This window comes from Mus caroli, unplaced genomic scaffold (assembly GCF_978045245.1).
Source record: "Mus caroli unplaced genomic scaffold, Mus_caroli_1 scaffold_12, whole genome shotgun sequence".
NCBI lineage: Eukaryota > Metazoa > Chordata > Mammalia > Rodentia > Muridae > Mus > Mus caroli.
Genome location: NW_028227267.1, coordinates 53,194,366 through 53,265,581, shown reverse-complemented (window position 1 = coordinate 53,265,581; position 71,216 = coordinate 53,194,366). Strand labels below are relative to the sequence as shown.

Here is a 71,216-nt window from a genome sequence, read left to right as displayed (position 1 = left end):
TTCTCAGCGCAGGTGTGCTTGACCCAGGCACTTAGGGTAGTGGAAGCTCAACCTGAACTCTCAAGTCCATAGTCTCCAACCAGAAAGACACAGATGTGTGGAAGGAAGCAGAGAAGAAGCAAACTTCCTTGAGGGGGCAACTGAGAAATTCCTGAGTGGGAGCAGTTCCCACGACAGGAAAAAGACAACAAGCTGGTTTTGTCTAGGCTTGTTTGTTTTGTTTTGAGTGAGACTTACATCAGGAGCTGGACTAAGACTGAGGTAATTCCTGCTGAGGTTGGCTTATCACCTGGGCCAAGCCAATGGAGGGCCAGCACACTCTATGCTGGTCTCCCAGGTCCAAGCAAGGAGGGACTCACACTTGGTTCACATGCTGCCCACCCAATTAGGGGTTGCTGAAAGCTCTCTTTGTCCACCTCTCACTGACGCTTTGTGAGCTGCTGACCCTGACTGTTCACTTTTTACCCACTAGTCATTGATTCTGCAGGTACCCAGCTGGCCACTAATTAGAACCACAGACACCATCATATGACCCCATTGACCCTAATGACCTAATAATGGATTTGAAAAACAAGACTTCCAGTCTTAAAATGTGGGGGACAGAAGAGGGTATTTGGAGGTGTGTGAATATGTTCAAAGTACAATATATAAATATATGAAACTGCCATAATGAACACATTATACAATTAATATAATTTAAATATCAGTAGCTATTTGCATGATGAAAAATAAAAGAACACTGGGGAATTTAGGAAGGGAAGGTTTGTATTCTCAGCTGATTTGATCAGCCAAACTGTTGGCTTGCCTTTCTCTTTTTTTGTGGCCTTGAAAAGATTATATTAGCTACTTTGCTGTTGCTGTGGTAAAGCACTGTGATCATGGTAACTTATAGAACAAAGAGTTTATTTGGACTCATGGTTCCAGAGGGATGAGCATCTCTGAGGGCAGAGGGGCTGAAGCTGGAAGCTGAGAGTTTGTATCTTGAACCAGGAAGCGGAGAGAAAAACCTGGAAAGGGGGTAAATTTTTAAATGCTCAAAGCCCACCCTCGTGACATATTTCCTTCAGGAAGCCACACCTCCTAAACTTCCCAAATGGCACCACACACGGGGAACCAAGTTTTCAAACATCTGAGCCTATGGAGGACATTCTCATTCAGGAGCCCAGACTGCAGGAACACCGCAGAACATGGTTCTGCAAAAGGTGGAAAATTCCCCATGTTGAGTTCTCATCATTATAAAATTGAGATGAGCTAATTCCACGCAGCTGCTGAAAGATAGCTGCGATTCATTTTCTTATTAACATTGGAGGATCGCTTTCCATACTCACATAGAACTGAACAAGGCTTCAGAATGGTCCAATACCTCAAAGCATGTTGTTATTGGGCAGGTCACTTTGTGAGGATTTTCTAATACATTTCCCAAGCATGGACGAGATTCCAGCTTAAATGGAACCCAGATTCTAGTTGGGGGTGGTTATAGGATTGAGGGAGAGAACTACAGAAAGACACATTCTTGTCTGTAAGAGAAGGCAAAGGAGAAGACACACTCCTGTGGGAAAACAACAACTTTTATTACACATATACACACACATACTATATATACACACTCATACATAAACACACACTCATACACACACACTCATACACACACACACATGCAGCAGCATGGTCATTGTATGCAATTGTCTACAATTCTGTTGTTCCTGCTTGTGGCTCCTGACACCTGTCAATTTATCACTCTTGTCAGAAAACTGTAAAACTACAAGATTTATGTTTGAATAAAGACTCCCTGAACTGACACTTCTTTCATTGTTAGCCATATTCCCAAGTTTTAGACAGTGAATACACATAAAAGAAACCAGATTATCTTAGTTAAGGTTTCATTGCTGTGAAGAGACACCATGACCAAGGCAACTCTTCTAAAAGACAACATTTAATTGGTACTGACTTACTGGATCTGAGGCTCAGTCCATAGTCATCAGGGTGGGAGCATGGCAGTGTCCAGGCAGACATGGTGTTTGAGGAGCTAAGAGTTCTACATCTTTTTTGTTTTTTTGTTTTGTTTGTTTGTTTTTCGAGATAGGGTTTCTCTTTATAGCTTTGGCTGTCCTGGAACTCACTTTGTAGACCAGGCTGGCCTCAAACTCAGAAATCTGCCTGCCTCTGCCTCCCAAGTGCTGGGAAGAGTTCTACATCTTGATCAGTCAGGAGAAGACTGTCTTCCAGGCAGCTAGGAGGTCAGTCTCAAAGCCCATCCCCACAGTGACACACATCTTCCAACAAGGCCACACCTACTCCAACAAGACCTCACACGCTAATCGTGCCACTCCCTGGGCCAAGCATACTCAAACCACCACACAGATAATATCCCCATAGGCTGAGGAGATGAATACATTAAAATGTTCTTCACAGTGAGTAACAAACACAGTGAGACAGGTGGCTACTCAATAGTTTCTGTGCTTTGGAAGTGCACAGAACATGTTGGGGTTCAAAGCACATGTTTTTCAATAACAAACCTTGTGAAAGTGAGAGTTACAATCAGCCATATAAGAGAGAATTATCAATCCAGGCACAGAAGAAGAAGGGCCAGGAGTTCAAGGTTTTCCTCTCCCTCGAGAGGGTTTCAGGCCACCCTGGCTGACATGAGAAACTGTCTCAAGGAAAAATAAACAAACAAAAACAAGAAAGAATGAATGACTGTTAAAAAAAAAAAAAGAGGGGGAATTGGAACTGGAGAGATGGCTTCACAGTCCTCTTGCTGCTGTTCAACAGGAACTAGGTTCAGATCCTAACACCTATGTCAAGCCGCTCAAAACCATCTGTAAGTCCTGCTTTAGGAGATCTGACCCCTCTGCCTCTGAGCTCAACTGTGCTCATGTGCACATATCCACTTGCAGCTACACATACCTACACGTAAAATAATAATAATAATAATAATAATAATAATAGATAGGTTATTTCTCCACACCAGTGAAATGAGCCAATTCAAGCCAAATGAGATTATATTAAAAGCAGGTTTATTGAAAGATGCACTTGGATGAGTTCACTGGCCTCAAGGATTGAGGTCAGAGATTCGCAGTGGGTACGTGGGGGGGGGGGGCGGGGGGGAGAAAGGGCATGCCTAGAAAGAAGAGAATGAGAAGAAGTAGGAGGAAGAGAAGGGGGAGGGAGGAGAGAGTGTGCAAAACGTCTAGATTATATAATGAAGAGGCTCTAGGGGAAGGGCAGCCCTGCCCTGGAAGGTTCAAGGTTGGGGGAGGGGGAGGGAGGGCAGGGTATGCCAGGTAGGAACTAAGGGATGCTGGGGAGAACCTGAAGGCCAGGTCTGCTTTGATATGTAAACTATGCACCTCAGTCCCTTGTCCCAGGTCTAAAACCAAGCAATAATAGTAATTCAACCTTTAAAAAAAAAGAGAAAGAAATTGATGAGTTCCACACACACTGTCATGCTGTGGACGCATCAGAAATGGATGTTATAAATGGATCATGTGGACGAAACAGATGTTTCCGACAACAGGAGGCTATTTAAGAGACCAGGCACCTGGGACCAAGAGGGAAATGAAAGAAAGCTCTGTGGTCTGTTTAGGAAGAAAGGGCTTCAAAGACAAACGGTTCTCCTTGTCAAAGCTCTCACCTCTCCCAGCATTGTTCTGAAGAAGAGTTTGAAAAGAAAGCAAAATAATTACAGGATCCATACCACAACAGCACAGCTCCCTAGCGTGAAGCTAGAAATGACCTGTGAGTTCCTTAAGCCAGGCCGTTAGCCCCAGGTCACCAGACTCCCCAACAGCACAAAGCTGTCCCAGCAAATCTCTGTGCTTGTCACGCTGGAAAGGGCTACGTGTAGAATTTACACGTGCTCCAACAACTCATCCCACAGAGCCACAGGCTCAAGGGCAGAGGCGCCAGAGAAGGGACGGCTGATAGCTGTTCATTCAGAAGTAGCAACCCCAAAGAGAAACAAAAAGCCTGGCTGAGAGAAATGCCCTGCAGAAGGAAGCAGGGCAGCAACCCAGAGCCTTCAAAAGGCCACAATGGCAGCTGGGAATAGACAGAAATTTTCTCACAAAATGCCTTCTTCTACAGGGAATAGACCAGAGACTCAGTTGTGAACTTTTGGTGGGCTTAGCCTTCTTCTCATTCTCTACCAGGTTTCACAGCTCTTCCTTGATTGGGCCTTTTTTTTCCCCCACCTTATTTTCCTCCTCATATTCAGCCAGAGCCCAGCTGGCACCGGCATCCCTGTAAATGCCAATAGCCTACAGCTTTACAGACAGAACTGCCGCTGGAGCCTTTTGAAGGAAGAAAGAGAGGGAAGACTTCAGAGCCCCGCTCCCAGAAGATAACTAGAACTGTGAAAGCTTCAGGATCCGGTGCCAGCCTGTTTCCTCACCAAAGAAGGAAGACGCACCTTTAAGATTCTCTGGGGATAGAGTTCTCAGAAGCTTCCTGGCCTTAAGGCTTCTGCCCTGGGCAAGGAGCTCGCTCAAGACAGTGTCCTAGACTGGCCCAGGAGCTGTAGACAGGACTCATTCCTGCCTCACTCTCTAAGACCCTGCCTGCACCTTGACTACAGGTGAGAATTCACCCCTTCAGTTTCCTTTAGCTTCAGACATCTGCTGCTCCAGGGACCCAGAACTTCAGCCCTCAAGACCTGCCACTCCTGCTATACCTACCACTGACCTACAGGCATGCGCTGCAGGGGACTGCTTTTTGCTTGGCTCCCCCAAACTCTCTAAGAGCCTTTGCGTTGTAACTTCTCAGAGCCTTGGTTCGTGGCTCTCAGGCAGTATCCTGCTGCTACCGACACTTCAGACTCGTTCTATTTAAATTTGGCACAGCAGACTGCCTAATGTTATTGTATCCTACTTAAGGTTGTTAATCCGTGCCAACAATCACCTCCCATTTACTTTTTGCTTTGTTCCCACTCCATGCTTGGAGGAGGTTGGAACACACAGCCAGGCGGGTGCCAGAGATGATCTCCACTGACTGCTTCAATAAGATGAGGCAAACATTGTCCTCTGGGGTATGGTTCTGTGCAGTGGAGGAGGTATAATCAATTGCTCTGCAGATCATATTGGGCAATTGTCACACATGCTTTAGATACTGTAAATGAACGGTCTTATCAGATGCTCTTAAAAATAGATAACCGATAGATCTACAAAGGTAAGGAAAGGAAGAGCTACATCTTGGCCTTCCTCATGGCCTGCCTAGGTGCTTCATACAGCCCTAGGCCCTCTCCACAGTATCTAGCCACCATGTGAGAAACTCAGTCTAAGCTAAGAGGTGAGATCCTGTGAGGGAAGGACCCTACAAGAAGAGAGACCCATCCCAAACCTTCTGTCAAGCCCAGAGTCTAACTGAACACATCTGCACACAAGACCCAGTGGAAGAGCAACAGAACAGCCTGGGGTGGGGGTGTACAGCGGACCTACAGTGGAGAGAAACAGTAGGCCTTCTGGTTCTTCAGGTCACCAAGGGCTGGAATGATTTGTTATACCACAGCAGATCACAGAAATGGTCACACAGCACATGGATTCACCAGACAGTGACTGGAGGAAAGTTTTAGAATACTTTTCTTATACTATTTTGGTTTTGCTTTTGTTTTTGTTTTTTGTTTTTTTTTTTTTTCGAGACAGGGTTTCTCTGTGTAGTTCTGGCTGTCCAGGAACCCACTCTGTAGACCAGGCTGGCCTTGAACTCAGAAATCTGCCTGCCTTTGCCTCTCAAGTGCTGGGATTAAAGGCGTGCGCTATCTCTGCCTGACTACTTCTCTTATACTTAAGACAGCACCTTCTACAAGGGATGCCCTAGAGAGGCCAGTTATCACTCAATTACATGAGCACTCCTTTAGATTTGTGTGGTGCTGTGTCTCCCCCCACACCATGCCTGGGGAAGAGTTCACCCCAGATAAAGCAGTGATAACAGACTAAAGAAAGAATCCCAACGGAGCATAACTTGTGAACCTGTGAGTTCACGGGGTGACCTACAGAAGCAAGAGTGATGCAAAGACAGTTGTGTCACCAAAAAGCCTGAGCATCACAGGTGAAAATCTCAGAAAAGATGGCACCCATGGAGTTCCTCACCCAACCGGCAGGCTACGCCACTGAAGACCATCTCCTCTCAGTTGTTGGCTGTTTATAACTGTGGGCATAGACCTTATGAGCCTCTGAACTTTCAAGCCTTTCTAGTTTCCTTCATTTCCTGAGTCTTACCAGCTTCTCTCCTCTCTCCGGGAGGGTGTGGTTCCCTTTAGAGGAAATAAACATGGGAATTCCCAAATCTTGTCTTCTGGGTGAAACAGAGGACGGGAAGACGAACGACAAGCAGCAAGCCTCTGGATACCAGGACTGTTCGAACCCGTGAGCTTAATTCACTTTCCTAATCCTCTTCTGGGTACCTTGATGACCTGATCATCCGACTCTGTACGTGCAAACCCAAAGCAAGGCACAATGGAGCACATCTGTAATCCTGGACACTCAGAAGGCTGGGCCAGCCTGTTCTACAGAGAGAAATCTTTAAAACAAATACATGAGTAAATAATACAAGCTCAGACGTTTGCTCTTTTGTTGTGCTTCACTCGTATCGGCATGCTTTGGGTATTCACTCCCAGTGCTAAGTAAGAACCACACCAAGGAAGGACACGTGACATGAGCCTGTGTCCACACCAAGGATCTGTGACTGATTGTGATAGTCAGGTGCCATTTCTCCCTATTCTGCCAGGGCAGTGTTACATCTGTAATTTAAGATAAAATTATATGTTTAAAAATCAAATGAAGAAAATATTACTTATTTTCATATATCCAAATCAAAATCTGATGGCTGAAAACGTGGCCTGTGAGTTCTAAGTTCATTAAGTTGGTCACAAAGTCCACAGTCAGTGGTGAGGTAATCCTGCTCCTAGGGATGCTCCTGAGTGCATGTGTGGGGGGCAGTGGGTCATGAGAGGTAGCCTGGCCCTTGGTTGAGCTAAAGGCTTTGAAGCCCTGGAGACCCTGAAAGGACGGTAGGAGCTTAGCCTGCTCCCAGGCACCAGGCCCCTGTCTGCAGTACCACCACCCCGCGCCCCAGATTTGTAGCCATCAGTCACATCAGGGCAATGCTCCAAGCCCCCCCCCCCCCACCGCGCACAAAGATGAGGCATCCCTAACATCTCAGACCAAGACAATAGGAAAAGAGACGTGACCTGTGGTCACATAAGCTCAAGACAGAGATCTCCATGCTAATGAGATACCTAGAAGCCTGGAGGACTTAGCCAATAAGCTTCCCTTCCCAGACATTCCTCCCTGCCAAAAGGTATTTAATCTCGGGCCGACCCTCAGAAGTGAGGTATGATTTTACACATCCACTTCCCATCATGGCAATAAATGGTTTGGAACCACAGACAGTCTCTTTTCATTGGGATCCAACATGGAGAGCCATGGAGAAGGCCTTTGACTACAAAGCCACTGTCTAATCTCCCGTAGAAGACCTCTCTGCACTCCCAGCCATGACCACCACCTCTCTCCCCCCTCCCACCCCCACCCCCTTCAAGCCAGGGACTCTCCCTGTGGGACCAGCAGGAGCTCCCCTCTTTTCCTCCCTTGCCCAGGCTAGACCCAGCCCTTAGGCCCAGTCTCCATTCTTAGTTCTTCTGTGACTTCCAGTGGCGCCTGGATGTCCAAGAGCCTGGGAACTCCACAGACTCGGCCTCTTTGCAGTCCCAGGGACCCCGAGCTAGCTCCAGCTGTCCTGCACCTCAGACTGTGATTTCCCACCCTGGCTCCCCCCTATACCCAGTATGGTGTGGGACAAGCGCAGTCAAATGTTCCACTTCCTGTCTCCCCAAGTGGCTATGCCCTGTGGCAGAAGGGACAGGGGACCCACAACCCTACACAAGTGTAGCCAGCAGACCCCATGGAACTGTCCACATCCCTCCCAAGATGTGCAGGAAATGCTAGGCTCAGCACCGTGCGTGTCTGTGGCTTGAAATGTGCAGGGGGTGGCCTCAGCCCTTCTTTGAATTATCTTCATGCACATCAGGGCTTGCAGGTCTCACAGGAAAGTTCAGTTGGTGAAGTCACAGCTGGTTACCCTCGTGTCATGGTTCCCTATTTGTCTTCAATCCTGTATCATTCTGAAGAACACAGGTTCACCTGATCCTCAGAATGAGAGAAAATTTCCCCAACAGTGACCCAAGCCAGTACTGGATACTGGACCAGTTCCCCTAGAAAGGTCTCTTAACCACTGAGCCCCTACAAAGACAATCTCTACACAGTGCACAATCGTATTACCCCAACACTATGATATTTTCATACATGTGCTGATACGTTTTGATCACCTCTGCTCCTCCCCACCTTCTCTCATCGCCCTCCCCCTCCAGACCCCCATCCTCTTCCCAGCCAGCTTCCAGGTATTCTCCTGTCTCCTCCCTCCCCAACCCCAGGGCGTTTAACCTGTGTCACCATTCTGGTAAGTGCTGCTAGGAACAATACAACTAACAAGGTGGAGATTCAGCCCTCACAGCCTGCCACATCCTAGGGATTCATGTAGTTCAAGGGTCTAATGGGGCAAGTCCTTCATGGGGACCCTGATAAATGTCACAATGGCTTCTGCAAGATACGGGACCTCAAATTGGGCCTGGTGGTGCATGCCTTTAATCCTAGCCCTTAGGCCCAGACTCCATTCTCAGCTCTTCCATGACTTCCAGTGGTGGCTGGATGTCCAAGAGCCTGGGAACTCCACGGTCCCAGCCTCTTTGCAGCAAAAGAAGGTAGGTGCTGTGAGTTCAAGGCCAGTGTGGTCTACAGAATGAGTTCTACAGCTACAATGAGCCTGTCTCATTGCACCCAAGTTATCCACAAACCACAGACACTCAGGGAGTCCCCATTTGCCCCAGGCCACAGGCTGTGCTGTTGCCCCAGACAAAGGCACCTGCAAAAGACTTTGCCATCGAGCATTTATCTGTTTTAAAAAGACCACCTAGTGGGTGCTGTATGGGGAAACGTCACCTACGAAGGTGGGAATTATCGGTCATACCCATGGACTCATGAGGAGCAGCTCTTGCCATGGATACAGTGCTGGTCTCTAAATAGAGCTTACTCGTGCAAAAAAAAACCCAGGAAATACAGGCCAAAACCAATGAAGCGTCCAAGTGACCTGGTAGGTGGCTGGGCTACAAAGACAGAGAGTAGAAACACTCAGCTCAAAAGCATTCCTCAGGGCTGTGCAGAGCATCTGGTCTAGAATGGAAGCTTTAAGGTCGGCGGAACAAATGGAGCTGCCTCCAGATAGGAAGCTAGGGAACTCAGCTGTGACCCAAACTCACTGTGAATCACAGCCCAGGTCCATCATGTCACCCTTGTCTATTCCCTACATGTCATTTGGACTGAGGCCCCCCTATAGTCAGGAGGGGTGAGCAAGCACTGGGGAGGCTTGGGAGATGTGGCCCATCCTGTCACCTGCCTGGGCAAGCGTGTGTGTGTGTGTGTGTGTGTGTGTGTGTGTGTGTGTGCATTCATGTGTCTGCATGGATATGTGAGTGTGCGTGTATGTATGCAAGTGTGTATGTGTGTATGTGTGTCACAGGCACAGCCAATAAATGGCTGCAGAAACAAGCAAACCATCCCAATCCCAGAGCTGCTTCTGAGGCATAAAACTGTCTACTTCATCTTGTTCTGCGGGTCCTCAGCTGAGACATGTGTGAAAGCCTTTCATATATTGTGTAGTCTTAGGGAAGTAGGGTGTGCACCTTGTGAGACAAAAGCCTGAGATGTCCTCTCATGCCCAGCCACTTCACACAGGAAAGCCACCCAGGCTGCCAGCCACGTGGAAACCCAGCCTCAGTAAATCACATCCTTTGTCTTCCTGTGAGTCGTGCCAACATGATGGAACCTGAGTGACTTCCCTTAACCTTCCTAGGCAACACAAACTCAGACACTGTCAATGTGCCTCCTTATACCATAGTAAATTCCGTGGGTTTGTGTGTTAGCGATTACATGGGGAAACACTGATAGGTGCCTCATGCCCAGAGAGCTGTAAGTCTAGGGTGGTGATTTCTAGTGAGGGAGGCATCTTCGTTGGATTGTTGACTGGATGAGGAAGTCATTCTTCATTCAGCTCAGCACAATTCATAGAAACCCTGCTCTTCCCACCCTAGAAGCGTTATACTAAAAGCTGGTACTCATGCTGGACCTGGTGCTGGATACTAGGTGCTGTGTGCTTGTGGAAGTGCTAGGTACTAAGTGCTGCTGGTGGCATGAGGTCCTCCTAGGTGCTGGGCAAGGAAATGAGGTTTCAAGTGTTTTGAACTCTAAAGGCATGCAAAGCAACTTCCAAAATAACATGGGAGAAAGAGAGATGTTTCAGGACAGAGGGAGAATCACCATTCTTTGTGAGGATCGAATAATCTTTGAGTCTTGAAGAGTAAAAATGACTTTTGAAGATGAACAAAAAAGTCAAATTAAAACAGGAGGAGCTGCAGGAGGATTTGGGCTGCTGGGCTGCAATGGTGAGGGAACAACAGTGTGCTCTGGAAACCCACAATGCTGGAGACTGACTGTCAGTGAGGGGAGAGATGGGGCACCTGACTCAGACTCCTGGGACTTCAGGAGCCCCTTCTTTTTGTTGTCAGATGTCACAGCCTCTGGAATGCTTTCTCTGAAAGCCACCGGTGGTGTCACCCAGCTTCCCAGCGTCCAGCCACTCCCGTTTGAAATCCTCTCTGTACTTACTGATCTTTCTTCATTGTTCCTCTGGCAGGGGAACCACGGCGACTGGAGCTGGTGGGCCTATTAGTGGCCTGGGCTTCACACACTTGGAGATACTCAGAACATTGTTGAACGGATGAAAAGGAATCCAAGGGCCTAAAGTGAGCCATCAAGAAGCTAGAGAACCAGTCAGGCATGGTGGTGCATTGCTGGGTGGCAGAGGCAGCAGGTTTGAGTTCAAGGCCATCTTGCACTACATGGAGAGGTCCTGTCTCTAAAAGTCAAGAGCTGGGGAAAGAGCTCGGTGGTAGGAAGTTTGCCTGGCATTGCAAGGTCATGGCTTCAAACCCCAGCACTGCTGGGAGAGAGGGAAAGAAAGGGGGAGAGGGGGAAGGGGAAGGGAGAGGCTTGAGGGAGAGGGAGGGAAGAAGAGAGGGAGACAGGGGGGAGGGAGGGGAGGGGGAGAGGGAGAGAGGCAGAGAGGAGAGAAGAGGAGAGGAGAGGAGACAAGACAAGACGAGATGAGACGAGATGAGACTTGAAATCAGAGCAAAGGTTGGAGGTGGTAGCTGCCTGCTGCTACAGAGGCACAGAGGATGCTTAGGTGTCTCGAAGGCTACCAGAGCCTGGCCAGAGAAAGGCCCAGAAGGGAGAGAGGATTCCCTCAATCTTCAGATTGTCCTTACCTGTTCACTAACCACCAGGCTGCTCACCCCCTTGCTAGGAGCTGAAACTAAGCCTTATAAACAATAGGTGTTCAGAGTCTCTACTTTCATGTCCTCCCATTCCCTTGCTCCCTGGGAAACTATCACACAAGAAACAGCATCAAGCACATCACTCTTAATCTATCAGGCGATATTCCTTGCCTGGTTCAAGTAGGCGAGTAGGCTTTGGCGTATAACCCAGCCTGTCAGAGAGGTTCCTCCAGCCTGATGCCTCCCAGACACAAGAGTGTATCATGGCGTGCTTGCTGCTCTGGTGCCTTCTGACACCAGCTGGAACAGCTCCTGGTGAAGACAGACTCCTTTATCACCAGTCTTAAGATGGATGTTAATCCTTCCCTGGGCTGTAGTTAGTGATTACACAGCCAGCTCTCCGCCGAGCCAAGTGTTTAGTTCAAGATTCAAAACAGAACCAGTGAGACACAATCTGGTTTCATCGGTTAAGACAGAGGATCCTGTCAGCTTGGATTGCTGTCGCTATAGGGCTTTGATACAAGAGCCTGGAAGATAAACAGCTTAGACTCTCCGTCAAAGTCTAGCAAAGTGTGGGTATAGGTCAGGCTGGATACTGCTGTGAACTAGCTCATTGCCCATCTCTTTCCATCTTTTTTATTTGTTTATAACATTTTTATCTGTTCTTTGAGAATTGTGTGTGTGTGTATGTACAATGTGATTTGCTCAGACCCACCACCCTGCTCCAGCTCCCCGTAATCTCCACCCAGCACTTCCCACTTCCTCCTACCAACTTCACGCCCTCTTATTTTATTTTTCTAACCCACTAAGTCCAGCTAGTACTGCCCATTTTTGCTCCCATGTAGGTATAGGGCCACAGGAGCAGGGGTCACCCTCCTAAAGACAAATGAGTCCCTCTTTCCCATCAGTCATCAGCCACCTAGAGCTTCTTACAGGAGGATGGAGCCCCACAAGCCCAGCACCCTCCTTGCTGGAATGTTTACAAGCTTGATCTTGTGTGAGTCTCTTGAGGGGACCACAGGTGCTGTGGGCTTGTGAGTATGGCATGCCCAGAAGACAACATTTCACAGCACCCCTCCTCCCAAATCTTCCAGCCTTACACTCTTTCAGCGTCCCAATTCTGAGCCTTGGGTAGGAGCAGGTTATAAGTGCTTTGCAAAACCCTGTCCCAGGAAAGTGACAGAGCTTTCTAAATGACTTGTCTTGGGTCCTGTTCTTGGCTGGCTTCTTATGAAAATGAGGAATTATCAGAGCTGGGTGTGGTGGGCCACTCCCCTAATCCCAGTAATTGAGAGGCCAAGGCAGGAGGATCAATGAGAGTTGGTGCCCAACTTAGGCAACAGAGTAAGATTCTCTTTGGGAAAATAACACAACAGCAAAAACATAAAGAAAGAATATATACCCTCTCAACTTCCTAGTGGGCCACATCACAGAGGTTGTAAATAAGTGTCCTGCTCATGGTGGCTTGGGGCAGCTGTAGCTATAAAGATTGGAGTGAGGGGTGAGATGACATTCATGCAGTCTAAAATCCAAATGAGCCATAGCTTAAGATTTCCCAGCTGGATTTATTCATTCAACAAGCGTTGGACACAGTAAGCCTAAAATACAATGAGTATTTGTCTACTTGTGAATGAATTAATAATAAACTCAATACAAGAAGCCAAAGATAACACATTTATTAAGATAAGAAAGTGCTTGAACATCTTATGTAAATGCTGTTATTAAATATACTTCCACTAATTAATACAATACCTAACATTGAAGAGCCAAGGGTTTTTAATTAGTAGATATCACTGTTGTTTACTGTATTTTACTTCTTGTGGTATAGAATATCATATGTGCAAATTCTTTACTGCTGAGCTGATCTCCAGCCTTGATTTTTTTTTTTTTGAGACAAAGTCTTCTTATGGTGGCCAAGCTAGCTTTGAAGCTACTATGGACCCAGGTTGGCCTCAAACATGTGATCCTCCTGTCTCTGTAGTTCCTAAGTGCTAGAATTACACATTGGGCACCGCCAAATCTGGCAAGAGACATTTTGAGAGCAGTTTCGATTTGCATCAGGAGTCCCCACAGGCCCCTTCTCCCAAGCACCTCTGCTGTTCACATTCCTCACCGAGATGGTGTATTTGTTAGAGCAATGTCAACACACTGTTATTCACACTGAAGTCCAGTTCAGGGCCCACAATTGGTACACGACTGCTTGTGAGTTCTGACGTATAAAGCTATGTGCTCCCCATTAGAGCATCATAGAACCAACAGTTTCTCACTATCTGAAATCCTGTACCTGCTCTTGCATCCAGCATCCTTTCATATTCACTGACATTCCCACTCTCATCAGAATCCTGCAGTAGACAGGCTTTCCTGACCATCTTGCTCTGATCACCAGAGCACACACAGGGTTCCTCCAGATATTCTTAGTTCCACAGAGGATTTTTTTTCCTTGGTGAGTAATATTTCACTGTATGGATGTACCATACTTTGTTTCACCTGTAGAAAGAGGGCCTTATTTGTTTGATTCAAAGTTTTGCCACTCACAAATAAAACTTCTATAAACACCCTGTACAAGTTTCTATGTGAACGTCAGTTCTGACTTTCTTGGGTAAATAACAAGGAATTTGATTGCTTGATCATAAAGTAGCTTTTCAAGAAAGTGCCAAGATGTCTTCCAAGGTTTCACCCTGCCAGGAGTTATGAGAGAGTCCCTGCTGCTCCATAGCCTCACTAGCACTTGGTGTTATTGGTGCTCTGAACTTTCAGTTCTAAAGTTCTGTGTGGTGGCGTCCTTGCTGCTGTTTTAACATTCATTTCCTTGAGGAGATGTCACATGGGCCATCCTCACGTGTTAATGTGTCAGTGTCTTTGGGGAGATGGCTCTTGAGGTTCTTGCCCTTTTGTATTATAAACGGAGTAGCTGGAGCAGGGACTGGCCTGGAACTCTGCGTAGTCCAGGCTCAAACTTGTGGCAATCTTGTCTTAGTCTCCCAAGTGCTGGGGTTACATATGTGAGTAACCTCTTCCAGTTTTGAGTGGTTTGGGGAGTTTGGGGCCCAGTTTAAAGAATTCATTGTCTGTCTTTGATAAGTGTGTGTGTGTGTGTGTGTGTGTGTGTCTTGCTTGCTTCTATATCCCCCCACCTCCGCCCAGGATCTCAAATGGGGCATAGAGTCGGGTTTCCAATTCTTTCTGCGATGATGCTTTTAATATTGTACCCAATATGCTATCATCAACCATGGACACCCAAATCTTTTCTTCCACTTGTTTTCTAGAAGATTTACAGTTCTGAACACTTCATTTAGATCTATGATCCATTTTAAGTCAGAGATCCATTTTGTGAGAAGTGTCAGAAGTTTTTAAAAAGGATTATCTTTTCTCCAATGAATTGTGTTTGTTCATAAAATCTCAAGTTTTGAAGTTTGAACTAACAGATATTTCCCTTTGTTACCAGACAGGGCCTCACTGTGTAGCCCAGGCTGGTCAGAAGTTCACGGTCTCACATCCCATTCTGCCCAGTCCTGGGATTATAGGTGTGTGCAGCTACACCTGACACACACTTAATACATCTTGAGCAACAGAAAGGAACAATTAGATGTTCTGGGAAAGTATCTTTCAAAATAAAGCACACAAAACCCACTGGACTCCAAGGCCTATGCTTTAAAGTGCCCCTAGGTAGCCTTCTTCTACAGCCCAGCTTCTCCCTGACTATGGCCCCTGTGACTTTAGGGACATTGCCACATTTCCTTGCCATGTGTTTCCTGTGCTCATCTGAGAGCAAGAGACTGAAGTGACCAGTGGAGTGCAGGTGCTAAGTGAGGCACCAGAGACCACGGGAACAAAGAACCGTCCATGACAACATAGCACTGTCCACACTTAGACTAGACCCTGCCTCTCCCCCTCCCCCACATCACAGGTACACGGTAACACCATTAACACAGCACGACTAGAGAAATGAGCAAAAGACAGAAAATGAGATATGAGAAGGAATGTCCAAATAGATGTTTGTGTGTTGTGTGGGAAACGTCACTAGGAAAAGAGGAAACATATACAGAGCCTTCGTTACACTCCAGATACTTTGCCTGGACCTTCAGAGGTAAGATCACCTTTGAGATCACGATTCTGTCACTTAGCTGGCTCCTCTGTCCCAAGGACAACACTAATAGAAAGGAGTAAGAATATGACACAGAGAAGAAGAAAGAGAAGCAAAGGAAGAGCTACTCTCTTAGGGACACCCTGCACAGATGTCAGCACTTGTGGGAACTTGTCTAAATCCCCACATTGCACCTTCAAAGGTTTTACAGTTGCAGCTTGGCTTGGTTGAGATTTATCATTGCTGAAACCTGGGTCATGGCTATAGTTAAACGTTCTACAACCTACACACCTCAGGGAGGCTTTCAGAACCATGCCTGGCTAGCTGGGGGGTGTGCCACGGCCACTGAAGGCTGCTCGCCGTGACAGTCACATCCAGGAAGTCACCAAGTGTAGATGGATCAAAAGTTTAAAGAGTGAGAACGAAAGAGAATAAATGAGGGAAGGTTGCAGAGGTCAGCTTCAGTAGAGAGCACCTAGTGTTTGGGGCATCCCAGAATCATGATGACCTTCCTGGAAAGGGGACATCTTGTGAGTTGGTGCACCACAGAGGTCCTGCCTCACCTGTGATATCTGTGAATAGGTGACACTTGACACGATTCTTAGTAGTACGTTCTCATTATTGGAGGATGAGTGTACTGGGCTTGGAAATCCAGGAAGGGAAGGACTTCCTGAGGCTAGAACTCTGAAGAAAAACGCTTACGTGAGGGACCCAGCAGGGCAGGGAGTTTGGAATCTTGTAGGAGCTGCTTGTATTAGTCACTGTCATGATATTGTAACCGAAATGCCTGATGTAGACAACTTTCAGGAGAACTAAGGAACCCAGCAGAATTACCAGCCAGCACCAAACACAAGACTTGCAAAGCCAGGAAGTATAAAGCAAACCATGCCGACAAGTCTCATGGGAGTCTCCTTTAGTGTTTCTCTGCAAACTTTCTCAGTAGTGTACCATGATGGCTCACCTTCCATTGCCAACCTTCGTGGATTTGGAGTCACCTAGGAGACCCCACTCTGGGTGGGACTGTGAGGGGGTTTCCAGACAGGACTGATAGAGGAAGGAAGACACACCCTGAATGTGGACCGCTATCTTTTGGGCAGAGGTTTCAGGTTGGATTTAAAGAAGAAATGGAATATCCTCCCTTTCCACCCTCTCTCGGCTACAATGGCTCTCATCGCTCTTCCTGGTGAAGGACGTTTGCAATCTTCTGCCCAAGCTCTGCTAAAACTGTCAAATCCTCAGGCTTCTCATTTAGAGAATAGTTAAGGGACAATAGTAAATAGGCAAAGGACATCACAAGAAGTTAGTGCTCTGTAAAGATGTTTTTATGTATTTGTAGTTAATGAACTTGACGTCTAATGGTTCAAAGCCAACCTGGGCTGTATAGCAAGCCCCTGGCTCACAACCAACAATAGCCTTTACGGGAGTGTATAGCATGGATGAAGCTGTAAACAAGCACCGGCTCCCATCAGAAACCTTTTGCAACTCTCACACTCTTGGCCACACAATATGTAGCCCTTGACCTCAGCACAGTCCTTACCTTACGGTTCTACCCTTGGTTGCTGACAAACGATGACCCTCAAAGGAGAAGGAACTTGTGGGCTGCAGGGTTTGAAAGCTTAACACAGGGATCAGTTAGCATCTACTGGGGGGTGAGTGAGTCCACATGTGCTGGTTAATATTACATACAAACTTGCCTAGTCCAAAGGTCCAGATGTGTCTTGACAAGCATCAGTCTAGATGTCACCATGAAGACAGATGTATGTATTTTTTTTAGGGGTGAATAACAGTTATGTCATCGACTAACACAGATGACCTTCCGTAATGTGAGTGATGTTCATGCAATCAGCTGAGGGCCACCAGAGAAAAGGCTGAGGTAGGCGGAGGAAGAGAGAACTCTGCTCCTGACTGGCATGAGACTCTACGCTGAGTCACTTGCTCTACCTGGTTCTCCAGCCTGCCCTGTGGGTTTCTGACTTGGTGGCCCCACATTACAAAAGCCAGTTCTTTAAAGTAAATCTCTCTGAATACACACACACACACACACACACACACACACTGCCTGTGGGTCCTCTGCCTTTGGAGAACTCTTGACTCACTCCCACATCATCTTTCAGGAAGCTATCCATGCCTGGTCACACATTGCCACACTGGCTCCTCCTCCTTCTATGGCCCAGCTGCCTCCCTAGCTCAACTTCACCCTCCCTGATTCCTTCTTCACCCCACTCCCACCCCAGGTGAGCCTGTGTGCTCTCTATCCTCAATGCTGTCTCCAACGATTCCTACCAAAACATAAAGCTATGACAAACCCAGAAAACACATCTGAACTGGCTTCTGTTCACAATTCTAGAACCGAATAGACCTCTGTGTTAAAGCAGCTGCTGAGAACAGCAGAGCTGGGGCTTGCCTACATGGTAGGTATCTATGGCAGAGAGCCAGAATGAATACATACAGGGCAGCCTAACTGTCCCGGCATAGCATTCCAATCATGTGCATTCATTGATCCAATGTGTCCAATGATTGGAGCTCAGTTGCCAAGACTGACTGACTTATTAGCTAATTGACTATCTGTACTAAAGTAGAGGTGTTTTTGTTGCATAAAGACTTGAGTACAAAGACTTCCTCTTTCTTGAATTGTGTTGAACGGAGAACTCACTCTTGCTGATCAGCAAACTGTATGCTGATTCAGTCCATTTGAACTGCACTGTTTCACGGCATCTGTTGGAGTGTTCCAGCATGTAGGTGGGTGGGGGCAGGTCAGTGAGAACGTGGCAGGGTCTAGAAGATCCCATAGGAATGAAGCCAGGGGCGAATGGACGTGTGGTTCACATCTGCAGCAAGCGAGGGGCAGGAAGGTAAATGCACAGACAGGAGCAGGGGTGGGGGCTAAGGGTAAAGGGGAGAGAGGCAGAGCTTGGATTCTTCTCCAAGCAGCACTGCTAATTTTCATCTCATCTCACAGGGGGTTTTCAGCTCAGCCCAAGACCAAGGTCGCCAACACCAGGTACTCTTGAGACCACATTTTCTGTCAGCATTTTCTGCCAGCGGCAAAAGAAAGTGACTTTTTGGCTCACTGGAATGTCTTCCTCCTGAGAGGCAACTGTGGTACAGCAATCTTCATTCCCAGACCCAGGGGCTCGGTTGTTCTACAGTCACTTGAACACCTATCACCCCATGCCCCATCCTGCAGCCCCTGCCTGTGAGCCATTGCATGGTATCGCCTGACACGCCCAGGCTGCTTGTGTGGGTCTCAGCTGTGACTCTGTCCTGTATCAGAACATGACAGGGGATGATTGACTCATACTAGCTTAGACGATATCATCCAAATTTCCATAGCTGCTGGCTACTGCCTGAGCAGGTTTAACACTGCCTTAACAGAACACCTCAGACTGAGCAGTTGATAATGAACACAGAGTTACTGGCTCCAGTCCTGAATGCTAGGAATGGCAATGTCAAGATGCTGGCCAGTTGAACACTTCTGCTTTCAAAAACACTCCATCTTCACGTGGGAGAAGGGAAGAGGGCAAAGACAGAGACCAAGCTCACCCTTTTGTGAAGGCATTAATCCTTTCAGAGGGGAAGCCTAATCACCTCATAGCCCTTTCACATTCTTAAATCCTGCATGTTCATTTCAAAGGGAATACTCACCCCATTGCAGGCTATGGGCTAGATATGGCTGGATAGGCTGGATACGTTTGCAAGAAACTTAAGACAGAATCAGAACCCTTTGGGAAGGTGCCCTACTTGTAGATACTTCAGATCATTTTCCCAGAAGGCCAGTGTATCAGGCTCTCATGGTGGAAATAACCCTTCAAGTCACCCAACTTTTATGACCCTTTCTCTAAGCTCAACAGCAGACCATATTTGGGCATTGCCTAGGCAGGTACATCTCCAACAGAAAACACAGTGGCCTTGTGGCCTAGGATGAAGTCCTTTCTGAGCACGGTGTCTTCAAAACATTATTTCTGGACCTGGAGAGTAAAGAACCACAATGCTATCCCCTATCATTCTCTGTGAAAGCCCCGTAATGTCTGGCTGGCTGGGTCAGGTACCCTTCTACCATATATCAGCATATGTCACACTTCACTGTCTGATTGAACCATTCTTTACAGAAAGCATAATATTATGTTCCAGCCACCACCATATTATATACAAGGCACTTGACTGATGGTCAAATTGCTAGAGCTACTCTTGTTGTTGTTGTTGTTTTAAACCAGATTCTTCTAATGTTTGCAAATAACATTCAAATAACAATTCACCATCAAATAACTCAAGCTGGCCTCAAACTCACTAAATGGTGGAAGATACTGTTTTCTGATCCTCTTACCTCTTCCTTCTGCATGCTGGGATTACAGGTATCTACTACCACACGTAGTTTGGATTATTCAGGGGATCCAAGCCAGGGCTTCGTGCATTCTAGGCAACCGTACCAATCTGAGCTACATCCCCAGTCCCACAAACACTTCTCAGATGCATTCACCTGACACTGCTGGGATCCCAAAGTCCAGGCGACTGAAGAGCCAGAGGATGCCGACAGTGAGAGTCTCTCACACAGAGCAGGAAGACCAACCAGAACTCTGCAAATAAGCACGCATCCTACAGGGGAACTCCAGAAAAGGGACACAGCGCCTTAGAAAAATGCCTGATTCCAGGGCTGCAGCCGGGAGTATCTGAAGTGAGCCTGCAGCATCTTACAGCCACAGATAGAAAGGGCTGCAGCAGAAACACATATGCACCACTGTGGGTGCGCAGCAAAGGGAAGCCCTAGGCGAATGAAAAAGTGGAAACAACAAAACAATGAAGGCAGCACTGGATTGTCATCCAAAGTGCAGAGCCCATCCTCACGGTGCAGAGCCGATCCCCACGAGGACATGGTGAAGAAGTGGCTGGGAAAGGGGACAAATCTCATCTGCATAAACTAACAGATGGTGTGGGCTGTGCAGGTGATCTCCTTCAGAGAAGTACTCCATGGAAGGGGGAACAGAGCGATCTTGTAGTGGCAACACCTACTACCTCAGCCACTTGGCACAGTGGGCATCAGCAGCGGGGGAGGGAGGGTGCGGTTCATTAGTTATGTGTCTTTGATATGTAGAAGACAACTCTCCACTCCCATGGCCGGGCCGTTCTCTCAAAGTACTTAACCCCCAGTCAATCCCGTGCACAGAACCAGATGAACCCCAACAAGGGACGGTCTGCTAAATACAATCTGGGCCTGTTGCGGAATGAGTACACAAATGTTTGCTTTTCTTTCAAAGAACACACATTTTCTTGTCTCCCTGGCATGGAGAACTACGCCAGTGACAAACGCAGTCTGGTTCTGCGTTTCCAGACTGGACAGTGACAATGTGAGCATTGGGGCAGGGCTCTGTCCCTTCCATGCACCCGCTGCCAGGCAGGGGCAGTGAAGAGTCTCCCCCTCCTTTTGCGAAGGAACAAGAGGGCAGAAATGTTCTCACGAGCCTCTCGTGCTCATCTCTTGTCTCGTGTTTCAGAATCCACACTTCACACATCTCTTGCCGGTTAAACTTGGGGCCTTAGAACTCACAATGGCGAAGCAGAGGGAAGGCATTATTCAGGTTAGTTCTGGTTGCCAACCAAGTCTACAAGGGTCTGTCTCGGGGTGGTCTGATGCTTTGAGACGGTAGATTTGTCCCCTGAATGTTTTCATGTCTGACACACAAAGCCACCTGGTCCGCCCCTACTCTGGGCATCTCTGTAGCCTTCCCACATGATGTTTAACTGACCTCAGTTTCCTGATGAGAAACTCATCAGATCATTGCTGCAGTAAACCTGCCTGACAAGAAGAGAACACTGACCACTAACGGTGCCTAGACGTATGTGAAAAAATCAAAGGCCTCTGCGCTGGCACAGAGGATGTGAGCAAGAAGGACGTGATTTTCTGTGTCAAGTGTGCTCCTCTTTGGACATCTGTGTGATAAGGCAATCCTCTGGGCTCTTTCTTCTGACTTCTGTCCTGTGTGGTCCTGGGGCATCTTCCACCTGCCTACCCTGTGTACTGCTGTACAGGAGCCAGAACGGGAGTAATATGTATTCTATAGGAAGAAGCAAGAGTTGTCCTTCGGGATTATCTGCTGTGCTGGTTCAGCTCTGTTAAGCAATGCACAGATCCTTGTGGATCCATGCCTACTATGTGCAAAGTGACCATTACTGTAGGAATGAAGAAAGCAAGAACTTAAAACTTAAAAATATATTGATGATCCCCAAAGAAGTTTACAATCTGCTCAGGGGGAAGTGACCACAGGTGAGCCTGCCTGGATCATGTGTGCTTTCAGGTGAGGTGGAGAAGGAACTAAGAATGTGTTGTAGTCAGACTGTGGGAGGCAGGGAGGGACACCTTGGGCAGCCTACAGCTGCCTTGTTTTTGTCTCCATCCCTGGGTTCAAGGTCATTCCAGAGACCATCTGCATGCTCCAAATTTTCATGATTCGGGTTCAATTCCGAGAACTCTGGTTCAAGTATTTTATTAAGGTGGGTTTTTACAAAGTGTTGACTCAACCTCCATGACCTGGGAGAGACATTTCAGGAAGCACTATTACTCTTGTTTTGTGAGAGAACGTGAACCAACAGGTAGAATGTAGCTAAAGTGAGAATATGACCCAACAGGTAAGAACATACCTGCCAACCAATTTTGTAAAATAACCAAGTTACACATGTTACAAGTCTTGTCTGAAGTAGCACAGGGCAGGCCCTGTAAAACCAGGTCCTTACATGGCTTCCAACATTTCCAGCCCCTGTACCACCCTTTATGTTGCCCTGACCTTACCCTGCCCTTGATGTCACAGCAGACACAGTGGGATCTCTCAAGAGGGAAGTCCACTCCCCTTCCCTGGATGATGCAGGAAGGGATTCAGATGACTAATAAAAACAAACCTATGAGACTCCTAAGTGGTCATTAAGGAATAAAGAACCTCCAGGCTGCTCTAGAGGAGAGGGTGCCCAAAGGGTCTAGAAAGGATGAAAACAAACCAGCTGTCTTCTTACCAGGATGGCCAACAGGAGCGACTCACTACTAGCTGGGTCCACAAGCTTGTTCCCGGTACTCTGGACAGCCCCCACCTCATTAAGGGCCCTCCAGTGTCCAGCCCCAGCAAGGACCCAGCGGGCAACTTTTCCCTGTCCTTGATGGGATCTGGCTGAGCTTGCCCATCGCGGTCCACGCTCCACCCACATCCACAAGAAGGGACAAGCCTTCTGTCCCCAACCCAAGGGAAGACCAGCCTACACCTGGAGTCTCTCCTAGGGGACACTCGCAGTGGTTGTGGTCCCTGGCTTCAGAAGAAGATTCCCAACGAGTGCCCTAATATATTACCCCTAAGACCTGGCTCTACAGGGAAGGTCCCCTGCCCCTTGCTCCACAGAAGGGGACCCGCCCCGCTCCTCTGTCCGGGAGAGAGGGCGGTGCGCACCACAGCAGGCGTCGTGTGCCCAAGCTCCTCTCCCGCAGCCCTCCCGTGCGGCGTCAGGCAGAGGCGGGGTGGGGGCGCGGTTAAAAGAAGCCGCAGGTGGAAACCGGGGCTCCACCCGCACTGTGCCCGATTCCGTTCCCGCCGCGAACCGCCGGCGCCTGATCCAACCTACGCGTAGGGTAGGAGCCCTGGGTGCCGCTGCGAGCCTGGAGCGGGCTCCCACCGAGCAGGTAAGCGCGAGTGGGAGCATTTCCTCCGAGAAGCCCGGGCAGGTAAAGGAAGTGGTCTGTTCCCTTTCTAGCCAGATTTGTGGGACGAGGGGGTGGCAAGTATCTCCAGGTGGCCCGGCCGTTACCAGCAGAGTCTTGACCATGCGGGGGGGGGGGGAGGCGGGGGGTTGCCAGCATCCTTATCTGCCTCCCATCGGCATCCCGCCTTTGCGCGCCCACCAGGGACTGGAACCTGCGGCGGGGTGGTTGTCACCCGCGCCGCCCCCTCCCTCGTGCCCTGCATCAGGAACTGGGATGGACTAGTTTGACTTCTGCATGCACCATGCCCCTCTGACTTGCACGACAGGTTTTATAAATACACCAGGCTGTTTAAAGTGACCAGAGTCCGGATTAAGTCCCTTTTCTCATTTCCTTTGCTGGTTTTGGGCTGTCACCGATTTGGTGAGCGGGCAGAAAAGCAGAGCAAGGAATGATGTTTATGGTCAGTCAAACCCTGCGACTTGGAGAGAAATGCCCATTCAGGCTGCATGATTAAGACTCGGGGACTTATGAAAAGAAGATGACAGTACAGTGCACAATAGTAATTAAAAGTAATTGGTGACATGTCGGATTAAAAAGTTCCGACGCTGGTAATACTTCCTGAATGAGCCTAGTCCCAGGTGTTAGCAGCCTGGGTTTTGCAGTCTTGGGCTCCCTTCTATTCCTGGGGACCAGGCCTCCGGTCTCAGAGAGTGTGGCCTTCATACAGCTATGGACACTGGAAAGTCCGTGGACCTGCAGCCGCGGTAAGGGACACCAACCAGGAGACTTTAGTCCGTTCATGCCTGATTAAGTTTAACGCTGCAGTCTTGTTTTCTTTCAAGTAGATGCTATGGTTTCTTTGCCCCAGTTCTAGCAGAATCCAAGCAGTGTTCTAGAAGAAAAACGTCCTGTCCTGATGCAGTTTCCTTAGAACTGCAGGATGCTGCTCAGAACGGCCCCTGTGGAGAGCTTTGTCAGCTCTTTGGATTCAGCAGAGTCTTTGGGCGGGATGGGGGGTGCTGTCTGAACTCTGCCAAGAAAGGGAGGAGGTGATGGAGAAAGCCTCCTGTCACATAACTGGGGGTGCAAAGGGTTCCAGTTCACCTCACAGGGCGACTTGAGACCCACAAGACTGATCACCAACCCAGGTCACACTGGTGGCTGTTATTGAAAGGTAAATCCCCATGGTGACTTTGTTCTCTATTTCTGTTTTTTCTCTTGGAGTGTGAGATATGGAGAAGAGTTGGGTAGGGTCTTTCAACGATTTCATCAATAGAAAGAAAACTCAGATTTGTACATTCTCAGTCTGAAAATTCCAGAGTCTAGGTTTGTGTGCATTGGTTAGGTGGGATACAATCATGGGAAGATTGTTTGTAACTCAAGTTTCTTGGTCCCGGGGGCCATAATCTTACACTGTCCTAGGCAGGATTTTCAGGAGCTGTTGCTTGATCTGGGAGGGTGGAACTGGGCCCCAGGAGCCCCCACTGCCTCTTTCAGAGTTCTTTAATTGTAATTGAACCTAAAGGAAGTGTTTGGAGAGGGGAGAGCCTTGCTTGGAACAGGCAGCTGCTAAGAAGGGCCTATGGAAGGGATGTTGAAGTTAATTGTGGTTTGGAGCTCAGTGGACTAAGAAACACAGTTTTGTGGCTTGGCCATTCTTCTATGTAAAGGCGCAGCAAAGGTCTCGTTGGCGCCAGTGGATGTTGACAAGGTATATGAATCCTAAACCTGATGCCATCACTACTCACCGTTTTGAAATCACAGATCCTGATGGTTTGCGTCATTAAAATTCAAACTGGACTATCAGGTTGTCTCTTGGGTCACCTGAGATTTCTAGAGATTTCTTGATTAAAGGATGACTTTTCAGTTTTCAGATTTGCTTTTTTCTTTTAAACTCTGGTTTTGGGAAGGTGGCTGTACCCAGCTTTTCAAATTCTACCACTTTTTTCATACTTGGAGGTTGAATTTGAGGTTCGGGATAGTGGATTATTATCACCACCACTACTGTTGTGATTAACAGGGAAAGAAAGCTACCCTGGAGAGAGTCTTTCATGGGGCAGAGGAGTACAAAGCGTGGGAAACTGACAACATCCAAATTTACCCTTTCATGCTTCTCGTGACACAAAGTTCGTCCAATGGATTTGCGCAGAACTTGACAACATTGGCAGCAATGATTTTCTTTTCATTCAACAGGTGACATTCCCACTGCGACCCTAAACAGAGCAGCAGTGCAGTGCCACCACCACTACCACTGCTGATGTCCAGAGGAATAGGGGGGAAAGACAGAAGTCCTTGCAGAGGAATTTTGCAGTGACTCTTGAGCTGGACGCACTGGAAGCCCTTGAGAAACAGACTCAGGTTTGGGTGTTTTGCTTGAACCTGGTTTTCTTATCCCTTTGGCTCTACAGAAGAGTGTGCTTTCCTCTTGGGTCTATTAAGTCATCACCAAGTGATTTTTTTTTTCAAAGTGTACTGTAGATTGATCTAGAAAAAAGAAAGCTCTTTCTGTGTGCTGGGGGCCTTCCTTTGGGTTCTCTCTTCCGTGGAGTTAAAATGACATGATTTAGCCAGCTGTAGTTAAATTCCAAAGTAACGCGTTTCAGATCATCCTTGCCGAACAGGCAGGTGTAACACCGAAGGCAAGGCTTTAGCTCCTCTTGCCCGCCCCTCTTCCTCCTGGCAGCTGCTGACAATGACAACTCACCTGCCCCGAGGTTTTCTCTTCAACTCTAATAAAATTGTCTTCAGCCTTCAAATACCAAAAGTTTCAAAAGCCGGTTATTATGTTATATAGCTTCTTGAGGGCTGAGACAGGAGAATTACCATGAGTTTGAGGTCTCTCTAGGAGTACAAGGTCAGTTAGAAATACATAGCAAGACCTCTCTCAAAACAGGATTGTAAAAATGATCAAGGAATCACATCACTGCTGGGACAAAAGTAGACCCAGCTTATTTGAAATGTCAAAGGAAGGACAGAACCACTTCATAATAGTGTGGCCCAAAAGTGAGAGCACCGTTGTATCTTTAGTGGTAAATATTTAACATTGGAATTACAATATCAAGAATGAGTAGAGAGTTATGCACTGTAATTCAATACATCACAGAAATAGATGCGATTTGTCTTCCTAAACCTAAATGGAACCACATTCTTGTAAAGTGACATCTATGGGGCTAAGCATATCTATTTATTTGTTCCTTATAGGCAAGCCAGGAAGCTGTCAGATTAAACGAACCTCTCTGGTGTACAAAGAAACAGTTAATAGTTTGATTTTCACTGAAACAGCCCCTCCCACCAGCTCTGATCCCACTGAAGCATGGAAGCGAAGTGGGTGTTTGTTCACGGAAGGCTGCAAAGGGTTCTGGGGGCTGCAGGAATTTGGGAAATGACTTCTGCTTTAGTGACCTTCCCTCAGAGTGGCGGCTACTTCCTCTCCTCTCTGACCGAAGATGCCTCGAGGTTCTGTGTACCTGCAAGGACAACAGGGTGACAGGATGCAGGAGCTTTCTAGGCCCCATCTTCAGTCTGTTTCCCACTGGCCAGGATGCCTCTGCTCACTGAGAAGGCAGGACTGGAGGGACGAGTCCTCTAATCTTCAGTTGTCCACCACATCCACTCCTCATGGGGCTCTCTGGGCAGGGAAGAGTTTCCTAAAACCGACCAGGCTTTCCCTGGAGCTGAAGTCATGTATAGGGCAGTGTACGGCTCAGGAACCACCCCCTCCCCCAAACTATTCTTCACTTTAAACTCCTAACACTTGAAGGTGATCTCCACTGTCTTGCTTTGGGCCCCTGCAAAACTGCTGTGTAGGACAGATACCCAAGGCTTTTTGGAAGACTCCCTCAGGAATGACATGGTCTAGAGAAAGAAACTGCTAGAGCCATTTCACTGATGGAGAGGACTTAGCTCAAGGTCACCTCATGCCTTTGGTGCAGCCAATTAGGGCCAGAGTGAGCTACAGAAAATAGTTAACAGCCCTCTTTTTCCCTCCTCCTTTATTGCTTTTCAGGAAGGTGCCTTGTATTGGGTGCCCTGCTTTTTACCCGATTGTCTTGAGTGACCAGTAGGCTAAACATGCCAATATTTAAGCTTAACCTTGTTTTCCTTGGTGATTTCGAACTCCACGTCTTCCTGTAAAGCAGCTGTTCTCAAGCTGTGGGTCATGACCCCTTCAGGGTCAGCCTGCTTCTCCACAGGGATTGCCTAAGCCCCCTGTAAATATCTGCTATTTACATTATGACTTGTAACAGTAACAAAATTACAGTTATGAAGTAGCAACAAAAATAATTTTATGGCTAGGGTCATCACGTGAGGGACACGTGTGTCATGGGTCACAGGAAAGTTGAAAACCACTTCTCTGAAGGTTTAGAATCATCATTGAGGTTTCTTTCCTTTGTGGTTTTTGTTCGGTTTGAAGTATTTGTTTGAGATAGGTTTTCCTGTAGCCCAAGAGGGCCTGGAACTTCTAATCCTTCTGCCCAGCTATCCACGTGCTGGGATTATGGGTACACACCGCCACACACAGCTAAATTCTTGGCTCTTAATAATAAATTAAGTAGGTGTATTAAAAATCAATTATATTTTATTTAGGTATGATAGGCTGATAGAAAGAAAGTCTTGGAGGCCCAGGGTCATAGGGGACAAAGATTAATGCTAATCCCAGCATTTGTCTCTGCTTGTCCTGCTTCTAGGATTGTGGGACCAATATTCTTAGGGAGACAACATGATCTCTTGACCTCAGCTCCTCAACATTCATTCAAGCCCTGTCTGGTCCTTTGAAACCTTGATCCATTTGCTTCCTAGATGTCAGGTGATCAGGGACAAGGGATATGATAGAAAGCTTACAGAGGAAGCAGCCCCCTAACAACAGGGCCATTCAAACTCCATGGACGTTGCAGCCCTTGGGGAAAGGGAAAGGTTTTATTTGATAAAACGCATCCATCGGGCAAGTCGGTGAACAAACTGTGAGAGTTATGTGCTCGTTGGTTAAGGAGAGGACATTTTAAAACAAGCAAGGCCTCATGAGGGAACAGCTGTGGCAAAGTGTGTGTGAAGTTCAAGACTTACACACTTCTGATCCCCAAATCACTTACTGACGTGCCTCCAGAGCATGGAAGCAACACGTAAGGAATTTTAATACGGTGGCTTTCGGCAAGGACTAAAACTTAATTTTCATAATTTATATTATTTAAGATAAATTTTTTTAATCACACAGATACTTGTGGTGGGCAGTGAAACTGTTTGAGGCATGGAGTATGTACTAAATAAAAGAGAATATTTAATACTCTTAAGTTGTGGAGCCTTGGGACTACGGCTTCCCAGGGACCTGCCTGTTGGGACTTGGCCTACCTCTAACTACAGGCTTCTGGGCTGAACATCATAGTTTTATGGAGAGCCTATTCCATGTTTTCAAACCCCCAGATTGCTGTTAATACTAAACACTCAGCTCAGCTTCTCAATTCCAGATCAGCCCAGAATTTGAATCTTTCTGCTACAGCTGCCAACATTACTGCCAGGTGCCCACAGTCCAGACCCTCAAACTAGTTTGCCTTGGGCCTCTTAGCTGCTCCCCTTGTGAAATAAGAGACTCTCATTCAAGATTGCACCACCTGCTTACACTCCCACTGGTGCCCAGGAATACCAGGAAATGGGAGCCTGGACACTCGGTTCTCATGTAGCCTCAGTCATTTTTCCACAGTAAGAGGAAAGCCATTAATGTCGTGTTGATAGCAGAGCTCCTCCTACAGAGCTCGGGTACTCCTTCAACTACGGAGTTGTGGTGCTCTATTAAATGAACTGTAAGGATCAACTATGTTATTGATGTTATGAGATGTCTCCCAACACTAGTTATACCTAAGATGTTGTCTATGCCATTGCCCTGATAATTGTTACCAATTCTTACAAAATAGTTACAGGCTGTCATTTTAGAACTCTGCTGGGGGTTAAACAGAAAGTATCCTAGGTCAGGCTCCTGGATAGAGTTCCGTTGGTAGATTGTTCACCTAGCACAAAGTTCTGGGGTTCTATTCCCGCATTAGGAATAAACAAATAGATACGTTTTATGGGTTGACAATTAAAATGGTACTGTCTGCTGTGAAGCATGCCTGTAAACCCAACATTCAGGAGGTACAGGAAGAAGAATCCGGAGTCAGGCCAGTCTGGGCTATATGAGACTCTGTCTCAGAAATAAAAACAGCGCCCAAAGCTAACCATAGCAATATAATCCAAGACTGTACCCACTACTGTTTGGTACTTTGAGCATGGTGTTTCTCTCCTTTTCACAGTGTTTTACTCTTGTCTTCCCATTTCCGTTTTTTTTTTTTTTTTTACAGATTTAGGCCTCTCCATTAACCTTCTATCTGAGTTGTCCCCATCTCTCTGTGGCTTTAGGTCCTTCACCATCACCCGCCCTTAACAAGAGACACAATTTTATAAAACCCTCCTCCCTCCACTTTTACAAATCCTTGATGATGAAATTCAGTTCTTCTTTTTATTAAAAACATTAAGATTTAACCAGTCCAGGCTAAATTAAAATCATTGCATCAGTTTAACACCTGTCCTGGGGTTGAGGCTTTAGCTAAGGTTCGGCGTGGCTCGGAGAATCCACCTGTTTTGGTGACACCTCTCTTGTACTCACAGTACGTGGTCAGGACCTGGTACGGTTAGACAATGACCATGGTTAACTTGGGGGGAGGGGCCAGTGCTCCTCACCCACTTAGAAGAGAAAATTCTCCTGAGACCAGCAACAAGAGGACTTTGGTGACTCTCTTATCCCCTCCAAGTGGATGAAAAGTTGCCTGAGGATCCTTGTTTCCAAGGATGTCCAGTGTCTGGTCTGTGTCATTCATTACCCTACATTCATACACACCTTTTTTTTTTTTTTTTTTTTTTTTTTTTTAGAGCTTGCCAACCAATTCTTTCTTCTTGGTCATGTGGGATAAGAAGTGGCTGTTTGTAGACAGAAAGCCACTGAAGGGAACTCTTTAAAAGTGTGATTAGGATGCTGAACTTAGCTCTCTACAACTGATGGCTTCTGGGCAGGGTGCAGTGAGGGAAGGACTGAGTTCTTTTTGAGGGGGCAGGCCACTGAGAGTTTGATCATGCTCTAGTGAGTATATAGATAATGGTTATCTTTTTCTTTTCTTTTAACTTTTCTTTTCATTTTTACTTTTAGGGGGAGGGCACAAGAATGGGGAGCAAACATGGAAGGATTGGGAAGTGAGTGTGATCAGGATGCAGGATGTGAAAGTCCCTGAGGATCAGTAACAGCAAGAGTTACCACCATAGAGAGGCAGTTCTCAAGCTGGGGGTCAAAGGAGCCTCTCATTGGGTTCACAAGATCACTGGAAGAAAGAGATATTTACATTATGATTCATAACAGAATCAAAGTTACAGTCATGAGGTAGCAACACAAATAAAGCTTATGGTTGGGGGGGGGTCACCACAACATGAGGAACTGTCTTAGAGGGTCCCAGGATTAGGACGGCTGAGGACCTTAGATGCTTTAGATGGAAGAAGGTCTTTTCTTTGTCAAACCAGTCTCTCAGAAGGGAGGGCAGCCCTGGGCTGCTGTGGTCCCTAGTACAACGGCACCCGTATTTTTTTTTGAGCAACAGCCGACACATGGCCTGCTTCCACCAGAGAACAAGGAGAGAGTTTGTGTCAAATCTTGTGATTCTCTTTTGGAAGAGGTAGCTGAAGATATTAACTTTCCAAAGAGCACGTGATTGTAGCAGATGGGCCGTTCAAGCTAAAAATATAAATATACACTCCAAGAGGTCAATTAATGGCATTGCTTCGCTGTAGTCTGCTGAGTTAACCAGAATATGTGATTCTAATGAGTGATCTTTGCTGTGTTTTGTGGCTTGGGTAAGCTGCCCAATGACTAAAACCTGGGTCCTTGAATAAAACCACCCTGATCTAAGGTATGTGTTTACATAGTGAGGAAAAGGAACTTTGGTGTGTGTGCTTGTTTACCTGTGTTGGCGAGTTAAGGTCAAACAGCAACCTAATGTACAACCTGTGTTCAGTTGAATTTCCGTGACTTACTTTGCACATGAAAGGCACGGTTATTATGCAGAATGTGAAATCAAGTATCTATTTGCAGTAACTTATTGAAACCCTTCACCTAATCAGGGAGTTATCTGGTTGATGTTGTCTCATAGAGGGAATAAATGAAGTTTGTCTACTATTTCTTATTTGTAGTCAGAAAGAGAGACATCTTTATCATGGGCATTCCTTCTCAGAAAAACACAGTAAATAGCAGACTAGGCGGTTGAGACTTGCTTAGATTCACATGACCTTGTAATTTCACTATGGTATTGGTCAGATAATTCTGAGGTACCTTCTACTAATTAGCTTGGTTCTTTTTATATGTTTAAGAATAAGCCTGCACGATGGACTGGGGGACCCTGCACACTGTCATCGGTGGCGTGAACAAGCACTCTACCAGCATAGGGAAGGTGTGGATCACGGTCATCTTTATTTTCCGAGTCATGATCCTAGTGGTGGCTGCCCAGGAAGTGTGGGGTGATGAGCAGGAGGACTTTATCTGCAACACTCTGCAGCCAGGGTGCAAGAACGTCTGCTATGACCATTTCTTCCCGGTGTCTCACATCCGGCTCTGGGCCCTGCAGCTGATTTTTGTGTCTACCCCAGCCCTGTTGGTGGCCATGCATGTGGCCTACTACAGACATGAAACTGCCCGAAAGTTTATACGTGGGGAGAAGAGAAACGAATTTAAGGACCTGGAGGACATCAAACGGCAGAAGGTGCGCATTGAGGGCTCCCTGTGGTGGACGTACACCAGCAGCATTTTCTTCCGCATCATCTTCGAAGCCGCCTTCATGTATGTGTTCTACTTCCTCTACAATGGGTACCACCTGCCCTGGGTACTGAAATGTGGCATTGACCCCTGCCCCAATCTCGTGGACTGCTTCATTTCGAGGCCAACCGAGAAAACGGTGTTCACTGTTTTTATGATTTCCGCATCCGTGATTTGCATGCTGCTCAATGTGGCCGAGTTGTGTTACCTGCTGCTCAAATTGTGCTTTAGGAGATCCAAAAGAACACAGGCGCAGAGAAACCACCCCAACCATGCCCTGAAAGAGAGCAAGCAGAATGAAATGAACGAGCTGATCTCAGATAGCGGCCAGAATGCGATCACAAGTTTCCCAAGTTAAGCCCTTCAAGGTCAAGTGTAGGTGAGCCCTTCTGAGCATGTACCCTCTTTGTAGACGACATCGATCTGACAACTCCTCCTCTAGGTCAAGAGTTTGTCTATAAGTGACTCATAGAAAGTAGATACTTGAGTTCGATTACTGTAGAACACCTGAGCTGTTCATACACAATATAAGTCAAAATTGTGGTCTATCTCTGAAAACCAAGCCCTCGTGACAACTGGGCCTTGGAGTCACCCGGACAAGCCCTATGCGAACGGTATGACTTAGTATTTCCTGAAACCTTATATAAATTGTTTGTTTATAAAGAACAATTTATCTAAAAATTAATAGTTTTATCAGTAAGATATTTTTATAGGAATGAATATTTTAGTTCTGACTTTGAATTTATATAAAGTATTTTTTTAATGACTGGCCTTCCTTACCTGGAAAAAATATATATAAAGTTAGCTTTACAAGTGCACCCCAAGTATCTAAAGTTTGAACTTGTAAAGGGTCTAGCAGATTATAAATATTGTTTTCACTCTGTCTGAGGACAGTTTAATGAACTAGTGTGTGCTCTTAAGGTGGGATGTGTTCACTGGACAATATACATCACCGATTGCTGAATATGAATGGAATCGAAGGAAGTGGGACCCTTTTTAAAATGAGCCTTTCCACCTATGGTGAACAGTGCAGACATGAATATGATCACGCCAATAAAGCTTGACCCTGTTGTTTCAGCTCCTGTGTACACCGTGCATTTCTGTTCCCTCCAGGCCCCACACCTTCAGCACTAGAGATGTGATGTGTTAGTAAGTTTTTAAGTGGAGAGGTAGCAGTTACTATAGGTACTGGTGCCTACAGGTATAGGCACCAACAGAGGCTGAGGTTAGTGCCCTCAGCTTGGAGAGAGATGCTCATGGAACTCTGGGAAATGTCTTCTCTGTCAGTTCAACCTTGATGGTGGGTGCTCCTTAGGATGCAGCAGAGGCAAGAAGAGGTCAGCTTGGCTACATAGTGAATGGGTTTTAGGCTATCCTGGACTACATATTAAGACCCTGTGTGGAAAAAAAATACCTTTTTAAAGTAAAGATGGAGGAAGTCTAATACAAATATCTCTGTTCATTTTGTGATATTGTGACAAGGCGTCAGAGAGTCTGTGACTTGGAGGTTTCTAGCATTGCTGAACACTGAGGGCCTTCTAAGTCATCAGGTCATGGAGGACAGCTTCATGGTGGGAGTGGGTGTGAGAGGGAGGGATCATATGCAAGGCAGAGAGAGACAGTGAGTCAGGGGATGTGTCACGTTGCTTATCACAACCTAGGGGTTCCCAGAAGACCAGCATTCACCCCTTCTTCGGGCATGCTCCATGACCTAAATGTCTTCCTGTAGGCTCTTTGTCTCTCAGGTTCTGCCATCAGCTTCACCCACTGAGTACTGTTGTGCAACCCTCATACAACACCCAGCAAGTAGCAGCCTCAGACAAAACTGACCTTGCAGGACCTGTCACCCGAGCCCTCGGGTTCACAGTGACTGAGCACCTGTACCCCACACCCAGGGATGGGGAAATGCCATTCTCCCCAGGGATTTCCAGATTGGACACACAGGCTTCCCAGTAGGCGTGAGCGAGTCAGTGCAGGCTGGTCACTCTTGAGAATAATGAAATAGGAACACAATCTCTCTGCCAGAGGGACTGTTAGCATGCTGCTCAATGCTTCACCGTCCCAAATGACGTCTACTGGAGGACACCCAGTCAACGATGAGCTAAGCATAGGAGTGCCTGACACTCCGATTCCTAAGAGACCTGCGTCAGAGCTTCTCTCTAAGCACAAAGAAGCAATCCTTGGAGTCCCCACAAGGTAAAGCCAATCCCAGACATTCCATCTATAAACAAGCTAGTGCCGATTTAGAAAGCAGAAACTAACCTTTCAAAACACCCATGATTCCATCATTGTGCTGAATAAGATCGTCAGCCTTTATAATCCCTGATTCTCCTCCGCTGTCCCTTTCTTTTGAATGTGTATCAAATAAAAACCAAAAGGAGGAGGGGGCTTTCAGGGACAGACATTGCAGCCTTGGGTACAATCCCAGTCTGCTTGGAATGACTTCCTTGCTCTTGAGGACAGACGGGCCCTTCTCCCTTCCTCCCTCCCTTCTCCCCCTCTCCTCCCCTTTGAGGTATGATTAACACACATGGATCTGGATGTAGCTAATATGTCTATTTTGATGAGTTTTGAACTCTATGAATACCTGGGATCCTACCACCAATTCAAGGTAACATGTGATCGATCTATCTCTCCCAAAAGTTCCCTGGTGTCCCTTTATTTCTGTGCAAACAAAACAACAAACAAACAAACAAAAACATTAAATGTGCTATCCACCACCTGCACAAATGCTGGAGGGCACTTTATCACCTTGACAACTGTAGACACAGTGTGCCACAAGTCTCTGGTGGAGCTTAAAAGTCTATGATCACTGGAACTTCATACCAATTAAACTATCAATAGTGTCCTTAAGCCCCTCCCCAGCCCTGGACACCACCCTGTATTCTTCACTTCTTTTTTTTTTTTAAAGATTTATTTATTTATTATATGTAAATACACTGTAGCTGTCTTCAGACACTCCAGAAGAAGGAGTCAGATCTTGTTAGGGATGGTTGTGAGCCACCATGTGGTTGCTGGGATTTGAACTCCGGACCTTCGGAAGAGCAGTCGGGTGCTCTTACCCACTGAGCCATCTCACCAGCCCTATTCTTCACTTCTATGAGACAATCTTAGCCACCTCATCAAAGGACAGAAGTGTAATTACTTGGCATGTGTCCTTCTGTTTCACTGAGGGTAGCGTTCCTCAGGTTTGCCCATGTTGTAGCCTAAGATAGGGTTATCTTTCTTTTAAGATTAAATAATATTCCATTACATATATGTGTGTGCATGTACATATATAAACATATATGTACACTATATTTTTCTACACACACACACACATATATATGTGTGTGTGTATATATATATATATATATATATATATATATATATATATATACCCCATACTTTTCTTCATTGATGTGCCAAAACTACGACCAGACATCACCTGACATCTCATAGGATACCTATTTCAACATAGCAGATAAAACACACAGGTGCTGGAGAGTCCGTGGAGAACCTGGAACCACTGCATTGCTGAAGGGTGAGAGACAGTGCAGCTGCCACAGAAAACAGTTCTGGGCTTCCACTAAATACTGAAAACAGATCCACTGTCTGGCCCAGCAGCCGTATTAGAATGTGTGCTTCTGAGTACATACCTGGCACGGTGGCAGAATGTCAAAGGTACATTTGCACACTCATGTGCACAGCACCACCCCCCAGAATCCAGGGATGGAAACAGTCCCCCCCTTGGTCTTCAGCACCTTCCTCTCAAATTCCTCAACCTCACTAGAGTCCCTTCCCTTGGGCCACTGCATCTCCTCACTGTTCTGAGAGCCTTGCCCTGTTTCTCAGCACTGAATTTGAGCCCATGCTCTCCATGGAACCAAAGACATTATCAGCAAAGACCTGAACATCAACTCCAAGGGCTTCTTTTCAGCTCTTAGATGCTACAACTTTTAAATCTTTTCCTGGGATCTGGTGTGCCCACCCACCTGCAACTGTGCCTCTCTCTTCTGCTAATTTTTCTTCCTGTCTCCTAGAGGTGAAGTGACCATGAAGAACCCCCCCCCCTTCCTCCCTTCCATTCTTCCATGGTAGCATCATCTATCTGCATCTGGTATTCACCCTGCAGGGTAAAAAGTTCAATAACTTGTCCAAAGTCACTAAGATAATGAACATCAAAGATTCACACCAAGTGTATCTGCAAAATCTGGAGCCTAACCTGCCCAACGGCTACCCAAGCAGCCCAAATGTCTCAGAGACAGAGGCCAGAGGATCTGTTCAAGGACATCCTCAGCTACATGAGTTCAAAGCCAGCCTAGGCTACATGAGACTTTGCCTCAAAGAGAACAAAACCAGAACCCACATGTCTACCCCATGTGGTATGGGACCTACTGCTGGCTAACCACCCCACCTGCTTCTCCCTTATTCTGTAGAACCCTGAGAAAAACCTCAGATACATTTTACTTGTACCTTAGACTGGATCTTTGAGAAATAGGAAATCAAGCCATAAAATGACAACGTCCCTCACTCCTAAAAGTCACTGCAGGGCAGTATTTTTGTTTTGTTTTGTTTTGTTGTTTTGTTGTTTTGTTTTTTTGTTTGTTTGTTTGTTTGTTTTCAAGACAGGGTTTCTCTGTATAGCCCTGGCTGTTCTGGAACTCACTCTGTAGACCAGGCTGGCCTCGAACTCAGAAATCCGCCTGCCTCTGCCTCCCAAGTGCTGGGATTAAAGGCGTGTGCCACCATGCCCAGCCCACAGGGCAGTTTTTACATCCCAGTTTTATTTGGTGTGCACATTTATGAGTCTTCCTTGTGGGTGCATTTGCCCTGTTCTGATGCCTCTCTCTCCCTCCAGAAATCTTTGCTTGTCGTTAACACAGCTGGGGCTTCTTTTTAAATTGATGTTTGCACAATCTAACCTTCCTGTCCTTATACTTCCAACCCACTTGTGTCACTAAATTGGAAATTTTCTTATTAGGTGGTATGTAACTGAGTCAATTTAAAGTTCATTCTGTTGGTCCACCTTTTAATTAACACTTAAACCAGTTATGCCCAATAACCTTGGTGTTACTTTATGGCTGAAGCCTGACTTTGCTTTTTCCTTTTTTTCTTTTTTCTTTATTTTTTTATGTCTGCCTTTCTGTGACCTGCTTATGTTCTTTAGACTCTCACTTTGACTTACCTAGTCCTTCTGTATTTATCTTTAAATCACTTAAGAAGAAAACTTTCTACATATTTTATCATACACATAAACGGTGTCACCATTTTGCCAGTTTGAGTGACATACAGAAATGCCACCTCCCAGTCTACCCCCTCTGCCTCCCCACTGATGAACCCTTTCATTATTTCTTCTGTATTATTGTTTGGCTGAGTTATCCAACATAATTCAGAAGATACAAGAAGAGCCATTAGTTCTTCCTCGTGTGTTTGCTTTCTAGGTGTAGACTTCCTCTGTCTTTCCTTTCTATGTGAGAACTTCACTCGGTCATTACTTGCTGTCTTTGACCCCACTACACTATGCAGACCAAGCTGAACCAGATCTGGCTATCTGGCCCAGGCCAGCCTTAAACTGAGTCCTCCCACGTTGGTTTCTGAGGTGCTTGGATCACGGGCATGTGCTCCCACGCTGCTTTACCCTTCATAACCACTTTCCTAACAACGAACTCCCTCTGATGTGTGTCTGCTGCCTTCATTCATAAAGGATTTTGTTTTGTTCTTTTAGATAGGATTTCAGTGTTTACCCAGGCTATACTCAAACACCATCTTTTTGTCTCCAATTTCTAATTCTAAGTGTGTCTGGCACTTGAGGCATTTTTTGCTGAAAAAAGAAATTCTGTGTTGATTCTGCGCCCCTGTCACCTCGGCTTGCCTGCTCCCCTCACCCCTGCCTTGTCCGGTAAAATGTGTCTGTCCCTCCTGCTTTGCTCCAGGTTCTTTTTATCTGGTATTTACTTCAAGCAGAAATGACCTAAGTAACTTAGTAAGTTTAATTGTAATGTCTTGGCTCCGTTTCTTTGGGTTTATTCTGCTCAGCCTTCACTTCTTGGCTCTGAGGCTAGGTCTCTTGCAAAATTTGCAAAGTTTTCAGCAAATATTGTTTCCGTGAACTTTTTCAGTCCTGCTTTTGACACAGAAACACTGGGGCACCTCTCAGATGAGGGTTCCTGGAACTTTTTTTCCCCAGTCTGAATTTTCCCCCTTTTCAAACAGACCGCTCTCTACTCCCGCAGTCCCCTGATCTCGTACTCACCTGCTTCTGGGCCTCCCACAGGGCTTTCTATCTGTGCTAGTTTTCTGTGGTTTCTGACATCTCCACTTGGTTCTCCTTTACATCATGTTTACGGTGCTGTGGATCGAGTGGACGTCTCATACACATGGGGCCCATACGCTAGCCCCGAGCCACCTCACCAGCCCTGGATTTGCCCATTTTTCCACTGAGGGTTTCTTTTCCCTCATTTGTTTCAAACACATTTGTAATTGCTCACTGAAGCATTCTTATTACAGGTGCTTGAACTCTTTTGGTGTGTGGGTACGTGGTGTGTGTGTGTGTGTGCGCGCGCGTTCATGTGTGTTTGCACATATGTGTGCAGGGGCATATGCATATGTGCATGGTGGCCAGTAGTTGGTTCCATTTATCTTCAATCCCTCTCCATCTTAACTTGGAGGCAGACTCTCTTATGGAACCTGGAGCTCACTGTTGCTTCTAGGCTGGCTACTCAGCGAGGCAGAGATCTGTCCCAGCCTCCCCAGCCCTGGGATTACAGGCACAGGTCACCATGCCTGGCTTTTTACAGGAGTGCTAGGGATTATATGTAGCCCTATTGATGATTGATGATGGGTGATGACTGTTATTAATACTGAAATCTTCTTGTTCTTGGTATGACATGAGAATGAGTACCAAATATATTTAGAGCATATGTGGGTTTCACGAAAATTTGTTATTTGGGTCAATGTTCTCCAAGATCTCCCCTAAAGGCAGAGGCAGGTGGCTCCTGGACACAGTCATTTGGAAGGAAAGTTTGCACTTGCTCTTAGCATTTTGTCTAAGCTCCGCCCCAGAGTCACCTGACAACAGCCAGGTGTGCCTGACTCACTATAAAAGGGGCTGCTTGCCCCCTCCACTCTCATCCCCTTGCTCTTGCCTTCCAGTCCTCACTCTGTCCTCTCACCCCTTCTCCCCTCCATTCTCTCCCCTGCCCCATGTGCTCATGGCCTGCCTCTTCCCCTCTCTTCTCCTCCCCTCTCCTCTCCTCTCCCTCTTCCTCCCCTCTCCTCTCCTCTCCTCTCCTCCCCTCCCCTCCTCCCCTCCCCTCTTCCTCTCCTCTCCTCCCCTCCCCTCTCCCTCCTCTCCCTCTCCCTCTCCCTCTCCCTCTCCCTCTCCCTCTCCCTCTCCCTCTCCCTCTCCCTCTCCCTCTCCCTCTCTCCTCTCCCTCTCTCTCTCTCTCTCCTACCCTCTCAACTCCCCTCCCCATGCCCTGAATAAACTCTATACCATTGTCCCTCAGGAGGAAGGGATGCCTCAGCATGGGCCTGCAGAGGCACCCCCTCCCCCCATACCTCATCACACATCCACCAAAACATATCCTCTCTCTCTTTATCTTTTTATAAACACATCACTTGCCTCCACTGACAACCAAGGTATATGGAGACTCCTTACTGCTGTGGAGACAGAACTAGAGTTCCAGCTCCTACTGTGACCCAACAGCCGGGTGGGGAGACTACTGGTGGAGGCCCCTACAGTACAACACAGGGTTAGGAAGGCAATCCCTTAGTCCAGACAGACACCATGACATAGGGGCAGAGAGACCTGGTTCCAGTTGGGATGAAAGTCAAGCTCCTACACGCGCTTCCCTGCACACCCTTGGTGGAAAGAGCGCTCACTACAGTCTAATCAAGATAGTCTGGCCTCCCTGGCTCGGCTGGGGCCTTTTATGGAGTAATGGGTTAAGTTCAGTAGCAGTATCTAGACTCTGTAGACTGTCTCACTAGGCGTCAATTTTCCTGGTTATTTCTGTAGTTATTTCTAATTAATTAATAAGGGGGCTGGGAGGGGGTTAGTGGCTTTGTCTGCACCCATGGGCTTTTGGGGTCACTGGATTTCCTGCATCTCTGCCCTCAACACAATCTTCTCTGGTGATCTCTCATTCACATCTGCACTGTCAAGGTCCCCCAGCCTCCAGGGTCTGCTGCTCTCAAAAGCCACTTGCTTGCCCTTGCCTCTGGGCATTGCAGAAACTCTCTCTAACCCTGGACCGTCTGTCCTGCCTGTCTTCTCAGCAAGTCCTCTGGACCAGTTCAAAGTGTGCACGGTGGCAGATTTTCTCTCTGCTATATGCAAGCCCACTCCTCCACACTCTCCCTTCCAGCCTGCTCCTAGGCTATGTAAGCTTTCTGGAGTTCTCCCCACTACTTCAGGGGTACTCCTCTTGGGGTGCGGGGGTGGGTGGTGGGTGGTGACGGAGCTGCTCCTTTGTCCCCCGACATGCGTCACATAGTGAGAACCCATAAACGTGTGTTGGATTGATCAGCACCCGGAATACCAATGCTTTCCTTCCCAACTTTTTGGCTGGCTGTTGGGTAGGGACTAAGGCTCATTAGCTTCCTAACCCTTACCGTAGGGACTCCAAGACCAGTAAACAGCTTCCTGCCTGCCAGTACTGCGGTTGCCATGGTTTCTCCCACCCCCTAGGACTACTAGGTGAATGCTGATTGACAAAGGGGGGGGGGCGCTGGCCAAGGCCTTTTCAGGATGACTTGTGGGGGTGGGGGGTTGGTGCCCTAAAAGAATGTCTTGTAACCCTTCAGCCTGGCAGGGATCAGTGGGAGAGCTGGGGCTTGACAGCCAAGAATCTCTTTAAAGATCCTAACCACGAGCAGAGACTCCATCATTCATCATCTTCTGAAGCATGAAGGTACTCGCTAGCCTAGATCACTTCTGCGTATGATTTATTAGACAGGCAATAAAATCACCTTTCTCACTTTTCCAAATATTTTTGTGTATTTATGCACTCAGAATTTATGTGGTATTTTGACTTTCGGTTAGCAGGAGCTATTTAACTGTTTACAGTGTTACTTTCAGGTGCCACTGAGAGGCTAGTCAACTATTCAGAATTCATTTGTAAAAATACTTTTATAGCTTCTTTTATTTACATATTCATTTATTTTTCTTTCCTTTTTTTTTGAACCCTATGGGTTGGTTTTATATATATATATATATATATATATATATATATATATCCCAGTTTAGAGGTTTTATGGGATTCCAGAGTGTGAGTCTGTTTTGTTTTGGCCTTTTCTGATGTGTTAGTTTTTATTTTATTACATTGTGTATTATTTTATCCCTTAGAAGCCTATTGGGGGTGGATCCAGCTAGGAGGGAGGTGTGGAGGAACTGGGAGGAGTAGAGGGAGGGGAAACCATTATCAGGCCATATTATTTGAGGGGAAAAAATCTATTTTCAATAAAAGAAAAAAATCTTTTTAAAAATCAATACAACTAGAGACTGGCCATCAGAGTCCATTCAATGTCCCACGCTCAGAAAGGGGGAGGGTAAATTTAACTTGTGGCTCATACCTGTAATCTTAGCACTGAGGAGGCTGAGGCAGGGGTATCAGGATTGGGCTAGAGAGTAAGTTCCAGGCTAACCTGCAAGAAAAGGGAAGAAGAGAAATCCAGAGGGGAATGTATGTTGCTTTCGGAGCCTCTGAATAACCTCAGGAGAGGGAAGTTTCTTAGCAGTCAAGAGAGTAGCCTAGAGAGTGAAATCATATCTCCAAGCATTAGTGTTTGAGTCAGAGATTATCGTGGCTAAAAAGGTATCAAACTTCTCACCCATGGACCAGATGCATAGGATTTGTGACTTTCTCTGGGGAAAGGTAGAGGTCTTAAGGGTCCTCCAAGGCACCTCTTTCAAAACTGTCCTGGCTAAGCTGAGGTGGCTCTGATAGAATATCATGGACTCCAAGGCTCAGGAACAGTGGAGCTCTAGTTCTTGAAGCTAAGTGGTCCAAGATAAGGCACCCACGGATATCCACCGGTGTCCAGTGAGGAGCCCTCTCTTCCTCCAGACAGTGGTTTTTGCCTGTGTCCTCAGGGACATGAGGGATGGGATGAGCTCTCTCCCCTCTCTTAGGAGGATTCCGTTCCACTCCATCGCCTCCTAAAACTTCACATTGAGCAGGATTTCAACAGTGAATCCAGTCACCAGATCACAAGAGTCACATGCATATAGACACAGGCCGGAGGTCCCCAGGTCTATGATCAGAATGTCTAATCTCACAGCCCAGAAATCTCAAGCTCCGTAGGCCATCCTTGTGCTTGTTCTAAATAGAGCAAGACACCTGCAATGTCCAGTAAGTTCTCTGAAATATCCACTCTGGAAATGTGTCTTGTTCAGCCACAAGGTAATAAATACAATTGTTTAACACAAAAACAGCCTAGTAGGCTCAAAGCAGTAGTTTGGTCTTTCACAACTTCTCCCCTTCAAGGAGAGAGGCTGGGAGTAGCCCACCAATCCCCTAGCAGACCGCCACCCCCACCCCATGGCTACCAAGACTGTCTCCATCCTTAAGCTGGTGATCGACCTCCAGAGGTCAATAAGTCATCCTTTCCAGCATCCTGCACCTGCTCTCTTCCAGAGCGAGGCCACACCTCCAACCTCTGCTGAGTTCCCCTGGGTCTCCTTTATCCAGTTATTTTACTCCAGTCTGTGTCCTTTGCTGCCCTGGCCCTCGTGGCTTCTATGACAGCAGTCTGCTTTGTTTTTAGGGCTCTCTTCTTTCTCTTTCTTTCAGAATGTTCTCGCTTATCTCCTCAGGTACCACAAAAGGTCAGGAGGCAACCTCATCCCCAGGAGAGAACCAAGTGTCCCCATTTGCTCTGTGCCTTCCCCGGAAATTAGTACAGCCCTCAACATGGTGTGGTTAGTTGAATGAAAGGTCTCCTTCCAGTTAGTCTCTCCTCCCAGAAAGAGGGCAGGGAGAGAGCTCTGGCCTAGTAGTGCCTCCTTCTAAGGATTCCCTCCCTTATATCAAGGGATCTTTTTCCTCAAGAGGCCACCATGATGCTGTACCAGGCGATATCCACCCTACATGGAAGATGTGTACAACCTCAACTCCTGAGGAGCAGGTACAGATAGCCAAGCTGTTCTGCCTATGGCCACCAAGTTGACAAGGGGAAGGATCAGAGACTGTCAGGAGGTAGAGATGAGGTGAAGGGTGCAGACAGCCTGCCTTTGTTGTCTCTTCAAAGACATTCCAAGGTGTTCTTTACGTTTTGTTCTCAAATATTACATCGCAGTGTACTGGCCTGGGGAGAAGCAGCCTGCTAGGTGACTCAGAGCCTGCCCAGGGACACTTTCTTTCCCAGTCCGAGTACTTATGACTGTCTCCTGATCCGTTATCAAAATTCCATTGGTATTTCTTGCCTTTGGATCCTGTGACACCAATTTAAACACTTTTATCTTTACTGCCTGTTTATACCAACACTAAGTTTCATTTGTTCTTTGTGCGAAGCTTCTTACGGTAGAAATGTGGGTGATCAACTTTAAGCTGTCTTCCATCTTAGACACACACATGTAATTCTCTCTCTGTCTGCTTTACTTAGAGCGCATCCTAAGATCTTTATGTTTTTACTTGAATCTCAGCTAGTCTGTAGACTCAGGCAAAGGATTCCAAGACCAAGGCCAGTCTGGGCAACACTGTGGGATTTTGACTCAAAACAAAATAAGATAAAAATAAAGTATATTAAATTTCTCTTATAATTAATTTTTATTCATATGTTGTTGTTTAATTCCCAAACATCTGGTAACTTCTAGATACATAATTAAAAAATTTGGTTCTATAAGCACCCATAGTTTCCCTTCTTTATAATTTATTGAGGCTTGTTTCATGATTAAGAATCTTTGGGGGTAACAGATGGTGTCTGTGGGAGACAGTTATGCATAGATAAGGTTACGGGGATGGGACTCGTGATGTTCCACAAATATTAATGATAAGGTTTAGATCTTCTATGTCCTTAATAATTTTGTGAACATTTTCTATGAATTCTGTTAGTCTATAAATACAAAGTCGTCATTTTCCCCTTTAGTATTTTCAATTTTTATTCTTATGTTTTACAACTCTGGTACGCAGTGATTCCACAGTCAATATGGATGTCTTCTTGATGAAATAAATGGCCCTTTGCCCATTTGCAGTGCCTTTTCAATTCTTCTCGCCTTATTTTGAGGCGTGTTTTGTGATACAGCACTCCGGCTTCCCTTTGACTTGGGTTGACATTAAACTTGTTTCCCACCCTGTTCATTTCCATGGATCTGCGGATCTGCTTCTACTTCACCGATCTTCCTCTTGATTACGGGTTTCATTTTCTTGCTTCTTTACGTACTGTACAATCTTTTACCAAATGGTGGATATCGGATATAAAACACCTCCAGGGTGTTTTGCGTTTTGTTTGCAGTGAACACAAGGCCTTTTCTTTCTGCCAGATGTTTAGAATGAGACCCTCAGCAGTCAAATTTCAAGATGGAAGCAGAGCTGAGGCTGAGTCAGACTAAGGATGTGAGCATGGGACCGGAAGCCTGATGGGAACCACACCCTTGGCTCCTACCCCAAGCTCACTATTCCCGCCCTCCCTCTCCATGGTTTGCCTCTGGCCTCAGTGTCTGAGCTAGGAAGAGTAAGTATTACTCGAGACATGCCTTGTGGTCAACTCTAACGTGGTTCCAGAATTCAAACACTGAGAAACTATTTAGTTCTGTTTTCCAGCCTTATACCAACGGCCACTTTTATAGTCAAGTGGGAGAAGGCATGATATAAAACCACAGACACAGACGTCATCACTGCATTTGAGTCAGGTTTCTGTCTCTGTGATAAAACACCTGAGGAGGCTTAAAGTGGGGAGAAGCTTTGGGGACTTCACGGCTGCTGACTTTACGTTTGAAGTTTTTATCAGCATAGATATCACGTATGATTTCTCATACTTGCATATCGTGTATTTTGATACTATTTATTTTGATACTATTTACCTTGCCTTCTCTCTGTTCCTGTCACTCCCGATCCTCTTCCTCTTCTTAGCTACTCTTCTACTTTCAAGTCAGGTTTGGGGTGTGTTTGCTTTGAAGAGGGGTTATTGCTGCTATTGTTGTTGTTGTTTGCATGTGTGAACGAATGAATCACACAAGCATTACCTACAGGAATGTGGCTACACGTTTACAAGGTCACATGAACATGGGAGACTTACCAGTAGCCACTCCACTAAAGAAAATGCCGCTCCCTACCTCACCAACCATTAACTGCTGTGGATCCTCAGTTAGTGAAGGGGAGAGAAGTTTCACAGGATGCACGGCAAGCAGAGAGCATCATGGTGGTGGTCACTGGACACTCTCACTTCTTGGGTGCCAGGAAGCTGGGGGGGGGAGGGAACGGAGAGGAAGAGGGGGAAGGGAAGAGGAGGAAAGGGAGAGGGGGAGGGAGGAGGCAAGGGGAGAGGGGCAAGGGGAGAGGGGCTAGGGAAGACAGAGAAAGAGAGGGAGAGGAAGAAGGGAAAGAGAGAGTGAGATGATCAACCCAGTGAGACTGGCTAGCCAATTGAGCTCCAAGGATCCGCCTTCTCCCCTCACTTGCTCTGGATTATAAAAGTCCGACGCCACAGCAGTATTTCACAGGTGCTGTGGATCCTAATCAGGTCCTCATGCTTTGATGGCCAGACTCTGCCCAGCTCTCTGATTCTTAACTTTGTTTCTATGTCTGTTGAAAGGCTAGATTGCTAACACACATTTATAAACCCAGGATTTGGGAGGCTGAAGCTGTAGAGGGAAGCACTATAATAAGTTCTAGGTCAGCCTGGTCTACACGGTGAGTTCCAGGTAGTCAGGGATGCCAAAATAAGGACTTGTCTTAGGGAAAAAAGCAAGAAAGCATGCAAGAGGGAAGGAACTTCCTTCATGGACTCCTGCAATGAGATAAGCATGAAGCGTCTTCGAGAGTAGGAACCCTCAATTCTGCAGACATGATTAGCACACTAACCTGCATGGCTTTACCCCCAGAGATTCCTGTGTGTGTGTGTGTTTCTATCACACAATCTAAACTTAGCCATGTTACATCTGCAACATCTTTTCCTTTGATAAATCATAAGCAAACACACACACACACACACACACACAAAACATCTTTGAAAAGCCTAGCAAGAGGCCAGTTATGGTGGTACATACCTTTAATTCCAGCACTTGGGAGTCAGAAGCAAGAGAATCTCTGTGAGTTTGAGGCCAGCCTGGTCTATACAGAGAGTTCCTGAACATCCACAGCTACATAGACAGACCCTGTCTCAAAAAAAAAAAAATCCAAATCCCAATCTGAGCACCCAGTAGGCTGCGCGCTCATCACGGAATTGTCTGGAAAGGTGAATGGTCCCTTCCATTGGCAATGCCAAGACTCTGCAAACTGCTCAGCACCATTTCCACACCTGTAAGCTACATGCATACAGCATCCCCAAACTGCCATCAGCAATAGCCTAGTACACTAAACTTCTCCCCAATACATTCATTTCAAATCCAGGAGATGACCCAAATCTTCATCATTTGCTGTCTCTTCTCAGAGTTCAATTATCCAATGCAAACTTTCACATTGAAGGTGTCCAGAAAGAGGCTGAGAAGACGGTCCAGTGTGTAAGTTACTTTCTATGCAAGCATAAAGACTCCCCTTGAGATCCCCAGAGCCTATGAAATCCCAGTGCTCCTACAGCAAAGTAGAGAGCAGGGACGGGAGCCATCCTGGAAGCCCGCTGAGCAGCCAGCCTGTCTCAAACAAGGCAGAAGGTGAGGACTAAAACTTACGGTGTTTGTTTTGCCTCTGACTTCCAATACAGCTGTCACATGTATGCTTGCCTACCTACCTACACACACACACACACACACACACGAGTGCATATATCCACACGCACACATCATACATATGCACCTTTCTATGCAGTTCTTTACATACATAAATCCACTAAAATGACTGATGGGTGACAGTGCTATCCACCGAAAGCTATAATTATACTCCTTTATATTTAGTAAAAGACCTAAAAGCTAGGTGTGGTGGCAAACACCTTTAATCTCAGCATGAGACGGCAGAGGCAGGTGGATCTCTGTGAGTTCTAGGCCAGCCTAGTCTACATAGCAAGCTCCAGGCCATTTCTGTTTCAAAGAAAAAGAATGGGAAGAAGGAAGGAAGGAAGGAAGGAAGAGAAGGAAGGAAGAAGGGGATGGGATGGGACAAGACAGACCTAGCCAGACATTGCTATTGCTCTTAGCAGAACAGGGAGTCCTGAAGAAAGAGGTCTAGTAATGGACCAGATGTCCTTTCCCAACCTGAATAAAGTGCTTACGCTGCCCACCCACAATACATCTTGCCAGCCAGGAGCCTGTTGGAATTTCCAGCTGTGAACTTAAGGCACAGCGAAGAGGAGATGTTTAGACATTCAGAGTCCCCATGTCCCTCCTCTGTGTTAGAAGCCTCTTCACCTGCAGTCACTGTGATAGATCTTGTCACTCGGGAAATGGAACACACAGTGGCTTTTCGCATTTGCTTGTAGAAGAGAAAGACAGCAAGAAGAAGGGCACTTTACACCGGAACTGGTAGTCCATATGTGCAAATATCTCACAAAGCATTACTTACCCTTGTTAAGAGCAGTACATTCTGATATTCTCTTCTTTTTTGTTTCATGCCTGCTTAAGGAAGAAGAGGGGGGATAGGAAAGAGGAACGGGGGGAGGGTAAGAAGAAATAAGTATATTTCCCAGCTCACTCCGGAGATCAAGAGGGCAACACGAAACTAGAAAAATAAAATGTAAGATTTTCTCCCAGTACAGGGCCTCTGAGTGAGTCTTAACAGTGCCATCTACTGTGCATATTGGGTATTGCAAGCATTTGGGGTTGTTTTGTGGCCCTGAGATTTATTTGCCCATCTTTCCTTTAAGGACATTTCTCCCCTAAAGCAGAAATTTCTCTCAAGCAGTTTAAGGAGAGTTTTAAAAGAATGACTACCACATAAGTTCTATTCTGAATCTTAAGACCAAATATTACAGTCCTCGAAAGGGATTTGTGGGTTGCAGAACACACTGTAACAAGGACTTTGGGAGCAAAAGCCTAACCATAGTCAGTGGTCCCCAGGAAACAAACCTTAAATTCAGACCACAGTAGACAAATGTTTAACATTGAGTTACTATTGTCTATCAAATATAATATAACAAAGAACCGTCAATCCTGACTATATTCTAAAATAGTACACGAGGCTTCTTTCTTTCTTTCCTTTCCTTTCCTTTCCTTTCCTTTCCTTTCCTTTCCTTTCCTTTCCTTTCCTTTCTTTTCCTTTCTTTCCTTTCTTTCCTTTCTTCCTTTCTTCCTTTCTTTCTTGGAGTTCCATCCCCCAGCTTGCTCCAAAAACAATTAAAAATAACATAGGGAACAATACCATTGTCACAAAAATTAGAATACAGAAAAATCCCATTGGCTCCTCTGTGGATAATGGAGAGTTTCCATGTTGACTAGCCACTATAATACACAGAATTTAATATTCAGTAGGAAAGAATGTTTACTGCTGGTCAGCAGAGGCAGCTATGGTTGCTTCATTTCAGAGTAATCTATGTGTGAATTTGACACAAACATGCTTAAAAGAATCTCTGTAATTCTTCCACAGTCTGCTTAAATAACCACCGAAGAGGCACAGCAATGTGCCCGCAAGAGCCCCTGTTCATCCAGACATGGCATTGGGACTGGCCTCTTCCACCGTGTGTATGCAGCTGAGACATAGCCTCTTTGGTTTCACCAGAACACCTTATGTGCTAAAACTTTTAAAAATATAAAGCAGGCCGGGCATGGTGGCACACGCCTTTAATCCCAGCACTCGGGAGGCAGAGGCAGGCAGATTTCTAAATTCGAGGCCAGCCTGGTCTACAAAGTGAGTTCCAGGACAGCCAAGACTACAAAGAGAAACTCTGTCTCGAAAATAAAAAATAAAAAGTACAAAATGGAGGAAACCTTGTCACTTACAGCAGGCTGGGGAGTGAATAAAGACACCCGGTCAGAGGTACAGCCTGCTATGCTGGCACTGAAGTCACAGGGCATTAATTCACACCATCCTAAGCCACACAGGAAGGTCAAGGCCAGCCTGTGCTGAAGAAGCTGACTCAAAACAAACAAAAGAACAACAGAAGTTGTGGTGAAAGCATATCCCATATAATAATCACCCACTCAGACTAGCAGGGCCCAGAGAAGCCATTTCTGCCATGGCATTCCACTGTCAAATGTGAGTCATTATTAACTATCCAGGGAAGCCAGAGGCCCTCCGGTTTCCAACGGCTATTTTGGGAAGAGCTGAATAGGATTTATTAATCACACCCATAGGATTAATGGTTCAGTAGCAAACTCAGGAAAAGCATATAGAACCTTAGGGGCTGATGACAAGGGCTGATGTCTCTTCCAGAGGCGATCGATGGGCCCATCTTGCCTGGAAACTTGTCAAGTGGAAGGACAGGGGCTCCCGACACTCGCAAGCCTTTTCTTGTTCTGAAACATTCTCTGCCATCACCTACATTTGATTTATGAGTCAGAAATGTGAAGGTTGTGTTCAGAACAACCTTCCCAGGATTCAAGAGATGGCCCCAGGAGGGAACAGGCAAGCAGTCATCCATCAAAATGGCAAGTTGTATAATTTTATGGGTGTGGGTGTGCGTGCACACACACACACACATACACACACACACACACATATTTATACACATTATTTAAGAAACAACTATAAAGATACTAAGTAGCCTAAACATTAGCCGTTTTACCTCCTAAGCGCTTTCAGTATCACCAGGGAAGTTATGTTCTCAGTATAGACCACGGCAAAGCAGCCCTCACCTGTCCAGACACGTGAACGTGACAAGGTGCAGTGGTCAGTGATCCTCACTGGTTAATCATCAATAGCTGCTTCAGAGGCCCCTGCTCACCCCTCACCACGGTCTGGCCTTGCTGTTCCCTCCATTCACGGCCAACCGAGAAGATGCCGTGGGATTCTGCTTAAAGCCAAGTCAAAACTATTCTCTATCTGGTTAGTTTCCACCCACGACTGAGACAAAGGTGAGCAGATCCACTGCGGGTCCATGGGTCCTGTTCCCTTCCCGCTGTGTTCCCACTGGTACTGAGCTTCTCATGGGCCCAAGTGTTGAAACAGGAAAACGTGGGGGAGCTCACTTTACAAAGGCAACGTGCGAGAAGGGATACATAAACTCTTTCTTAAGATCTGCTAATCAGATGCATGTATAGCCTCATTTAAAGAGAATCTCCATCAAACCCTTCCTAGCTCTTTTCTAGCTTCCTCTGTCCCCCTGTCCTCCCCTGTCCTCCCTTCTCCTCCCTTCCCCTCCCCTCTCCTTCCCTCTCCCCTCTCCCCCTCTGGAGTATACACATACACAAATAAATTTAGCATTTCTTACCCTAGAGGAGCCTCTGGTCTAGTTGGGGAGAAAACATAACACAAAGAAACAAGGAGGGATGGCTGGAACAGAGGAGGAGATGAGCTAGAGATACATCCTAATATTCCCAGCACCTGTGACCATCAGCCAACACACAGCCATTAGGCAAATCTGTAGAAGCAAGTTAGGGAGCTAGACGCTGAACCTGTAATCATAACGTGGGCACTAAACCTCAGGAGACATTGTTCAACGGGGAAAGAGAAGCAGTTCTGATCTCCAACCTATCTTTTACTGGCCAGCTTCCTACAATGATTCTAGAAGCTTCTGTCATCCTCACTGAACAGGGGCTCCAATTGACTGAAAACTGTACGACCCATGAGAAGCTAAAGGTGCCAAGATCCTTCCACCCCTGCCTGCTGCCACCACCTCATCGCCTCTTTGATTCATCTCTAGATGTGCTCAGGCCAAGGGAGTTGTACCACCCCATCTGGCTTGGCCAGTTATTCCACACAAGCTGATTCAGCACATTTCTCTCTCTGAAGGGCTGGACACAGATCTGAGGCTCTCTTCCTTAGAGACACTCCCTCTTAGATTAAGACTTACAGTTAGAAAGGAGGTGGGGGTAGTAGCAAGCGACTATGGACAACCTTCCTCTGCCCAGGCAAGAGCAGTCAGGTCTGCCTGCGGCAAAAGCCAGCTTTACAGGGAAAGCATGTACCTTCAGCTATGGTCCTTTCATTGAAAGCCAATCCTTAGACCAGATGGGCCTTGTCAGAATGAATCACTGTTTCTTCACTGCGTGTAAACCTAATCTGAAGGAACTTTGTGGGGATGTGCCGTTTTCATTCCAAACCTGGCAGCTCTAGGACTCGGGTAGTAGGGTGATGCTAGTTGGCCTAGGTATCCCAAAGTGTAGCTCTTGTGAATGTCCACCGAAACGTCACTTGCCTCTCAAAACTATCCAGACAGCCAAGCAATGTGGAACACCGAGCCCTCAAAACCCACGAACAGCCTGGCGGAGAGAGGTAGATGCAGGCTGCCCAGGGTCTTCCCAGCATCCTGGACTCCAAGAGGAACGGGCTTGCCTAACCTCTTCTGCTTCCCCCCTCCTTCCGCATTCCGCGCCCCGGCAGAATCTGGGTGCCCCTTCCTTGCAATGCTCTCAGTTGTGGAAAAGAGGACACAGAGAGCAGGGGGCACAGGCAGAGAACCCTCCAGAGACTGTGACAAGTCCACTTCCAGGCCAGCCCTGGAGACGCACCTCTACATCTTCTTCTGTCCTAGCCACTGGCACCCTGTTCAAAGTGATTGAATTAAATCGGGAATTCAAGGAAATAGAAGCCAGAATTTGGCCAGCCCTGGCGGCGCCCTCTGTTAGTCTGCCTTGAACCCGAATTCTAGATGCCTCAGCTCACTGTGCTACGGGAGATTCTCCTGTGCGCTACTGGAAGCTGCAGGCCAACACAAAACTGTACCGTCCGTTTAACTAACACACACACACACAGAGTATATATAGAATATTACTACAGCGAAGCTTCGAATATAACAGCACACTTTCCACTAGTGAGAGTAGTAAGAGCGACATCAACTCTCTTTCAACATCACCCACTCCCCCAAAAGCGAGTAGCTGGGACTTGGAGCTTTGCGACCTGCGTCCTGGGTGAAGACACAGGGTCTACCAGCTCTGTTCAGGCTGAGCTCGGGACAGGACACTGGAAGAGCCTTGAGCTCAAAGAGAGCTGGGGGTGGGGTGGGGCGGAGTGGGGTGGGGAGTGACCTAGGCTCCAGGAGAGCTCGCGACTCGGCGGGCCCTGGCGGCTCTGGGTGCCCGGAGAGCCCCGCCCGTGGCGCTGGGGGTGGCGGGCTACTGGGAGCCGCCTCCTCCGCAACTTTCTCAATCGCTCCAGGGTGAGAGAGGCGGGGTGAGGGCTTTGGTTAAAAGGCGCCGCGGCCAACAGGTGTCCAGGATCGCAGCGCGCGGCGCGCTCCGCTCTCCCAACTCGCAGCCAGTCGGCGGCGCTCCAGTCCACTGAGCGCAGCCTCCACCGGGACCCGCGGCGACCAGCACAGGATCAGCCGGCGACCCATTTCGGACCAACCCAGGAGCGGCCCCGGGACCCACTTCAGACCTGCTCCTTACGGGGGACAGCGCCTCGCCGCTTCCCGCCACCCAACGCTGCACGCTCCTCCGGACACAGGTGCGACCGCCAATCCGCGCCACCGAGTCACATTGGTGTAACCCGCCCCCGATCGCAACGCCCCACGGTGGCTGGGGCGCGAGACTCAGCCAGTAGGGACGCGTGAGGTGCGAGGAGGGGTGCGGGCCGCCGCGGTCCTGGGAAACCGAGGCCGGAACGCGCTGCGCGGTCCCTACGGGCCACCGCCACCCGTGCATAGGGACCCGAGCTGTGAACGCGTTTCTTCGGCTGCAGGCGTCTGGCCGGGCTCGGGGTTGGATCCGTCTGCTTTCGCCGCCGCGCACAGCCTGAGTCGGGAGGTCCCGCACAGCGCGGGGTGGGGAGGGACGCGGGGGCCAGGCTGTTCCGCGCGCGACTGGGACGTGTCGCCAGTATTCCTTCGCTAGAATTTTCCTGAGGCCTCCTGGCTGCGTTGTCTGCCGCCATTGAAAAGTTTTTAGCTAACCGAAAGCTGAGCAGGAAAACTCGGTTTCATTTGTTAAGCAGGAGGCCTCCGTGGGAAGACACTGACCTTTACCACCTAAAGCACTGGGGTGACGTGGGCGACCGCCAAAAACGCGCGTTCGTAGCCGCTCCCGCGAGCTGGGGAACCCCAGCCTGCACTCGGTGGAGATTTTGATTGCTTTTTTTTTTCTTTCCTTAAATTCTTTTTTAAGGATTTGCGTCCAGGCGGGACGCTACAGCTGGAAGGGAAGGCACAGGTTCACAGATGGCGTGCTGCTGAGAAACTTGTCCCTTAGGACAATTGCATCAGCCCCTTGGTGCTGCCTCAATGGAAGGGAAGGGAGCGTAGGCCTAAATGGGACCCATTGGGGACCGTCCTGAGAAGCCTGGCTCAGTCATGGCTCCACTTACCCCGGAGTCCTTTGGGAACTATGGGCTAAGCCAGTGAATTATGAGAAGGGTGGAGGGTGCGGTGGGGTCAGCATCTGGAGGCGGTCCACCTGCTCCCCGAAGTATCCTTTAAGGCAAATAAGGGTCATATGCTGAATATACTATAAACAAGGAGAAGCTCCCTTCTACTCAGGAGCGAATGATTCACGGGTTCAAGGCAATCTCCAGGTGTCCCATGCCAGGTAGGGACCTGCGTGTGACCTAGTCCTAAGGCCAGCCTGGAAATCACCTCCCACACCACAGTTGAATATTGACGACTTCACCTGCTGGCTTAGTACTCCTAACCCTTTTGTGAGGTCAAATTTTAACCTCTCCCTCCACTTAGAAAGGCCATTTAAGACAAGCAGTTGCAATCAGATATGCCGGGACCCACAGCTATGCCCCAGCTACTTGGTTTTCTCTTGGAGGTTCTTTCTTTCTCTCTCTCTCTCTCTCTCTCTCTCTCTCTCTCTCTCTCTCTCTCTCTCTCTCTCTCTTTCTCTCTCTTTTTCTTTTTCTTCTTGACCGTGTTTGTTCAATCCAGCCACCCCTTCCCATTTTTTGGTTTTTTTTTTTTAATTTATTATTATTTGTTTTGGTTCTGTTCTGTTCTGTTCTTGTCTCTTTTGGTGTTTGTTTCTTGAGCCAGGGTCTTGCTCTGCAGAAAAGTTTTCCTCAAGTTAGCACAATCCTCCTGCCTCAGCCTCCAGAGTTCTGCTATTATAGATGTATTAACCCCCATGCCCCCATGTTGTGCTAACTCCAACTGCATGGATTTAGAAGCCATCCTGGGTAACACAGTAAACTCAAATTCAACAAACACTTAAGTAATTTTATAAACAAGTGCACAATTTACTACGCAGAAATTGAGTTGTTTTTTTTTTTTTTTCTGTGTTGATAATTATTGGGCTAGTCTGTGGATGCTATAGGCAGGCAAAGGTACATGCCCTAGGGATCCTCCGGCTCTGTATTTTGGGTCAGGTGCGTGGATGTTTATTTCAATGTCCTGATCTCCACTCAGGAGAAGGGGAAGGAAGAACAGAAGGTCTAATTCCAATCAGATTGTTTTGTTAAACTTGGAACACTGTTGCTTTTCAATCCTTCTGCTGTTGGGGGCAGACCACATGGAGCTGAGAGGCTGTTCAGAGGACAACCAGCTTCCCCAAGGGCCTCTGACAGTCTAGGTATAAATGGGTCAGGGCTGAACCTGCCGAGCCTGTCTGTTTCTGCTTTCCAAGTTGGATAGGACTTGATGTTTTACCAGTGTATGTCAGTATCCCTTAACCCCCGTGCCCCTGGCCCTATCTCCTCTGTCCAAGGCAGAGCTGAGTGGGTTCCAGCAAGTGGGTTCCCTGGTGCTCTGCCACAGCCACTAGGGGCAAGGAGGGACTTCTCTCTGCGCCTGCTGTGAGTCCACTGCGAACCAGGATGTAACTTGCTAAGCAGGAGGGTAGGGTGCTTTTAAGAAAGAGCAAGAGGATTCTTTACAGCTTGGAAGGAAGGGGTGGAAGCAAGTGAGTCAGGACAGCCGGGAGGATGGGATTAATCAAAAGAGGGGTTGATTGTGACAGACCAGGTGTAGCCATGGAAGGTTCCTGCCCTGGGATGAAATAGATGGTCATTGGCTTATGGAGGCTCATCTAGGGCACAGGCCATATATAGACACTGTGTCACCCAGGCAGCATACACCGTGGTGCCACCCAAGGCAAAACCCCCATCAGGTGGCTCATTGGACCAGCAACTGGTGAACCGCTGAGCTAATTTTCCGTCATTTTTCATCATATATTTATTTTAGAATCACTTCAAGGTTAAAACCATAGTCCACAGTGCAACACTCACTTGCAACACATATCAAAACAGACACCGATCATTAACCAAACAGTCCCAACCTGAGAGTGGGACTACCAGCCTGCGTGTGAAGACCCAGGTGCAGAGACTCGTTTTAGTGCTGTTGTTGTTTGTGTTGGTGTTGTTTGTTTGTCTGTTTTTGTCCCTTTTTGGTTTTGTTTTCTTTCTTTTTTCTTTTCTTTTCTTTCTTTCTTTCTTTCTTTCTTTCTTTCTTTCTTTCTTTCTTTCTTTCTTTCTTTCTTTCTTTCTTTCTTTCTTTCTTCCTTTTTCCCTGTTCCTCTCACACAGAAGGTGGAAGCAGCAGGGCTTGTAGAGAGAGGTTAAGCGGAGGAATCTCAAATGTAAATACAAACCATTAGTAATGACATAGCGCTCTTGCCTCCCAAGCCCATAAATATTAAAATAGTTTAAAGAAGTGACCTCAGCCAAGAAACTACCGGGAAACAACACGGGGTCCTGTGGGATTTCACAAATTCTGCCATACGAGCTGGGCAGCCCTGCCTCTACGGTGAGGTTGGCCCAAGCTTTTTTCTGTTACTGTGATACACTGCAAAGCTTGCTACTACTGACACAACCCACTGAGTGACCTGTATGGAAATGCGAACATATGGGAGCAGGCTTAGCCAGAACCCGGTTCTGCCTTTATAGTAACAAGTACTGTGCTTTGGTGCACCCTGTAACAACATCTTTATTTTGTGTTAAAGACTAGGTGAATTAACTCGGGTTAAAACAAAAACAAAAACTTTTTTTTGAGAACTGTACACAGAAATGTGTTGGTGATGGTTTGAGAGCCACACACTTAGCCCTATGACAAAGTAAATGTGTTGTCACCTATCAGCATCCTAGAGGAGGCTGTGTGTGCTTTGGTGTTTGCCCGGGAAGACGTTAAGAATACATACCCAGAACCAGAGATAGGACCTACTTTCTGGCCAAACCAATGATATTATGTTTGTCTTCTCCAGTGCCAACCATCCAGAGGACAAGATGGATTGGGGCACACTCCAGAGCATCCTCGGGGGTGTCAACAAACACTCCACCAGCATTGGGAAGATCTGGCTCACGGTCCTCTTCATCTTCCGCATCATGATCCTCGTGGTGGCTGCGAAGGAGGTGTGGGGAGATGAGCAAGCCGATTTTGTCTGCAACACGCTCCAGCCTGGCTGCAAGAATGTATGCTACGACCACCACTTCCCCATCTCTCACATCCGGCTCTGGGCTCTGCAGCTGATCATGGTGTCCACGCCAGCCCTCCTGGTAGCTATGCATGTGGCCTACCGGAGACATGAAAAGAAACGGAAGTTCATGAAGGGAGAGATAAAGAACGAGTTTAAGGACATCGAAGAGATCAAAACCCAGAAGGTCCGTATTGAAGGGTCCCTGTGGTGGACCTACACCACCAGCATCTTCTTCCGGGTCATCTTTGAAGCCGTCTTCATGTACGTCTTTTACATCATGTACAATGGCTTCTTCATGCAGCGTCTGGTGAAGTGCAACGCTTGGCCCTGCCCCAATACAGTGGACTGCTTCATTTCCAGGCCCACAGAAAAGACTGTCTTCACCGTGTTTATGATTTCTGTGTCTGGAATTTGCATCCTGCTAAATATCACAGAGCTGTGCTATCTGTTCGTCAGGTATTGCTCAGGAAAGTCCAAAAGGCCAGTCTAATGCATTGCCTGGCTGCTGGAGCAAAGATGGAGGGAGAGGGTGAGGCAACCCACGCTTAGTCGCTTAGTCGGCAGAGCTCGGCCACCAGCAGTTCCTAAGACAAACATTCCCATCTAAAATGCCACCATTTGAAGTCCCTGGAGGCCTCCTATGAAACTCCAGAAGCCTCCGTGGACCTCCCTTCCCCCAAAGCTCCCAAACAAAGGCCCAATTCTATGCCTGTATTAATGGGTTCTAAAGTTAGTTCCACTGAGACCCCGTGCTGGTAGCAGCGACCAAGCTTGGAGGATACATTCACAGTTTAAACAAAGGGATCTCACATTGTTTCTCTTCCTCTGAGGACAGGAGAGAGGAACCCAGTCCTGAGGAAGGTGCCACTGAGTCCTTCCTCAGGGTACCCTCCCCCAAGTTACCCCTAGCTAAAGGTAAAGAATCGCCATACTGTTATTTGCTTTGATAGTTTACGTGTACAACAATGGACAAAAAGCTATTTAATGCTTCAAGTGCTGTGTGCTTTTTTTTTTTTTTTTAATGAAAACCTTAAAATAAGATAGGCTCTTTTTTTCCTAAAACGATCTGGAAAGTATTATACATTCCTCCTAGTCCAGAGGTTCAGTGTGTGAAGTGAGCATGGTGTGTAACCAGATCTCACAGGGTCTTTAAGATGTTGGCCTTTGTGTTATGGGAAACCTGCAGTGTGGCTGAGGGCCCACCTATTGTATTCATCACTGGTGTGCTGGGCTCAGGGCTGTAACTCTACTGCCTGTCACAAGTGAGACAAACCTGAAGCTTCTCGTGCTGGCTTCTGACAAGAAGAGGCCTCAATTAAAATAGTCAACTGTAATTTTGTGTAAGAGACAGATAGGATATGCCGACAACTGCCACCTGCCATGAGCCTAACTCAGCCCCACCCCACCCCCACCCCCCACCAGTTTGTCTACTCTGTAGCTGTGGGATGTTGCAATCAGCATCAGAAGATAGGGACTTCATGGGTTTGCTTGGGAATTTCACTGCCATGGGACAATTCAACGGTGCAGAAACCAAATGGGGTGGTTTTCAGAGAACCAATGAAACTTCTAGACTCCCAATCCTGTTGATTAAAACTAAGTTTTTCTACTTTTGAAAGTGTGTTTGCCTCCCTCTTCAGCATTGCCTTCTTAACTGGAAACAGAAATGTGGATATTTGGAAGAAATAGAAGAAACTAGTTTAGGTCAATATGTAGCCTTTCTAGGGCAAGTTGAACCATTACCACTATGCCTTATGTGTATCCTACAAGATGACAGTCAACAAATCCAACAGGGGACACTTCTTCCTGCCAAGAATGTCATTGGAAAGCCATTTTGTAACAATAAATAAGAGTTGTGGTTTCATGCTTGTCACTGATATAATTTTGTAAACCCCTAAATGTCCTTTATTAAAATATGATTATTTTGTATACTTTAAAATTAAATAAGGTTTTTAATAGAATACCAAACTCTAACGTGACCAATGGTAAGTTTTTCTGGCTTTGATTTGTTTTTGTCTTTGAAACAGGGCCTCACTCTGTCACCAGGCTGGCCTAGAACTCTCATAAACCTGCCTGCCTCTGCCTCCCAAGGACTGAAAGGTGCACACCACCATGCCCAGCTATACTAATTTGTATATACATATATTTCATAGTCTATATCTTAAAGCATCCCAGAAGTATGCTCACATGTTACAACATGTTCTGGGATTCTGCTCCAGTTACAAAAAGTACCCTGTGGCTAGAAAACTTGATAAAGAGAGAGGGAAGAAACAGACCACTGCTGCCCAAATCCACGCACTCTAAAAGGTTCCATGAGCCCCAACCTAAGGGCTGCAAGGTCTGAGAGAGCGCAGCAGGAGGATGCTAAGTCCTAGTGACGGGATCAGTTCTGTTTCTAGAAGAAGCAAAGGAACTCACAGTTTACATGGTCCTTAGGCTCAGTGTGTAATCAGCGCTAAAACACCTGTCTCTGTGTGTGGGCCCCCATGTTGGAACACCAGTATCACAGAAAACAACAACAACAACAACAAACCTCTTTATATTTAAAAATTAAAACATCTTCCACTGTGAAGACTACATTTTGAGAACCGTCCTCTGCAGAACCTTCCAAGACTTTGTGTGTGTGTGTGTGTGTGTGTGTGTGTGTGTGTGTGTGTGTGTGTGTGTGTCTATTCCCACGGGACAGGCCTTGCCAGGCAAGCCTGTCCCAGGTAAGGGACAGGCTATACGTCTCTCTCTCCTGGGTGGTACCTACACTTTCATCCTTTAAAGTATAAGCTTCACACTGAGGCTTCCAAGGCATTTTAAACATCAATGACACTATGGTTTTATGGAGGACCGTACAACCTAGCTTGAAGGGATAAAACTTAGCCCACGTCCACTCGGACAGTAGAAAAAGTGAATAGTCTCTCCCACCTGCCGGGGTGCCCTGGACGTACCCTGTTAAAAGAATGCACAGCTTTTTAAATGGCTAGTTCCACTCCTACACATTATGAAGATTATTACTCTTAAGGTATTAAAGAACAGGGCCAAAATAATTACAAACTGCCAACAGCCACTTCATAGGACTGACGGAGAGGGCTGGCCACAAGCTTGGCCGCTGGAATACGATCATCCTGATACTAGCAGATGGCAATTTGTGAAGAGAAGAAGCCTTGGTGTGAGTGAACTCTGAAGGTTACAGGTGATGCTCCTCAACATGGGTGGTGCTCCCTGTGGAGAGACAGGCCACTGCTAGTCCAAGTGGAACAACAGAGTATTCTATTGGTTTCCCCGGGCCTACGCTGTCTCAGGTGCCACTGTTCTACCTAGGTGATGCACCAGAGAGCAGCTTGCAAATGCTGAATGGGTGGCCATGGGTGGAAGGGAGCTCTGTGCTTACCCTGGCCTAGGCTCTCCACCTTACAGTGGGCTTCCTGAATACTCCCCACCCCTAGGAAAATCAATGGGGTGATTCACACACACCCTCTCCTCCACCTAGGGCAGTAGAATGATATTACCATTAATATGTCATCTCTTTCCCACCCAGTAGACCCTGAGTGACATGGTGAATGACAACGTAAGTAGGAATGTCTCCTGCAAAGCTCAATTAACCGGCAGCTTGAGAATGCGCAGGTTGACACTGAAATAAACATAACACAGTGACCTCAGAGACCAGCCAGGTCAGCAGGGGAAGGAGGGCTGGGTGCAGACACAGAAGCACAGTAAAGATGAGTGACAAGCAGCAGTATCACTCTGTAACTCAAAAAAATCAAGGGCTAGAGAGTAAGTAGGTCAAAATGCTACCTACCACACACAGCCATAGGCTCCATCCCCAGCCTGTGCCTACCACACACAGCCATAGGCTCCATCCCCAGCCTGTGCCTACCACACACAGCCATAGGCTCCATCCCCAGCCTGTGCCTACCACACACAGCCATAGGCTCCATCCCCAGCCTTAGAGAAAGTAAATAAATAGAAATGGCGCTCCAAGGTGGATGCCTGCATTCCCAATAGCTCAGAAATGAAGGTAGGAGAATTTGAAGTTCAAGGCTATCCTCAGCTGCATACTTAGTTCAAAGCCAGCCTGAACTTCATGAGACTCTGCATCAAAACAGCAAAAACAAATGACTAAATGAATATTAATAAGTGACTAAGAAAGGGGCTAGTTACTGTAAGAATGAATGTTACAGGTTTGTTCTGTCAGGGTCTCCATACTACCTAATGTGTATATCACATCTCTTGCTTCCTGCTTGCTTCCTGTCATTCTTATTGCAACTTAAAAACCATCAAGTCATCACCTGTGGAGGGGTAGGGGATGGGTTGTGAAGAAGGCACAAATCTGGTGATTGTCAAGATCGAAGGCCAGCAAGAGTGGTCCAACCCCTCAGAGGTTAGGTTGATAGGCCTTGTGGAGTTACCCCTCCCACAATGAAGACTAACTCCACAGGCCCGCGACCTACATCCGCTGCAACACTGCTGGAGTCCATGGTGTAACGGCACAACCCACAAGATTTTGTGGTCAGTTCCTGCGCATCCCTCCTGATCCCCCCCCCCCCGCCCCCCGCTGGCTCTACTGAGCACCAGCTAAGCACCAGACACGATTATTCCCTGGGACTGGAGCTGATAAATACAACTTGAGCCTTTGTGTTGAAGGAGGCAGCATGTCAACAAATCCCATAGATTGTTTCTGCAGAGGCCAACGCCACAGCAGAGAGAGAGAGAGAGAGAGAGAGAGAGAGAGAGAGAGAGAGAGAGAGCAGGGACTGTCAGGCACCAGCATGATGCCCACACAGGCTGTGTGTGACGGTCTCTCTTAGATGAAACCTAAAGGAAACAAGCAATGGAGCCACCTGCCTCAGTGAAGTAAGACAAAAAGTCAGGAATGGGTTCCAGGAAGCAGGCGCACGAAGCAGGTGCATGTCAGAAGATGATGAGGCCAAAAATGGAGGTGACCTGACGAACATGAGACCAAGCAGCCACCAGGAAGATCTATGCCCCTGAGTATCTTCTGTGCTGTGCCCACAGCAGCCTCCTTGCCACCCTGCTCTGTGCCCAGCCTTGCTCCGCTCTCACTTGGAATCTCAAAGGCAGATCTGTTCTCTACCAGGGCGCTGTGCAGATAATTGAGGATAGAGCCAAGCTCAGCCCAGCCTTGATTCTCAGGCTGATCATCCACTCGTTCAACATGAAGTGGCTGCTGTATACTGCCCTAGTAAATACCAACTAGTTTAAGCTCCCCCTGTCCCCCAGGCTGACTGAAACACAACTCCAACCCTCAGGCTGTGATTGTGGTCAGGAGTTCCCTCCCCAAAGCCTCCTGGTGCACTGGTGACTTGATAAAGGGAGATGAGGAGCCACGAGGAGCCTTGTGCTAAGTGTGATGCTTAGCTGTGTAGTGCTGTGTGGTGTTGAGGCAGAACCACGCCCCAGGAATGCTCTTCTAGACACGTTGCTGCTGTCTAATTTCAATCTTTTAACAACACCATCTCCTTCAGTCACTTTTAAATGAAACGATGGCTGATGTTACTTATGTAAATGTTAATGTAGAGACTTTTTTTTATTTCTAATTAAATCACTCAGAGGTGTGTGCAGTCAGGAGTGGGACTCAGCTTCATTTCATCTCTTGCCCAGAAATCTCAGTTATCCATCTCTCTCATGAATCCTTCCAGTCTCTTCCCATGCAGTCGTACACACAGCCTCAACAACAATGGTTCCGTTTGGGTAATGCCTTACTTCACGATGGTGTCAGAGTGCATACTCTGAATTCAAGTGTGGACCTTAGGGCACTGCTTGTCTGATCCTCTTTTTCCTGGGTAATAGTAGCAACTGGAGCTCCTAATTGGCCTCAAGATCGTGAGGGGAAACCGCAGCACTCTTCAGTGTGCTGTGGGACTGAGCTAAAATGCTCAGTAAAAGGAGTGGATTAATAGAATTTTCTTTTTGTTTTGTTCTGTTTGGGTTTTTCAATACAGGGTTTCTCTGTAGCCCTGGCTGACCTGGAACTCACTCTGTAGACTAGGCTGGCCTTGAACTTAGAGATTTGCCTGCTTCTGCCTCCCAAGTGCTGGGATCAAAGGCTTCCGCCACCACTGCCTGGTGATCAATTGAATTTTTACTTCAGAATATCTTCAACTTGCAATGAGATTTTAGGATATAAGCCTGCATTAATCAAGGACCACCTGTATGTATACACAAGCGTATATAACAAAGATTCACAATGGTTTTTATTCACATTTTCTCACATTCATTTATTTAGCCTGTGTATAAGGAGGGTAGGTTAAGTATTATAATGTATGTAGAGGTCAAAGACAACTTTGAGAAGTCAGTTCTCCACCATGTAAGTACCAGGGATTGAACTCAGATCTTTTGTCTTGGATGCAAGTGCCTTTACCAGTTGAGCCATATTCCTGCCCATTGCTTTCATTTCTAATGTCAGTTTTTCTATGACAGTTCCTACTTAGCGACATGTCTTGGAATTCCTCCTAGATTTGTATATTTAAATATTTGTTCCTTGCATAATAACCATCTCCTTGCTAAGGGACAGTCACACTGTTACCCAGTTTCCCTAACAAACACATTTCTCCTGTGTAGAGCTTCTAGCCTGTCCATCCCCCTGTCCTTCCAGACCTGGACCCCTGTCTTCTGTTTATTAGCAATTCCTTTAGATTGTAGAGCATCTCTCAGTTTAATAAGCGTGATTTTTTGTGGTCACTTAAGCCAATAAAAAGTGTTAAGGACTCTCTTCAGGGCTGTATGGGCTTACTTACCTGCAAGGTTTGAGTTTGGACTTTTAAGGATAAATGAATTTAGTGACATCTAGTTTTCAGGCTTCTGTGATGATATGAAGAGATTATGACATTTTATCAAGCTGTATGCCTGCCATATCATGAGCCATTTAGAAAGGGCCGATTATTGAGATCCTCCTGTGAGCTCGAAGACGAAGATGGGTGTGGAAGACGTGGGAGAAGCGGCTGCTGTACCATGAGCAGCCGTGGGTGGCGACAGGAGTACCAAAGCCTACAATAGCTCGGGCGGGAGGTCGCACGGTTTGGGTTTCGGTTGTGGGCCCTCAAGAACAACATCGTAAAAGCTAAATCATGAAAAGACCACTAACTTTCAGGGAAGACCTGAGACCTGTGGTTAGTTTGGTCTTTTTTGTTTGCTTGTTTCTGTGAAACGCTCAATAACTTGCCAAGGGCTCATTTCACTAGTGGTTATCATTTATAACTGGCTGAAGGGTTTCTTCTAAGCCCTTACCCTCCCCCCCAGTAGAACCTGCAGTCAGGTACAATGCCTCTCTCTGTTGCCACCTGCAGTCCTTCGTGGGTAATTGCAGGGTGTCACCTCTACAATTCCCATGAGCATCAAGACATTCCTCAGCCTGAACACTGCCACCCGAGGGGGCCGGGGTGGGGTGGGGGTGGGGGTGGGGTGGGGGACAGAGAGACAGAGAAACAGACAGAGACAGAGAGATTGTAGAAAAGAGCTTGCAATTCATACTCGATATTTCCTCACAAATGGGGCAGAGACAGTCCTAGCCACCCTGTGTAGCCCTGCAGCTGTCCTTTGCCTTACATACTTTCAATCGTTGACTCTTCGTCTGGCTTTGGTTTTAAAAGCCTACCCATTCTATCATAACTGCAATGAAGTCAGGTGACTTCTTTCTCAACACTTCTGTGCTGGGACATTCCGTCACTGGGTAACATCAAGGTGGGACATCAGAACTCCTTGATTTTTTGCCCTGTTTCTTTGTTTGTGGTAAGGAATGCAACTCAGGGCCTTGCGCATACCATGCAAGTGGTCTGCCCCTGAGATACACCCAGGCTCCTTTATATTCTTAAGGACAGAGGACACCATTCAAACAGTTGCAGGCCTTTCACAAATGTGACATTTATTCCTCAAAACCTCAAAAAAATGAGTTGAGAAAAATTAATTCTAAATCATAATAGCTCAAGAAAGCATTTTTTCCAACCCACCAAACCTTTTTTCAAAAGGAAAAAGCAAACTCGATTGAATGGATGTGTAAACGCCTTTCAGAACATCACTACTGACACCTACCAAGATGTCCACCAGCAAAGCATGCTCTGTTCACAGCATAGAGACTCCTTCAGCCTTAAAAAGGAGGGAGAGTCTGACTCGTGTCACCTGGCCAAACCTTGACGACATCATGCTAAGTTAAACAGGCCAGACACAAAGATACAAATATCCTGTAGTTCCAGGAGAGACCAAGACAATATAAAGTCAGAATGGTTGTCAAGAATTGGAGGGAAAGGGGGGGGGTGTTATTGATTAATTGGTATCCTTTGACTTAACTTGGGGGATGAGACAGTTTTGGAGACGGCTGGTAGAGTTGGTCACACAGCAATAATATAAATTGCACACTTAAAAACAGTTAAGATAGCTGGGTGGTGGTGGCGGCACATGCCTTTAATTCCAGTACTTGGGAGGCAAAGACAGGTGTATCTCTGAGTTCAAGACCAGTCTGGTCTATAGAGCGAGTTCTAAGACACCCAGGACTATACAGAGAAACCCTGTCTCAAAGGAAAAGAAAAAAAAAAAAAACCACACAGTTAAGATGACCATTTGTTTAAATATTCTTACTACAATGGTTTAATGAGGAGAAAAAAACAATCTCCTTTGTCCACACAATAGACAGTGGATGGTCCACAGTGGAAGACGCAAATCATTGAGATGTGCTCTGAATGCAGACATCGGAACACTGGTGACGACTCTGGCTTGCTTTATTAGTGCTACACCAAAATAAACTCCAAAGCCTATAGAAACTAACCGCAAGCATTAAACAAGTGAGGCAAGTTGGCACAGGTAACTGAAGCTTAGCCAGCCTCATGAAAAACAGCCGCGGTCTAGTCTGCTCAAGTTCTGTAAGGAAGAAATGCCAGAAAACCACCCTGCCTCACACTCGAGAGGCAGCCAGAAGTGACCTTTGCTCGTCTCAAAGCTACGGACAGTATTCTTGGAAGCCTATGCCAAGTAGAATGTTGTAAATATTATTCTCAAATCATATTGATAAAGATGGGGGTCTAGCCCCAAGGCAGCACTTCCAAGCTCCGGTTCTCCAGGATCCTGGTTGGTTGAGCCCATGACAGCTTATTTCCTGAAGCCTGCATGGATTCCTATTTATGTCGGTGATCTTGTTTAGGAATTTTCATTTCTATCCAGTTCAGAAACAGGAGTTTTAATAATCATCACATCTTCTGTAGTCACAAGTACATGAGAGATTGTACTAAAACTCACTACCTGAGCTTAGCACATTGGGCCCCAGCTCCTGCAAAGGCTTCCTCCGACTCCCCTGCATGGGCAGCAATGTGTGTCTGTATGTGTACACACAAATAAATAAATGTAATAAAAGAAAAATTTAAAAGTCTTCCAAAAACACACTCCCAATACTCCTGGAAGTGGCTGCATTTTTCTTCCCCTCCTCTCCTCTCCTCTCCTCTCCTCTCCTCTCCTCTCCTCTCCTCTCCTCTCCTCTCCTCTCCTCTCCTCTCCTCTCCTCTCCTCTCCTCTCCTCTCCTCTCCTCTCCTCTCCTCTCCTCTCCTCTCCTCTCCTCTCCTCTCCTCTCCTCTCCTCTCCTCTCCCCTCGTTTCCATTCCCTTTCCCATCTTTTCTTTCCTCTGCTTGCCTTTTCTGGGAACAAACCACTGAGGTACACCTCCAGGCCTGGTTGTTTGTTTGTTTGTTTTTGGATTTTTAAAAATTTGAGACAAAGTCCCAATAGCTGCTTAGTCTGGCCTTGAACTTGTAGTTCAAATAGGTCTTGAAGAGTCAGTGCTCCTGCCTCAGTCTCCCGAACAGTAAGGATATTGGCCTGTGCCACCAGACCCCATCATCAACTAAGTTTTTAAGGGTGGCAGGAAACTGATTAGTTTTATTACTAACATTTGCTTACTTGCTTGCTTTTCCTCTTGGCTCATTCTTCATTCTGGGGTAAGGAGAGGAGAAGACAGGGAAGGGTCTGTGGTCAGTCAGAGCAGAAGTTCTCAACCTGTGGGTCATGAGCCCTTTGGCAGTCACATATCAGATATTTACGATTCGCAACAGTAGCAAAATTACAGTTGTGAAGTAGCAACAAAACAATTCTATGGTTGGGGGTCAACTGTGTTAAAAGGAGCATTAGGAAGGTTGAGAACCACTGGGCTGGAAGAGAGGGAGCCAGGTCAGACCGATGCTTATAGGACTATGTTATGGGAGAGTTAAGATGAATTCTTCTCAAAAAGGAAGACACGACAAATGTACAAGATTAATTCTCTGAGTTACTTATATCTGCCCAAAGTGTTATAAAATGACATTATTGCATTTATTTACAGAACTAAGTAGAAAAACCCAGAAAGTTTCGGGGAAAGCTAATTGAATCCAAGGATGACTTAACAGAAAAACAAACAAAACCATGATCTCAAATAGGCTCTAAAATAGTTAGGGAGCCCTTTGAACTCAGGCCTGGGAACTCGTAGGGCAAAGGACAGCCATTCAGAGTTCCATCACGAGTCAGAGCTGGGTGGGCACTGAGTATTGATAGCTCAGACCCCTGAACAGAAGGTCACAGGGTATGGTGAAGTGTATCTGTCATTCCAGCACTTCCCACACAAAAGCAGGAGGACCAAGTTGATGGTTCTTCTTAACTGAATAGTGAGTTTGAAGCCAGAGCAATGGAAACCAGAAATGAGGTAACTGGAGTGTCCGTGTTGAGGGGTAAGACTGAGTTAAAGCATGCTGAAAATGAGTTACGTTCAAAGTGGGGAGATAAGGCAGGCTTTAGAAAGGCTCAGCAGAAACTCATGACATATGATCAGGGCTACGGGCTAGGGGCATGGCTCAGCGGCAGAGGCCTTGATCAGCATGCAAGATGCCTTGTGTTCCACCGCCAGCACTGCACAAAAACATCAGGGCCAGAAACATGCATGTGGGCAGCGTCCTCCGAGCTTCTTTCTGGGGTCATGCAATGGACATATCTGGATACAATCACTGGAGGAAAACAGGAGAAGAGCAGACGGGGAGGTGGCAAGGTCTGGATTCTGAGTAAGAGTACCAGGGGCTGGGAAAGAGAAGAAACAAAACTGAACTCTGAGCTCTCTCTATGGTCAGAAAAGGCGTGGGGATCCCATAGAGTAACATTGGGACAGTAGGAATGTTTGTAACTCTTTCGAGATACAAGGTACAATGAAAGGGAACCTTCGGGAGCCTGGCTGAGCCAGCTAGGGTGGGTGGCAGCCTCTCTGAACTGCTAGCCCAGTCACAAGGACTGGACTTGTACAACCCATACCTGTCAATCATTAGTTAAAGCACAGTGAGACAGGCCACAGGCAAAGTCCAATGAAAGGCAGGTGCTGAGGGCAAGCTGGCCAGGAATGGTGTTTGGGAATCTTGTGGTCAGAGCTCAGGCAGCAGGAATGAATCCAAAGGTGAGGCTGAGAGGGCCACACTGCAGAGCGAGGACGGGAGGGCGTTGGTTAGGCCGACTGACATTCTTAGTCAGCAGAACTGCAAAGCAAAAATCACAGGAATCACAGCTCGCAGCTCTTAGAATGGCTTACTGAAAAGCTGGAACGGCAAGTGCTTGAGATGTAGGCACAGAGAGACCCTTGTACAGCTTTGCTTGGAAATGTTAGTAGTCTAGCCATTGTGAAAACCATGTGGGAATACCTCAAGATGTAAAAATAACTACATTATGACCTTGATCAAGTACAGTCTTTATTTATTTTCTTTTTAAATTTATTTATTTATTTGGTTTTCTTTGAGACAGAGTTTCTTTGTGTAGCCCTGCCTGTCCTGGAACTCACTCTGTCGACCAGGCTGGCCTCGAACTCAGAAATCCGCCTGCCTCTGCCTCCCAAGTGCTGGAATTACAGTCTTAAAGGACGGGAAACTGATACAACAGACACATTTGCACTTTCATGTTGACTGTAGCTTCCATGTTGACTCTGCCCGCACAGGCCAAGACATGGAATCAGCACATGGATCCACCCACAGATAAATGGATGAAGGAAAATACACTATAGTATGTGGGGGGAGGGGCAGGGAGATGGTTCAGCCAGTAAGGGCAGCCTGGTGCCAAGCCCGATGCCCTGAGTTCAATCCTTGGGACCCACATGGCATAAAGACAAAACAAAACGGACTCCTACAAGTTGTGCTCTGGCCTCAACCTGTGTTCTGGGGATGTACAGACACACACAGTTTTTAAAAGCATGTACAATGCGTATGTTTTTATGTGTCAGCTAAAAACAAGTTTTGAGGAAAAAAGTCGTAACACTTGGGAGGTAGAGATTTGAGGATCAGAATTTTAAGGTTGTCCTTAGCTACAGTGAACTCGATGGCTGTCTGGGATACATGAGGCCCTGATTCAAAAACATAAATAAAGATATTAAGTTGTTTTAATTTTAAAACAATTCTAAAATAGAAATTCTGTCCATTGGAAACACACAGACAAACCTGAAGGACATCGTGTTAAGTGAAATAAGCCAGATGCAGAAAGACAGACAGTGTACGTGTGAACTGTTTCACGAGGTTAATTTAACGAAAGTAGAAAATAAGGTAGTAGTTATCAGATACTGGGGACACTGAGGATGGAGGAAATATGGAAAGCTGAGTCAAGAAGGCAGGAGAAGAAGGAGTCTTGGTGGCTATTGGACAGAGCGGTGACTATAGTCACCTTTAGTGGGACTGGGGCACAGTTCAGTGACAGAGCACTGGCTGAACATGCTCTAGACCCTAGGCTCTGGCAAAAAGACAAAAAGAGAGAAAAGGGAGGAAGGAAAGAAGAGAGGGAAGGAAGGAGAGAGAACCTTTGGAAGTAGCTGGAGAAATAAATTCTGAGTGTCCTCACCACCAAAAAAAAAATGAGAACTGAGCCAAGAGGGATTCCAGTGATTTTGGTTTGTATGTTTGCCTTTTGTTTTTCAAGACAGGGTTTCTCTGTGTAGCCCTGGTTGCCCTGCAACTTGCTCTGTAGACCAGGTTGGCCTCAAACTCAGAGATCTGCCTGCCTCTGAGTGCCGGCATCAAAGGCGTGAGCCACCACCTCTGAGCTTTGAGTGGTCTTAATTTGATTTTTGTACTGCATTTACATGTAAAGAAACAACACACGGCTGATAAACATGTATAGTTATTCTGTCAATGACAAGAGAAATAAAAATTTAAAACGTGAGAGGTTTGGGGCAAAAGCCAGTGGGTGTGAATGGAAATCTAAAAGAACCAGTGTCCTGACTTCTGTGGATATCCAGTCTCTCCACCTACCTGGCTGTGCTCCATGCTCTTGGCCCCACCTGCATCTCTACTGAGCTTTTAAGGTTTGAGACCAAACATGAGACTTCTAGTCTTTTTCCCTCCCAAGCAGCAGGGAATTTTTCTATGCAGATCCTTCTATGCACAGGATCCAGATCTGGGGTACCTGGCTCTCTCAGCCTTCCCTGCTCTCCACACCTCTAAGGCCAGGTATGGAGCATCAGAATTGCTTGTGTCCACAGAGGGCTTCTCAAAGGGGATTGGGACGCAGACCGGATGGAGGTCCCTGCCCCTTCCAGCCTGTCCATGCAGCCAGAGGCTTTGAGCGGAAACCCTGTTGTATGCTTTCCCAGAAAACTGGAAGCAGCTGAGCCGTACCTCCCACCCCTGTCAGCTCCCTAATCAAAATAAGGACAGAGCCAGATGTGGCAGTGCTACAGCTGCAATATCAGCAGCTGGAGGCTGGTGGATTGCAAGTTCAAAGCCAGACTAGGAAGCCAGAGAGATGGCTTAGTGGTTATGACCTGGGTTTGGTTCCTCACACCCACATGGTGACTCACGACTATCTGTAAATTCAGTTCCAGAGAATCTGAGCCCCTCTTCTAGCTTCACACCACCAGGAATGCATATGGTGCACATATATGTGCGTGCACACAAGACACTTACACACAAAGAATAAAAATCAGTACATTTTTGAGCCATGCAGGGGGGTGGGGTGTCTCATATAATGAGACCCTGCCTAGAACTAATAAACAATCTGAAACTAACAGGAATGGTGACATTGGCCCCAGCAACAGCCTGGAAACATCCGTTCTGACACAAGCAGCGATCCACCCAGAGCATCAGAACAGAACATTGGAGCAATTGTTTTAGACCAAGGTCACTTATTCAATGGCCACCGAGGTCAGGTGACTGAAAGGCGGCAGCAGCTTTGAGTACAATGCCTGGTAGTTTATTGGTGTGGCCCAGACCCATAATATTAAATGTTACATTTCCTCACACCAACTTGGTGACAGAGTGGAGCTTAGGCACCAGAATGAAGGCCATGTACACAGCACCCACTTGGGATACACCCTGGAGACAGTGGAAGTGGGAGCAATTAGAGGGGAGGACTCACTGTGTCAGCTTTCATGAGTGTCCCCGATTCAGCTTTCATGAGTGAAGCTCTAGGGCAGGGTCGTGGCTGGCTGTTCTCTCCCAACATTCAAGGAGTAAATAAGCTAAGGCTTCCTTCCTACCAGGTGTCCAGATCCCTGTTGTCTAGGTGACCCTTTCTTTGGTTCCTCCTCTTCCTTTAAATGTCTTCTCTTTTGGGGACAGGAAACTTTACCACGAAGCAGCACGTCGGAGGTGTGCCAAGGCTATTCAGGGTTTCCTGAACACACTTCACACGGTGCAAATTCTTCACAGCAGAACGAGGTCAACCCAACAGTAGCTGCCTTGCTTGCTCGCTTGCCTACACAACCGTTCGGATTCTTAAGATAAAGCTCCCCAAAGCAACTCCTGTCTTAAAACAGAAA

At 46.8% G+C, this 71,216-nt stretch overlaps 2 protein-coding genes and 1 pseudogene across 5 annotated transcripts; 2 read left to right on the top strand and 1 right to left on the bottom strand.

Annotated features, from left to right (window-relative positions):
- Window positions 1-22,728: 22,728 nt before the first annotated feature.
- Gjb6 (gap junction protein beta 6) lies at window positions 22,729-33,064 on the top strand. Of its 2 annotated transcripts, none has more exons than XM_021182278.2 (3): window positions 22,729-23,121; window positions 25,336-25,500; window positions 31,522-33,064. In XM_021182278.2, the coding sequence occupies exon 3, from the start codon at window positions 31,536-31,538 to the stop codon at window positions 32,319-32,321; it is 786 nt and encodes a 261-aa protein (XP_021037937.1). In that variant the 5' UTR covers window positions 22,729-23,121; window positions 25,336-25,500; window positions 31,522-31,535; the 3' UTR covers window positions 32,322-33,064. The 2 variants fall into 2 exon arrangements, with proteins under 2 accessions (XP_021037937.1, XP_029324594.1); XM_029468734.2 differs by lacking the exon at window positions 22,729-23,121 and adding an exon at window positions 24,171-24,316.
- A 16,878-nt stretch (window positions 33,065-49,942) lies between these two features.
- On the top strand, window positions 49,943-58,338 carry Gjb2 (gap junction protein beta 2). Of its 3 annotated transcripts, none has more exons than XM_021181925.3 (2): window positions 49,943-50,048; window positions 56,265-58,338. In XM_021181925.3, exon 2 carries the CDS (start codon window positions 56,287-56,289, stop codon window positions 56,965-56,967), a length of 681 nt encoding a protein of 226 aa, XP_021037584.1. In that variant the 5' UTR covers window positions 49,943-50,048; window positions 56,265-56,286; the 3' UTR covers window positions 56,968-58,338. The 3 variants fall into 3 exon arrangements, with proteins under 3 accessions (XP_021037584.1, XP_021037582.1, XP_021037583.1); XM_021181923.3 differs by lacking the exon at window positions 49,943-50,048 and adding an exon at window positions 52,342-52,581; XM_021181924.3 differs by lacking the exon at window positions 49,943-50,048 and adding an exon at window positions 55,301-55,381.
- On the bottom strand, window positions 51,968-53,007 carry LOC147001885 (uncharacterized; annotated as a pseudogene).
- Window positions 58,339-71,216: the final 12,878 nt, after the last annotated feature.

Excerpts from the sequence above, each read along its gene's own strand:
- Gjb6 (XM_021182278.2), top strand. The coding sequence starts at position 31,536 with ATGGACTGGGGGACCCTGCACACTGTCATCGGTGGCGTGAACAAGCAC.
- Gjb2 (XM_021181925.3), top strand. The coding sequence starts at position 56,287 with ATGGATTGGGGCACACTCCAGAGCATCCTCGGGGGTGTCAACAAACAC.